General features: G+C 51.2%; 1 protein-coding gene and 3 non-coding genes across 4 annotated transcripts; 2 read left to right on the top strand and 2 right to left on the bottom strand.

Moving 5' to 3' along the window:
- Positions 1-17,572: 17,572 nt before the first annotated feature.
- Positions 17,573-65,792, top strand: LOC123352653 (zinc finger protein 256-like; the record flags this gene model as incomplete). Its single annotated transcript, XM_044993088.1, has 3 exons — positions 17,573-17,590; positions 20,959-21,443; positions 65,180-65,792. Coding segments are annotated over exons 1-3 (1,116 nt in total), but the record flags the coding sequence as incomplete, so codon positions are not given.
- Positions 22,024-22,105, top strand: TRNAS-AGA. Its single transcript has one exon. It is a non-coding gene; the product is annotated as a tRNA-Ser (tRNA).
- Positions 36,116-36,188, bottom strand: TRNAK-UUU. Its single transcript has one exon. It is a non-coding gene; the product is annotated as a tRNA-Lys (tRNA).
- TRNAQ-CUG lies at positions 37,586-37,657 on the bottom strand. The gene has a single exon. It is a non-coding gene; the product is annotated as a tRNA-Gln (tRNA).
- Positions 65,793-71,133: the final 5,341 nt, after the last annotated feature.

The raw sequence follows: 71,133 nt of genomic DNA, 5'->3' as shown, positions 1-71,133 counted from the left end.
GAGGGGGGTGGAGGCACCGCCAACTAATTTCATAACCAAAATAGATTCACCCTACTGAGTGGGTGGCGGGATCCAAAAGAACCCAGACCTGTCCATCAGAACCTGTAAGTAGATTGCCAGTAAAGGAGGTAATCAGGTGGAGAGGGAGAGGGGCGCTACACTGGGTTTTCTCGCTGCTGAAACCAGGTCCTGTGACGCTCAGCACTGCCCCCCCTCAGTCCCGTCACGGGGTGTAGCCAGTCCGGTCTCTGCAGAGCCCAGCTGAGCAATGCCTGATTGACATGGGTGTGCACAGGAGAAGAGACAGAGCACAGGCTGGAAAGTGACACATCACAGCAAAGCCCAAACGCTCCTCCTAGGGGCACGATATTCCCTGTGGGTGCTGGGGGGACACGCTGTGATGGGATCCGCTGTGTCCCCGAACCCTCTCCAGCCTGGGCTGTCTCCCACAATGCCCTGCTAGTGACCAGCAGCAACCCCTCCAGGCGCTGTTATCCCTCGGCACAACGGCATGTGGAGCGGCTTGATTGCATGGATGCTCCCGGAGCCACTCGTGAATCCCACAGTGAGGTGCCCGCCAGCTCCCCCCAGCTCCCAGCACTGCGCCTCAGGAATATGCTGTGTGTGTTAGTAATTGGTTCCCCACTTCCCCACTGGAAGGTGGAGCTACACCAGGAACGTGGGGTCTGTGGTGTCGCGGTTTGGGTGGGTTATTGGAAGAGCGGGGAGGACTAGTCTATGGCAGAAGCCTGCGATTTGCCTTGCCTGCCCGGCTTGCGCTTTTGGCTTCACTTTTGGTTTTCGATTTTTTTCCTCCACTGTCATCAGTTTATCCCTTCCCCACTGAACTGCCCAGTGCCTGGCTTGGAGGTGGAGGCAGGAGGAGAGAGACAAGAGTGAGATTTCAGCATCTCCAGTAGCCCCAACAAACACTGTGGGGTTTTAATTCATAGCTGTTGTCGGTCTGGGGGAGACCCTGGTGCACCAGCGGGGGAGGGTGTCTGATGGGGTTGGTGGTCTGGCTGGGGGCAGACATTGCATCCTCTTTCCCACTGCTAATTGAATGAGAAGACAGACGTCCCTGTGGAGCAGATAAGAGCCTCAGAGAGGTTTCATGTTGTTGTTTCATGTTGTTCTAGGTTTCCTTCCTATTGACTGCATCACCAAGTGGAATTCATGGCAAACCATTGCCATTATGCAGTAAAACATCTTTAAGACTTGGTCTTCGATGAATCAATGAACAGTCTCCACTCATGTGGATTGTGAACGATGTTGCAATGTCCTGGTGAAATCGCTCGCCCAAAACTGTGGAGCTGCAGTAGTGCTGGGGCAGTGATCCCCACCAGTGACCTGGGCCATCCTTTGAGCTCTCTGGTGAGACCCCTCAGCCTCCCCTCCTCAGTCTCTACCCTGATTGTCTGAGCAGGGCGTTAATGACAGGGAGGAGACTCAAGGCCTTTTTGTTCTCTTTTAAGACCAAGTAAATAAGTCATAACCAGTTATATGTTTCATGGATTGTGCTGCTTCTCTGCATTAATTGTCTCTGAGCAGTTCATGATTCTCTCTAACATTGCAGTTCTCCTAAAATACTGCCTGAATAATTACTGTGAACACTTGTTGGACTGGAGCTCATCTAAGAGCACTTTATTGAGGTCATTCAATGTATGAATTTCAAGATCCGATGGTTAATTTAAAAATCAGGTCTCTGGGGGTCCTATTCCCAATTCAGCCATTGACTGGCTTTGTGACCTAAGACAAGTCAATTCTCCATTCTCAGCCTGAGCGTCTCCCTCTTTCAAGTAGGGATGATAAATGATCCGCTCCTACCTACCTCAACACACTCACTCTTCTCCAACACACACACACTGTCTCTCCCCACACACAAACAGTCTCCACACTGCAGCTGAAAAGCAGCTGGCAATCTAGTAGGATGACCCTGGAACAATGGGATAGAGAAACCTGCATCACTGAAAGTGCAGCCACAAAGACACTGCAGGTTCAAATCAAGTCTCTGGAGTACATCCACAACTGGGATGGGCCATTCAGTCCTTTGTACAGAGCTTCAGTTTGTAGCCAAGTCCCTCCAGAGGTATGAAGCGGGACTGAAGACCAGATGGAGATGAGGCATCAGTCTTTTATAGTCTCTTGCCATGTGGTCTTTGCTTTCTTTGTCCCAAGGACACTCTCTCCAGCACGCGACATAGAAAAACCTTAGAGTTCTGTCCATAGGCAGGTCCCTGCACACCTTGCTGAGCCACAAGGCATATTTCCCTTCTCTCAATGGGTCAGTTGTATAGCTGATGGTCCTTAATGGGCCATCAAGCAGGCTAGGCAGAGCTGACACCAATTTGTTTGGCTGGGGTGTTCCCCAGAAGCATAGCACAAGTTTGAAATACAGGCAGCATAGAGCCAATATTCATAATGTCAACTACAAAAATGATACATATCTAGCGATAGCATAATTATAATCAGCCAATCATAACCTCTCCATAGACCCTTTATGTGACCACCTTTATACAATATTGGCTGCAAATATAGAACAGTGGTGGCAACGGTGATCTATACAGTTACAGATTATGTCAATAACGTCACAGGAGGTGACATGGTATCAAAGAGATACTGGAATATTGCCTCCAGTTTTGGTGTCCTCATTTGAAAAAGATGGTGTGAAATTGGAGTTGAGGCAGCAAAGAGCCACCAAATGTTCTGAGGGCTGGAGAAAAATGCCTTCTAGTGAGCTAGTGAAAGAGCTCAACCTGTTTAGCTTCTCAAAAGAAGATTGAAAGGTGACTTCATTGAAACGTTGAAGTGCCTTAATGGAGAGAAAAGATTGGCTATTAAAGGGCTCTTTAATGTAGCAGAGAAAGGCATTAAAAAACCCAATGGCTGGAAGGTGAAAAGAGACAAATTCATATTACAATTAAGGCACAAATATTCAACAGTGAGGATGATTCACCACAGGAACAAGCTACCAAGGAAATTGGTGCATTCTCCATCTCGTGACGTCATTTCATGAAGACTAGATGCCTTTCTGGAATGTGTTTACCCCATAAGTAGCTCTTGTGTCATACAGGAGGCCTGTGATATGCAGGGGTCAGATTAGATGCTCTAATGGTCTCTCCTGGCCATAAAGTCAACTAATTTCTGAAAAACTAAGTGTGGCATTGGGAGCAGCGTCTGATGTTTTACTGTCTAGCTAGCTTGCTTCCTAGAATGAGCGCTCCTTGAGTGGGGTGATCCACAGGGAGTAGCTCAAACCTCCAAAGTGCCTGGCCAGAGGCAGGACATTAGCACAGCAAGGGAGGGGTGTGGCAGTGACATCACAAAGGCCTTTTGCAGGACCTCAGACTATTGGCCAAAGGTGGTGGGGAGGTGGTGACCTCACAGAGAGATGCTGACATCAGCCAGGCAGGACAGGGGCGAGGGGCCAGGGAAACCTCAGAGACCCCTGTGGCTTTGCTTCAGCAAGTCTCCTTCTCCAGGTCTCTCTCTGAGGACTGAGAGTATTCGGGTTCACGGACGTGAGCACCAGGAGGAACCTCTTTTGCGTTTTCTCCTTCCTTTTAGTGATTTTACTTGATAACAGCCGACCCTGTTTAGAGGGTTAGAGCCTCCTCCTGGTTTGAAACTGTTCGGTCTGATCATTCTGGTGACAGTTGAATTAATGGAAAACATGATCTTAAGGAGGCAGAATTTTATTCCACACCTGGGATTTTGTCCCTTAGAATCACTGGGGACATTAGGGTTTGTCCTTTTTGTTTCATCTTTTCCTCCATCCCCCCTCCTTTCTCTTCCTCTCTTGCTTCTTTTCTCCTTTCTCCTGTTCCCCTCCCAACACCAGGAGAGGGTGTGTGTGTGTGTGTGTGTGTGTGTGTGTGTGTGTGTGTGTGGCGGGGGAGTGCTCGGCAGCTCTCACTGTGGGAGGTCCACCCAAAACTGTGGAGCTGCAGTAGTGCTGGGGCAGTGATCCCCGCCAGTGACCTGGGCCATCCTTTTAGCTCTCTGGTGAGACCCCTCAGCCTCCCCTCCTCAGTCTCTACCCTGATTGGCTGAGCAGGGGGTTATTGACAGGGAGGAGACTCAGGTCCTTGTTGTTCTCTTTTAAGACCAAGTAAATAAGTCATAACCAGTTATATGTTTGACAAATTTTGCTGCTTCTCTGCATTAGTGGTCTCTGAGCAGTTCATGATTCTCTCTAACATTGCAGTTCTCAAATACTGGCTGAATAATTACTGTGCACACTTGTTGGACTGGAGCTCATCTAAGAGCACTTTATTGAGGTCATTCAATGTATGAAATTCAAGATCCGACGGTTAATTTGAAAATCAGGGCTCTGGGGGTCCTATTCCCAATTCAGCCATTGACTGGCTTTGTGACCTAAGACAAGTCAATTCTCCTTTCTCAGCCTGAGCGTCTCCCTCTTTCAAGTAGGGATAATAATGATCTGCTCCTACCTACCTCAACACACTCACTCTTCCACAACACACACACACACTGTCTCTCCACACACACAAACAGTCTCCACACTGCAGCTGAAAAGCAGCTGGCAATCTAGTAGGATGACCCTGGAACAATGGGATAGAGAAACCTGCATCACTGAAAGTGCAGCCACAAAGACACCACACACCAGCTTCCCCTAGCTGGCAAGAATCAAACCTCCACAGAACGATCCCTATGGTATCGTAGGCCAGCTTCCTAAGGCCTCAGCCTCAACCACTTAACACAGGGGCCTTTCTACACTCTGGTTCTGTTCTAACGGAAGGATCATTTCCAAGTGTTCGCTCAGACCAGCTTGCCCAGCACCCTCACTGCTGTGCATCTCTGTATGTGTGGCCATGGCTGAACAGCAAGAATTCCTGCCCATTTCCCTTCTGGCTGGAGCATGGTTAGAGTGAGTTTGTGGTTAATGATGTTGCTGTAGATTGTTGGCTTCCTGCCTTGGCAATTCAGACAGTTCCTTTTCCCAACATATCTCCAGCACATCAGTCCCTGGCTGGGTCTCCTGGGCAGTAGAAAACATAAGAACATAAGAAAGGCCGTACCGGGTCAGACGAAAGGTCCATCTAGCCCAGTATCTGTCTATCAACAATGGCCAATGCCAGGTGCCCCAGAGGGAGTGAACCTAACAGGCAATGATCAAGTGATCTTCCTCCTGCCATCCATCTCCATCCTCTGACAAACAGAGGCTAGGGACACCATTCTTACCCATCCTGGCTAATAGCCATTTATGGACTTAGCCACCATGAATTTATCCAGTTCCCTTTTAAACATTGTTATAGTCCAAGCCTTCACAACCTCCTCAGGTAAGGAGTTCCACAAGTTGAATGTGCGCTGCATGAAGAAGAACTTCCTTTTATTTGTTTTAAACCTGCTGCCTATTAATTTCATTTGGTGACCTCTAGTTCTTGTATTATGGGAATAAGTAAATAACTTTTCCTTATCCACTTTCTCAATGTCACTCATGACTTTATATACCTCTGTCATATCCCCCCTTAGTCTCCTCTTTTCCAAGCTGAAGAGTCCTAGCCTCTTTAATCTTTCCTCGTATGGGACCCTCTCCAAACCCCTAATCATATTAGTTGCCCTTTTTTGAACCTTTTCTAGTGCTAGAATATCTTTTTTGAGGTGAGGAGACCACATCTGTACACAGTATTCGAGATGTGGGCATACCATGGATTTATATAAGGGCAATACTATATTCTCCGTCTTGTTCTCTATCCGCTTTTTAACGATTCCTAACATCCTGTTTGCTTTTTTGATCGCCTCTGCACACTGCGTGGACATCTTCAGAGAACTATCCACAATGACCCCAAGATCTTTTTCCTGACTCGTTGTAACTAAATTAGCCCCCATCATATTGTATGTATATTTGGGGTTATTTTTCCCAATGGGCATTACTTTACATTTATCCACATTAAATTTCATTTGCCATTTTGTTGCCCAATCACTTAGTTTTGTGAGAGCTTTTTGAAGTTCTTCACAATCTGCTTTGGTCTTAACTATCTTGAGTAGTTTAGTATCATCTGTAAACTTTGCCACCTCACTGTTTACCCCTTTCTCCAGATCATTTATGAATAAATTGAATAGGATTGGACCTAGGACTGACCCTTGGGGAACACCACTAGTTACCCCTCTCCATTCTGAGAATTTACCATTAATTCCTACCCTTTGTTCCCTGTCTTTTAACCAGTTCTCAATCCATGAAAGGACCTTCCCTTTTATCCCATGACAACTTAATTTACGTAAGAGCCTTTGGTGAGGGACCTTGTCAAAGGCTTTCTGGAAATCCAAGTACACTATGTCCACTATGTATGGGAAGGTTTGATAAGGTGAGCTGGCTCCACCCGGCTCTGGGGAGATGCCGTCAGTGGGGTCTGCTGTGTAAGGGCTGAACTATGGTTAAGAAAGCCTATCACTTTTCTTTTGGCTGCAAAATTGGAGATCAGGTGTGTGTTGGAAGCAATGAGTGTGGCAATCTCAGTGAACCGACGGAGGTGACGGTGGTCAGAGAGAGACAACGGAAGGTTAAAGGGGCAACGATGGGCATAACGATGATGATTGTGTTGTATTTCATTCCTTAGATCTGGTGCCAGCGCCCGTCCCTTTAGCCTTATAGTTTACCAAGAGTAAAACTAAATATCTGTTGAGATACAAGGGAGAGTCTGTGTCCATTCCTGCTAGCTGCACAGGGGTTTGACGTTGCTGCTTTCAATCCTCCGGCTCTGCCGAGACAAGGAACAATTCAGGCAGTCACTGAAGTGAAGGAGGGAGATGACTTTCTGACAGGGAGAGACGGCTCCTCTTAAAGGTGTTTGGCAGGCAGCCTCCTTCCCAGGTCTGTCCCGACAACACCCAGTTGAAAAGGGACTCTCCTCAGCCCTCCTCAGCCCGATGAAAACGAGCGAGTGAGTGAGCTTGGGGGAGAGCGAGCGACGGAGGGAGATGGATTGAGCGGGCCGGGACCTCGGTGAAGGGGCAGGATGAGGGTGTTCAGTTTTGTTGGGTCAGAAAGTTGGCAACCCCAGATCCAGGGGAAACCACTCAAACACCCATCAAGTCTGGCCAGGGGCAGGACATCAGCTTTGAGGGGAGGGGTGGGTGTGGCAGTGACATCACAAAGGCCTTTTGCAGGAACTCGGCCTATTGGGCAAAGGTGGTGGGGAGGGGGTGACCTCACAGAGAGACCCCGACATCAGCCGGGCAGGACAGAGGTGCAGGGCCAGGCCAGTCTCTGAGACCTCCCGGTTTTGATGCCGCAAGTCTCCTTCGCGAGGTCTCTCCTCGAGGGCTGAGAGAGAATTAGGATTCAGAGTTGTGAGCATGAGGAGGAACCTCTGTGGAGTTTTCTCCTTTCCTACCACGGATTGTGCCGAAAACAAACTTCCCTTTGAGAAGGTAACAGGCTCAGAGAGGTTTGGAACCTGTTCAGTCTGATCCACCTGGCGCAGGCAGCATTCTAGGCACAGACAGCACTGGCTTCAGGTGGCAGAATTTGATTTCCTACCTAGGGTTTGATGGTTGGAATCCCTGGGGACATTGGGGTTTGTCCTTTTTGCTTTCCCTTTTCCTCTTTCCTCCCTCCTTTCTCCTTTTCTCTTGCTTCTTTTTTCCCTTTTCCCAGCTTCCCTCCCTCTAACAAGGAGGGACGTGTCTTGAGTGCGGGCAGGGGAGGGGTATTGCTCTCATTGCAGAGGTCCTCACCAAGAGGTGGGGCTGGATCTGAGAGTGATCCCATCTGATGGTGACCTGGGCTGTCCTTTGGGACATCTGGTGAGACCTCTCAGCCTCCCGCCTCTCAGAGTCTCAGTGCTGATTGGCCGAGCAGGGGTCTATCGAGAGCGAGGAGACCCAGGTCCTTTTGGTCTTTTTACAAATCAGGCAAAGAAGTCACAACCAATCCAATGTACGGGATTAATCTTGCTGCTTCTCTCCATTAATTGTCTCTTAGCAGGTGATGATTTCCTCTAATGTTCTAGGTCTTTTAAACTCCTTGCTGAATAATTACTATAAACCACTGTTGGTCTGTAGCTCACTTGAGAGCACTTTATTCTGATCAGTCAACGTATGAAATTCAAGATATGAGAGAGAGGTTGAATGTCAGGAGCAGTGTTTCCTCTAATTTGTTATGTCCGTGTGCGGAATGAATTTTGTTGTGTGCACCAATACGGAGGTGAGGTGTGACACCTCACCTGTCTATTGGTGCTCATTCCAAACTTCATTCTGCACATGGATGGTGTGTGACGGGGTGAGGCTGAAGGGTTAGGAGTGTGGAGGGGGGCTCAGGAAGGGCAGAGGTTGGGGTGCCAGGGCTCCGGCTGGGGGTGCAGTCTCTGGGGTGGGGTTGGGGATGAGAGGCTCAGGGCTGGAGCAAAGGTTTGGGGTGCAGGGGTGTGAGGGCTCCGGCTAGGGATGCGGGCTCTGGGTTGGGGCTGGGAATAAGGGGTTTGGGGTGCAGGTTGCCCCAGGGAGAGAGAACTCCCCCGCAGCTCTCTCTCACCACAGCAGATCAGGGTCAGGTGAGAGGGCACCTGTCTCCTGGCCACAGCAGCGCTGGTGGGGCTGGGCTGGGTCGGGTTGGGGCAGGGGGAGGGAACAGGATTTATTTTTCCTAAGTCAAAAGGGGGAAGGGAAGGAGTTATGCTCAGTTTTTACCTTATAAACTTAAGTCCTGTCTAACCCACAGGACACTTTGGGAATAAGATACCATGTTTTGTGGTGACATCACAAGAGCAGAGGATGTTAGAACTACAGCAACAGAGATGGCAGGGAGGTTAGAATCAGATTGTTTCAAATGCTGACATTTAACAGCAACGCTTAGCTAACACAATGGGGAAAGGAATTCTCTGCTAAAGATTCAACCTGCCCCTTTGGCCAACTCCACCCCTTCTCTGACCGGAGTGTGCTCAGAACACCTCTCCTGCCAGCCTCCCCCCCCTCCACACAAGTCCACAGCTGGGCACCCAGCACAAAGCAAGGGAGGGGGTTGCTTGGCTTGTTTTACTTTTTACTTTTCAAAAGGCTTTTTAAAAAGCATTTTCTGCCCCTGTTCCCCATGGTGAGGAAGCAGATGGTTAGTTAAACAAAAGTTAAAAGGTAGAGTGACTAAAATGAAATCCCTGCAAGTTGCATGGGCCCTTTTTAAAGACACCATAATAGAGGCCCAACTTCAATGTATACCTCATATTAAGAAACACAGTAAAAGAACTAAAAAAGAGCCACCGTGGCTTAACAACCATGTAAAAGAAGCAGTGAGAGATAAAAAGACTTCCTTTAAAAGTGGAAGTCAAATCCTAGTGAGGCAAATAGAAAGGAGCATAAACACTGCCAACTTAAGTGCAAGAGTGTAATAAGAAAAGCCAAAGAGGAGTTTGAAGAACTCGCTAGCCAAAAACTCCAAAGGTAATAACAAAATGTTTTTTAAGTACATCAGAAGCAGGAAGCCTGCTAAACAACCAGTGGGGCCCCTTGACGATCAAAATACAAAAGGAGCGCTTAAAGACGATAAAGTAATTGCGGAGAAACTAAATGAATTCTTTGCTTCAGTCTTCACGGCTGAGGATGTTAGGGAGATTCCCAAACCTGAGCTGGCTTTTGTAGGTGACAAATCTGAGGAACTGTCACAGATTGAAGTGTCACTAGAGGAGGTTTTGGAATTAATTGATAAACTCAACATTAACAAGTCAGCGGGACCAGATGGCATTCACCCAAGAGTTCTGAAAGAACTCAAATGTGAAGTTGTGGAACTATTAACTAAGGTTTGTAACCTGTCCTTTAAATCGGCTTCGGTACCCAATGATTGGAAGTTAGCTAATGTAACGCCAATATTTAAAAAGGGCTCTAGAGGTGATCCCGGCAATTACAGACCGGTAAGTCTAACGTCGGTACGGGGCAAATTAGTTGAAACAATAGTTAAGAATAAAATTGTCAGACACATAGAAAAACATAAATTATTGAGCAGTAGTCAACATGGTTTCTGTAAAGGGAAATCGTGTCTTACTAATCTATTAGAGTTCTTTGAAGGGGTCAACAAACATGTGGACAAGGGGGATCCGGTGGCCACACATACAGAGATGCACAGCAGTGAGGGTGCTGGGCAAGCTGGTCTGAGCGAACACTTGGAAATGATCCTTCCGTTAGAACAGAACCAGAGTGTAGAAAGGCCCCTGTGTTAAGTGGTTGAGGCTGAGGCCTTAGGAAGCTGGCCTACGATACCACAGGAATCTTTCTGTGGAGGTTTGATTCTTGCCAGCTAGGGGAAGCTGGTGTGTGGTGTCTTTGTGGCTGCACTTTCAGTGATGCAGGTTTCTCTATCCCATTGTTCCAGGGTCATCCTACTACATTGCCAGCTGCTTTTCAGCTGCAGTGTGGAGACTGTTTGTGTGTGGGGAGAGACAGTGTGTGTGTGTTGGGGAAGAGTGAGTGTGTTGAGGTAGGTAGGAGCGGATCATTATTATCCCTACTTGAAAGAGGGAGACGCTCAGGCTGAAAAAGGAGAATTGACTTGTCTTAGGTCACAAAGCCAGTCAATGGCTGAATTGGGAATAGGACCCCCAGAGACCCGATTTTTAATTTAACCATCGGATCTTGAAATTCATACATTGAATGACCTCAATAAAGTGCTCTTAGATGAGCTCCAGTCCAACAAGTGTGCACAGTAATTATTCAGGCAGTATTTTAGGAGAACTGCAATGTTAGAGAGAATCATGAACTGCTCAGAGACAATTAATGCAGAGAAGCAGCACAATCCATGAAACATATAACTGGTTATGACTTATTTACTTGGTCTTAAAAGAGAACAAAAAGGCCTTGAGTCTCCTCCCTGTCATTAACGCCCTGCTCAGACAATCAGGGTAGAGACTGAGGATGGAAGGCTGAGGGGTCTCACCAGAGAGCTCAAAGGATGGCCCAGGTCACTGGTGGGGATCACTGCCCCAGCACTACTGCAGCTCCACAGTTTTGGGCGAGCGATTTCACCAGGACATTGCAACATCGTTCACAATCCACATGAGTGGAGACTGTTCATTGATTCATCGAAGACCAAGTCTTAAAGATGTTTTACTGCATAATGGCAATGGTTTGCCATGAATTCCACTTGGTGATGCAGTCCATAGGAAGGAAACCTAGGACAACATGAAACAACAACATGAAACCTCTCTGAGGCTCTTATCTGCTCCACAGGGACGTCTGTCTTCTCATTCAATTAGCAGTGGGAAAGGGGATGCAATGTCTGCCCCCAGCCAGACCACCAACCCCATCAGACACCCTCCCCCGCTGGTGCACCAGGGTCTCCCCCAGACCGACAACAGCTATGAATTAAAACCCCACAGTGTTTGTTGGGGCTACTGGAGATGCTGAAATCTCACTCTTGTCTCTCTCCTCCTGCCTCCACCTCCAAGCCAGGCACTGGGCAGTTCAGTGGGGAAGGGATGAACTGATGACAGTGGAGGAAAAAAATCGAAAACCAAAAGTGAAGCCAAAAGCGCAAGCCGGGCAGGCAAGGCAAATCGCAGGCTTCTGCCATAGACTAGTCCTCCCCGCTCTTCCAATAACCCACCCAAACCGCGACACCACAGACCCCACGTTCCTGGTGTAGCTCCACCTTCCAGTGGGGAAGTGGGGAACCAATTACTAACACACACAGCATATTCCTGAGGCGCAGTGCTGGGAGCTGGGGGGATCTGGCGGGCACCTCACTGTGGGATTCACGAGTGGCTCCGGGAGCATCCATGCAATCAAGCCGCTCCACATGCCATTGTGCCGAGGGATAACAGCGCCTGGAGGGGTTGCTGCTGGTCACTAGCAGGGTATTGTGGGAGACAGCCCAGGCTGGAGAGGGTTCGGGGGCACAGCGGATCCCATCACAGCATGTCCCCCCAGCACCCACAGGGAATATCGTGCCCCTAGGAGGAGCGTTTGGGCTTTGCTGTGATGTGTCACTTTCCAGCCTGTGCTCTGTCTCTTCTCCTGTGCACACCCATGTCAATCAGGCATTGCTCAGCTGGGCTCTGCAGAGACCGGACTGGCTACACCCCGTGACGGGACTGAGGGGGGGCAGTGCTGAGCCTCAAAGGACCTGGTTTCAGCAGCGAGAAAATCCAGGAACAACCCAGTGATCCACAAAGCGGAGTTAGGGGCCTGAACTCCCTGTACGATGCACGGGCGACACAGGCACCTTACAACACAACTCACAACCACCAGCTCCCCAGGCAGGGAGCCAACCAAGCCCGCCCAGGGAGACACTGACAATGGGGAGGTGTCCTAGCCCTGCCCCTCTCTCACAGATAGGTCCTGTGCTCCCAGCACCCACCTGCCATGTGGGAGAGCCAGGTTCAATTCCCTCTGTCCAGCTGCAGAGAGTAGCTCAGGGACGTGAGTACCAAGCTCAGGGCAGACTGTTACACACCAGGGCACCCCCCATGGGGACTGGGAGCTTCCACCCCCCCCGAGAGCGAACTCCCTAGGCACACGAACAGCCTGAGCAGGGAGTCACAGACAGTCCCCTTGGGCACTCGGGGCTATCCTGTCACCTAGGCAAGTCTGCCTTTGGGCTAGATCTGTGCCTCAGGGAGGCCTGAGGCCACAGGCATGAGCTGGGGCTGCCAGCATCACCCCCGCTCCCCCGCCCCCTGCCCCTGTCCACAAGGGAGAAAGGATTTGAACCAGGGTCCCCCATGTTTCAGGTCAGTGCACAAAGCAATGTGCCGTGGTGGGGCTCTGTCCAGCTCCCCCTTTAAAGGGGGTTCATTGGGGCTAACTAATGAGCGCAAGTGGGGCAGGGGGATCAGCTCCCCGGTGTGTCCTAATTCCTGCCTCTCAGCTGGGTGCCTGAACTACTGGACACTGTCATCCAAATAGCATTGCTAGAAATAAACAATGAAAAGGTGCAGAACTCCAGGGAGCTCAGGACAGGGAGACTAATTCAGGCAATCAGAGCAGCAGATAAGACAAATCTTGAGCTACTCTGAGGCTCCAAGCAGACATGTTACCGAGACGGAAACTGGCCAGGAATTCTTTGAAACGGCGTAAACACGTCTAAAAGTATCAGTTTGCTTTATGATGAGGGGATGGGGGGAGGGAGGTTTAAACTATTTCCCTGAATCACATCTCCCTTGGCAGCTCAGTCACCATTTCAGCTAGAGCAGAGCGGTGGAGCCTGAGCACTGGGCCACTCGGGGCCTTTAACACCACTGCCCTGGGGAGGGGGGGCTGAGATGGACCATTCTGCGAGGAACACGAGTCCTTCTACCATCCACCACACCCTAGTTTGGAACTTCTGCTGCCGGCTCACCCCATCTGTGGGAACTTCTATCCCCTCTGCCTCCCTCTAGCTGGGGGTTTTCCATTCTGCACCTACCTGGCATGGCAGCCCCCGTCTGAACCCCTGATCCTGTCCCAGTTTTGTCCCTCTGCCCATCCCGCCCCTCCGATTTCCCCCCTTCAGGCGGATTTTCCGGCCTTTGATTGCAGGGAGCAGATTCTGATGGCGCGTAAGGCCAGCAGCTTGCAGCTGTTACTGAGCATGTGAAAAGAGCATTAGAAGAGAAGAACGGCCAGACTGGTTCAAACCAAAGCTCCATCTAGCCCAGTGTCCTGTCGGCCGATAGCGGCCGGTGCCAGGTGCCCCAGAGGGAATGAACAGACAGGAATCATCCAGGGAGCCATCCCCTGTCGCCCAATTCCCAGCTTCTGACAGACAGAGGTTAGGGGCACCATCCCTGCCCACCCTGGCCAACAGCCATTGATGGACCTGTCCTCCACAGAAACACAGAATCCTAGACAATGAGGGTTGGAAGAGACCTCAGGAGCTCATCCAGCCTAAGCCCCTGCTGAAAGCAGGACCATGAATCTCTCTAGTTTCCTTTTCATCACAGGACCCTGCTCAGGAACAGTGAAGTTGCAAGTTCTAACAGGAAACAGCTTCAGAAAGAAGGGCAGCTCCTCTTCCTCCTCCCCTCCCGTGGGGACGAGCAGCCCCCCAACTGCCTCCCTGCCCCGGCCTCCTTCAACCCATCGCCCCCTTCAGCCTCCCCCAACTTCCCCCATTGCTCCCTTTAGCCTCCCCCAACTTCCCCCATCACCCTCTTAGCCTCCCACAACTGCCCCAATTGCCCCCTTCAGCCTCCCCCAACTTCCCCCATTGCTCCCTTTAGCCCCCCAAATGTCCCGTTCCCCCATCTCCCCCTTCAGCCTCCTCCAAACTGTTCCCTTTCCCCCATCGCCCCAGTCACCTCCAGCCTCCCGTTGCCCTCTTCAGCCTCCCCCAACTCCTCCCCCCCCCCCTGTGCCCCGGCTCCACCGCTCTCAGGTTCCCTTCCCCACAACCATCTGCTTCCTCACCATGGGGAACAGGAGCAGAAAATGCTTTTGAAAAAACCTTCTGCAAAGCAAAAAGTAAAACAAGCCAAGCAACCACTTCCCTGGCTTTGTGCTGGGTGCCCAGCTGTGGGCTTGTGTGTGTGTGTGTGTGCGGGGGGAGGTGGGGCTGTTCTGAGCACACTCCGGTCAGGGAAGGGACAGAGTTGGCCAAAGGGGCAAGTTGAATCTTTAGCAGAGAATTCCTTTCTCCATTGTGTTAGCTAAGCGTTGCTGTTAAATGTCAGCCGACAAATGCAGCATTTGAAAGAATCCGACTCTAAATCCCCCACCCTCTCAGTTGCTGTAGTTCTCACCCTCTGCTCTTGTGATGTCACCACATGACATAGTGTCTTATTCCCATAGTGTCCTGTAGGTTAGACAGGAATAAGTTTATGAGGTAAAAACTGAAGCATAACTCCATCCCTTCCTCCTTTTGACTTTGGAAAAATAAATCCTGTCGCCTTCCTCAGTCCCAACCCAGCCCCACCGGCGCTGCTGCGGCTTGGAGACAGGTGCCCTCTCATCTGGCCCTGCGCTGCTGTGGGGAGAGAGGGCTGGAGGGGGGAGTTCTTTCTCCCTGGGGCAACCTGCTCCCCAATCTCCTCATTCCCAGCCCCACCCCAGAGCCCTCACCCCCTGCACCCCTACCCTCTGCTCCAATGCTGAGACCCTCATCCCTAGCCCCACTCCAGAGCCTGCACCCCCAGCCGGAGCCCTCACATCACTGCGCCCCAACCCCCCGCCCCCGAGCCTCTCCCACACTCCAAACCTTTCAGCCTCACCCCTGCCACACACCATCCATGTGCAGAATGAATTTTGTAAGGAGCGCAATATGCAGGTGATGTGTCACACCTCACCTCCATATTTGTGCCCAAAACAAAATTCATTCCACACATGGACATAACAAATTAGAGGAAACACTGCTCCTGACTTTCAGCCTCTCTCTCACATCTTGAATTTCACACATTGAGTGATCAGAATAAAGTGCCCTCAAGTGAGTTAGAGACCAACAGTGGTTCATAGTAATTATTCAGCAAGTATTTTAGAAGACCTAGGACATTATTGAAAATCATGACCTGCCAAGAGAAAATTAATGGAGAGAAGCAGCAAGATTAATTCCATACATTGGATTGGTTGTGACTTATTTGCCTGATTTGAAAAGAGACCAAACTGACCTGAGTCTCCTTGGTGTCGATAGCCCCCTGCTCAGCCAATCAGCACTGAGACTCTGAGGGGCAGGAGGCTGAGGGGTCTCACCAGATGTCCCAAAGGACAGGCCAGGACACCATCAGAGGGGATCACTCTCAAACCCAGACACACCTCTTGGTGAGGACCTCCCGCAATGAGAGCAATACCCCTCCCCTGCCCGCACTCCAGACCCGTCCCTCCTAGGTAGAGGGAGGGAAGCTGGAAAAGGGAAAAAAGAAGCAAGAGAAGAGGAGAAAGGAGGGAGGAAAGAGGAAAAGATAAACCAATGTCCCCAGGGATTCCAATCATCAAAACCTAGAGAGGAAATCAAATTCTGCCACCTGAAGCCAGTGTTTCCTGGGCCTAGAATGCTGCCTGCGCCAGGCGGATCATACGGAACAGGTTCCAAACCTCTCTGAGCCTCTTACCTTCTCAAAGGGAAGTTTGTTTTCGGCACAATCCGTGGTAGGAAAGGATAAAACTCCACAGAGGTTCCTCCTCATGCTCACAACTCTGAATCCTAATTCTCTCTCAGCCCTCGAAGAGAGACCTCGCGAAGGAGACTTGCGGCATCAAAGCCGGGAGGTCTCAGAGACTGGCCTGGCCCTGCACCTCTGTCCTGCCCGGCTGATGTCGGGGTCTCTCTGTGAGGTCACCCCCTCCCCACCACCTTTGCCCAATAGGCCGAGTTCCTGCAAAAGGCCTTTGTGATGTCACTGCCACACCCACCCCTCCCCTCAAAGCTGATGTCCTGCCCCTGGCCAGACTCGTTTGGTGTTTGAGTTGTTTCCCCTGGATCTGGGGTTGCCAACTTTCTGACCCAACAAAACTGAACACCCTCATCCTGCCCCTTCACAGAGATCCCAAAGGACAGCCCAGGTCACCATCAGACACAGACTGTCCCTTGTAGCTCAACAGATATTTAGTTTTACTCTTGGTAAACTACAAGGCTAAAGGGACGGGCGCTGGCACCAGATCTAAGGAATGAAATACAACACAATCATCATCGTTATGCCCATCGTTGCCCCTTTAACCTTCCGTTGTCTCTCTCTGACCACCGTCACCCTCCGTCGGTTCACTGAGATTGCCACACTCATTGCTTCCAACACACACCTGATCTCCAATTTTGCAGCCAAAAGAAAAGTGATAGGCTTTCTTAACCATAGTGTTTATACTGCCCTTTTGTGATGCGAAAGTCACTTCACCACAAACATAGCACAAGTTATCTGCACTGTTCACACAAGTACGAGGCATCTCTGCTCACTTTGGCTAAAGAGAAATGGGTCCCTTTGCAAAATCAAACACTGACAAATAAGAGAGCAAGACACTGTATGATTTCTAGAGCTGATATAGGGCAATTGGTTCAGCTTCGTTATGATTGCATCATCCATGACTTCTAGGAATAACGTGATGCAATTCATATCATGTATGAGGCATTACCAGCTTCAGATTGTATCCTTCATTGTTTTGCCTAAAAAGCAAGTACTGTCCAAAGCCATTCGTAGATTTATTCATAGATCCAGTCAAAGATGTATTTTAGTCATTACTGGTTTAAATTGAGATCCCGTCCCTTTATAACTCACTTATCCTCCGCCATTCCCAAGTCAAGGGTCATAAATACTGACTCAATAGCATATCTTGAAAACTAGAGCCAATCAAGAATTTTAAGCATCATTTTCGTTCTCAGTGACCCAGAATTAGTAAAGTTGGACTCCATTTATTTCAGAAGCATTTTGGCTGTAGAGCAATGTAACAAGCCTCTCCTAGCTGCCTCCTGGTGGGGGGAGGCTGGGGAGCTATGGGGACCTGTTTGAGAGGGTCACTAGTAGCAGCGTAGCACAGGAGGTGTCCTATCGGGTTGAGTCATTGCAGATGATGATGTAGTGCAGCAGACCCCCGTTTTGCCAACTTGCATTAGGCAGCTTTCCATGTTAAGCGAACTCCCAGTGCCCACAGGCGCATCAGCCGGCGATTTGTCCTGTGGCCGCTAGGTGGCGCTGCAGCCTCACACTTTCCCGTTCCCCCGGGTATGGGAAGGTTTGATAAGGTGAGCTGGCTCCACCCGGCCCCGGGGAGATGCCGTCAGTGGGGTCTGCTGTGTAAGGGCTGAAAGTCAATTTTACTGGCATTTTATGATCTTTCAATCATGAAGGGGAGCAACTGCTTACCCTGACTGAAGCATCTTATCTCGTTTCCAAATTGAAGTGTCTCCTCTTTGTGTGCGAAGAGACAGTTTAAGGGGACGCCACAAACGGGAGATGCTTTTGGTTTGGAAAACGAAATATTTTTGCAAAGATTTTTCATCCAAATTGATTTAGGATTAATGGGGTCAAATTCCATGCTGTGCCCTGTGGCTTTAAGGCATTGGAGAACTGCTGAAGAGGTTAAAGGCCGCAGAGCTGGGTAGCTGGGTGTGGGGCCTCCAAAGTTATTGTGCTCTGGTGAGACTGAGCAGTTGTGGGGATTGTGCAAGCTCTGGTGTTTACATGCACATAGAAAATGTAATGAAACTCCATTTTTAAAACCACTCATGTCTGGGAATGGAAGAGAAGCTCTTTGAAATAAGTGTCCCCTTCATACTCTTCAAGATCACTGGCTCCAACACTCAGCTGCTTCAGGGAACTCAGTGGTGGTGCATTTGAGGGCAGATCGAGAGGTTTCTGGTTCAAGTCCAGCTGCTCTCTTACATGTCCTTTTTTTTAATTGATCTATATTTTCATATCCATCTCCTGTATGTTCAGGAGTTCCGCTGAACGGGGACGTGAAATGAATTTAATCATTCAATATATTCCTGTTAAAATGTACAAATACTGAGCAAAGCTGTCCATCAGCTGAAATCCGTTCCGGTCCTCTGAGGCGCTAGTTTGTTTTCATTCTTGAAACAAAGATAGAGTACGACTGTAGATGTGCAGGTCCTTGTTCTCCACGAGCGATGCTGTGCAGAAGAAGAAGAACCAGTGGCTATCAAGTGGACACTAGGGAGTTTAGACTTGCCTTCCAAGGGGAGTATTGGGGGCAAAAGACATATCTGGCTTCAAGACTACGCTTAATACGTTTATGGAGGGGATTTTTTTAACAGCAGCCTGGCTCTAGAGCATTGGCCAATATGGACTATATTGTCTTCTTTGCTTCTCTGTCCTAATCTAAAGCCTTTCTAATGCTGTGTTTCAGTTGACTAATAAACCCTGCTATATTTTAACAGTCTGCCCAGTGTCACAGCAAAAACTTGCTGAGGTGCATTGAAGCATGAATGAGGAGCAGTCTCTGAACAGGAGTGTCGTTCAGCTGGACCTGCTGGCAGAGCTCACAGGCTGAAATAGGAGTGTTGAATCCAGAGGCTCAGTCTCAAGTCTTGAAGCTACATGGTCTCTCCTTGTGGAAGAGTGGGACCCCTTGGGGGTCCAGCGCACTCAAGGGGCACCTCCCAAGGACTGTTTAAAAGCCAGGGCATTGCACAGATCCTGTGCATCCATGACACTGCGCCAGAGGTTCAGCCTTATGGGAAAAAGAGATAAAACAAGAAAAGGATCTAAATGTGTATTTACCATTGCACCCTCATCAGTCCTCGTGGGAATCCCTCATCAGTTACAAAGTGTATTAAAACCTTCCCCTAAGGCTCAACTCTTGGTTATCAGGTCGTGTCAGTTTTGTTAGAGGGCTTTCCCTCCCCCCGCCCACTTCCCTGGTCCTTGTCACGCAGACAGCAAGCAGCAAAAGACCAGAAGTCCGAAGGGCAGATAGTGCAATGTTTATTGGGGTTATTTCCAAGCAAGCAGATTCCGAAGCCCTTCACACCAGTCGGGCTTATCACTGTACGCCCAGAGAGTCTGTTCCCCAGTGTCCCGTTCCCAGCTCTGAGTCCGCAGAGCGTTTAGCCTGCATTCCCCTTCCCAGCTCTGAGGCCACAGAGCCTTGTCTGTGTCCCTGTTCCCATTTCCCCCATTAATAAACCTGATTCCAATTTCCCTTCCCCCTCCTGTTTGACCCCAGTTTATATAGTCATATTCCCAGCTACACCTTAACCAATCATTTTACTGAAATGTAACTAACCAGTCCTAACGTATTGCAACATAATTACCTAACCAATTATATCCTACTATCCTAATTAACTTACACCCAGAAAAATTAATTATACCACTGGCAGAAACAATTACAGAACCAGAAAAGTGGTGGACATAAAGATAAAACAATACAGAAATGAGGGTACCACAACTGTTGATAAGTGATTTCTTGCCAGACAGGATGCTATCAAACTAAATTTTCTTTAAGCATCTTAAGATCTATTTCGTTATTGGGTGGTTCTACCCCTTCCACCATTCTGTGGTTGTTTTGTCTAGTTAGATTGTAAATCGTTTAGGGCATGGGCCATCTACTATTCTGGGTTTGTACTTTGCCTAGCACAATGGGGACCCACTGTTAGCTGGTCCTTAGGCACTAAGGTAATGCATATGATTTATAATAATAATAACTCTCCTGCCACTTTGAGCCAAGGAAGCTGGCCTTGGGACGTTACTGCTTAAAAATGAGCTGCGGTTAAAACCAGGGACTATTCTTTGTGACAAGTATCCCACAAATTCCACTGACCTCCCTTGTTTTCTTTGCCTGGCGTAGGGTTTCTAAATTCCAAACCTGATGTGATCTCGCAGCTGGAACGAGGGGAAGAGCCATGGGTCCCAGACTGCCAGGGCTCTGAGAAAGAAGTGCTCCCGAGAGCTGCCTGCACAGGTGAGGGATTGGTTAAACCAACTCAAAAACTCTCCATGAATACAGGAAACATTTGGGATGCCCTACAAAGACCTTGTGAGCTCTGCAAGTTCAGGATTGTTCCCTTCAGATGTGGAATCATTAGGCAGATGTCACTCATGGCTTCCCACCTACCCTAACTGACAACTGGCAGCAGGTCCCTCCCCAATCTCACTTTCCCATGAGTGTTGTGGTGAGATGCACACCCAGAACTGATCCCTTCCTCTCATCTGGGGAAGGATTTGAGGAAAATGAGCTCCTGATAGGTTTGATCTCTCCCACACGTATTTTGGTTTGTTCATCCCTTTTTCCCTTCTTGTCTCTGAGATTTCCTTTCTCTCCAGCGCAGGGAGTGACCTATGTCTGGATTCTATCTGTCTCCCATCAGGTGTTGGGATGGTGAGTGAGAATGAGGAGAATCCCCAGCAGGAAGATGCTGAGCAAGTAGAACCACATAGGACATTATCAGGAAGACCCAAAGAGAATGTTTCCGAGAGTTGTGCACTCCCAGAAAAAGCGAAAGCCTGTGAGTCTCAGCAGAGGCCAGAGGAAAACCTGAGTAGCCTCTCAGACCTTATTACACACGAGAGAATCAACTTGGAAGAGACACACTACACATGGCATGAGTGTGGGAAAAGCATCAATGGGAGTTCAGACCTTTTCACACATCAGGGAATCCACAGAGGAGAGAGACCCTACATGTGCTCTGAGTGTGGGAAAAGCTTCAGTCAGAGCTCCTACCTTATCACACATAGGAGAATCCATACGGGTGAGAAACCTTATGGATGCTCTGAGTGTGGGAAACGCTTCAGTTGGAGATATGCCCTTGTCGCGCATCAGAGAATCCACACAGGAGAGAAACCCTACATGTGCTCTGAGTGTGGGAAATGCTTCAGTCGGACGTCAGCCCTTATCACACCTCAGATAATCCACACAGGTGAGAAACCTTATGGATGCTCTGAGTGCGGGAAAAGCTTCAAACAGAGCCCTAGCCTGAGCAGACATCGTAGAATCCACACAGGAGAGAGACCCTACACATGCTCTGAGTGTGGGAAAACCTTCATTGACAGCTCAAACCTTGTCAGACATCGTAGAATCCACAGTGGAGAGAGACCCTACACATGCTCTGCATTTGGGAAAAGCTTCAATCAGAGGACGTTCCCTATTAGACATCAGACAATCCACATGGGAGAGAATGTGAGAAATGCCTTGATTAGGGCTGGCCAAAGCCTGAACGTCACAGTTTTACTGTTCCCCCATTTCAAAGCAATTGTTAGTCATCAAGTTCCCCCTTCGGGAACAAATTGTTTCATTCCCAGTTGCTTTGATGTTGCTTCAAGTTTTGCTGGAGAACACATATTTTTATTATCATTTTCCTCAGTTAAAATATATTGAACTATAACAAAGAGCAGAAACAGGGCAGGGATAGGGGAAAATGTCATTTCATCCACTGTAACAACAAAAGTAGTTAGGGTAAATCAGAGAGATTCCCTTATTCCCTGTATTGTCAGAGTGGGGAATGAACAACAATCTACAGCAATGCCATTAACACAAAACACACTCTCAGCCTGCTCCAGCCAGAAGGGAAATGGGCAGGAATTCTCACTGTTCAGCCCAGGACACACTTACACTGATGCGCAGCCGTGAGTGTGCTGGGGAAGCTGGTCTGAGCAAACAATTTGAAGTGACAATTCAGTGAGAACTGAATCATCATGCAGTGGAACAGCTGTACATCAAGTAGTTGTGGCCGAGTGGTTAAGGCGATGGACTAGAAATCCCTTGGGGTCACCTCGTGCAGGTTTAAATCCTGCCAACTACGCAAGCACTGTGCTATTGTTGTCATTATTGTAGTCTTAGTGCCTGAGCATCCACAGTGCAAATTGGAGCCAGATCTAGCTTCACTCTGTCTACACTTAAAATGCTGCTGTGGCACTGCTATAGCACTTTGGAGTAGACAGTGACTGGAGGGGTTTTCCCATCCCTGTAATAGCTGCATTGACAGAACAATTCTTCCTTTTCTTTAGCACTATCTAACCAGGGCATAGGTCACCTTAACTCTATGGGTTTGGGGGGAGGGGGGATTCACACCCTGAGAGACGTCGCTCTGTCAGTTCAGTGCCCAGCGTACACCAGCCCTTAGATCCCTCTTGGTATTTCAATGCAGGCACTGATCTGTGAGAGGAAAACATCAGCTCACAAACACACAGACTGAATTCCCCACATTTCATCTCGCTGCACTTTCCAGAAAGTCATGAAATTCAATTCATTCTTGCTAGGACAGAGAAAAAATAAGTGACACTAAGTTTTTGGCTTGGTTAAATAAAATTAAGTGTTTAATTAATATAGTAAAAACCTGTCCTGATGCCTCTAACTAACACCATTGCGTGAAATAGGAACAGAGACAAAGCTTGTCAGTGACGACTAATTTCACAAATGATCTTCCCAATATTAATTTCTACGCTGCCCCCATTGGAGGTCTGGGCATCTCCAGTGTCACTGCTCTGCGTTCACCTTCCCCTTAAAATTGTTCTCGGACATTCACCTTCCTCTGCAGCGTGGGGCACGGGTCACTTGCTGGTGGATTCCCTGCACAGTGAAGACTTTAAGCCACGATTTGAGGACTTCAATAACTCAGACGTAGGTTAGGGGTTTGTTACAGGAGTGGGTGGGTGAGATTCTGTTGCCTGCATTGTGCAGGAGGTCAGACTAGATGATCATAATGGTCCCTTCTGACCTTAAGTCAATGAATCTATTCCCAAATTTGGAAAATTGTGCAGTTCAGAATGTGAATAGTGACCCCGTCTCCTTCCTGCACCTGCTCTACCTTGCTCCACAGCAGCTTCTCCCCCTGCAGAGTCACTCCAGCACGGCAGTGCAGCCGCCCAGGGTTCAGCAGGGGCCCCGGCAAGGACAGTGGGTGCAGCTAACAGCCCGGTGTGCCTGGCAGTGAGTCAGCTGTAAAAAAGCAACCCCCCCTCCACAGAAGTACAGAGACCTGATTTCCCCAACTTTAACATCATGACCCCCTGTAGAATGCCACACGTGTCAGTTGTATTTTCACAGGGAGATGCAAAAATCAAGTGACATCAATTTTTAAGTTGAGTAAATAAAGTTGAGGAGATAGTTGTTAACCTCACAAAAATATATTAAAGATCCCTCAACATAACACCTGAAGGTGAAATATGAACAGAGACAAACCTTGTCAGCAAAGGCTCATTTCCCAAACGGTCCTCAAAATGTTACTAATTCCCACCCCTCCTCCACAGGAGCTCTGTGCACTGTAACTGTTCTGCAGGCAGCTTCCCATTCAATGCTGTTGTGGGACATTCCCAGACTTGGAAATGTACGAACGACAGAATTTGAAGAGCAAACCTGGCTCCCCGCACCAGGTGGGATTTGAGTGTTTTGTCCCTGTCACTTAGAGTTTGTCAATAGTACAGACACCAGGGGCAGGACTCCAGGCTCTGCTTGAGGGATCCTGGCACAGGGGCTGGGGTGGGAAAGGATTGTAGATTCTGACCTGTGCTCTAGAGAGAAGGTAATAATTGAAGGGAGTGTGTTTGTCTCCTCTCCTCCTCAGTGTCCCAGGGCTGGAATTCTACATTCCACAGGGCCAAATGAGGGAGTGATGCCACTTGGTTAATGGAAACCAGTGCTCCAGGTGAGGCTTGAACTCACAACCTAAGCATAGCTCCTCAGCACTGCTCTATAAGTACTGTGCACTAACTAATTGCACCATTGGAGAACATGATTTTCTGAGCCCCCCAGGTTGATAAAGGCAAGGAGTGACCCCAAAACTGAGCTGAGAGCGGATAGCAACAAGTGTTGGTACTTGGTGGGATGGATTCTTCTTAAGGGTTCCAGGCACCATTTCACCCTTTTGTTCTTCCCTGTGTAATAACAGAGCTGGTTAAGACTCAATGGAGAGTCTTGCTGCAGACCAACAGATCTGAAATCACTGAGAACCAGCTCTAAGCATTAGTCCTGCTTTGGGAGAGTGTCTCTCATGCAAGAAACTGCCCAGTCTGCGCTAGCAGTGAGGCTCCGTCACTAACAGCTGAAATCAGGGAGAGCTGTGTGAAGTGCAGGGCCCCAGGGGTGCCTGAACAGGGGGGAACAACACCCCAGGACTTTAAAAAATGGGAGGGCTCTGCCTTGCCACTTTGTAATGACCGTAAGGGCAAGTGAGGGTGGAGAGCAGTGAGCAGGAGGAAGGGGCAGCATAGGAGTCTATCCAGCTCTGAATCTTGTTTTCTCACAGTAGTCAATACCAGGTCTCCCAAAAGCCACTCCTTAAGGCAGCACTGGGAGTTGAACCCAGGATCTTCTGTTTACAAAACAGGCACTTTAACCAGCTAAGCCATGGTACCTGCTGTTATTTAAAGCATTGTGTCTGCCCACACCTGACTCTCTGCCAATCCCCACTGGGACCTGACAAGTGTTGCTCCTGTTTGGATTGTGTAAAGCAGAGGAGCAGCTGAAGTTTTGCTCCCAAGGTGTGTGTGTGTGATTCTTTGGACAGGTCTACACTACAAAATTTGGTTGGTGTAATTACATTACTTAGGCTGGCAATGCAGTTATATCAACCTAATCCCAGTGTAGAATCATAGAATATCAGAGTTGGAAAGGACCTCAAGAAATCATCTAGTCCAACCCCCTGCTCAAACCAGGACCACTCCCCAGACAGATTTTTGCCCCAATCCCTAAATGGCCTACTCAAGGATTGAACTCATAACCTGAGGTTTAGCAAGCCAACGCTCAAACCATTGAGCTATTCCTCCCCCCAGATAGTGACTCAACTGTCAGAACTTTCTGGAGCTATGAAATGGGAGAGGCCCAGCCTCTGTAGCAGGAATGCAGGGCAGGCGAGTTCACGGCAGGCATGGTGGGATACTGGTGGAGGCCAGTCATGGTGATATAATGACCAGCAGCATTTACACTGACAATTTGTCTTTTTAAGTTTGCTGCAAAAAGCTCTAGACCTCTCGTCAAGGTGTTTTTATTTTGTCACCAAAACAGGGCAGTTTTGTCGCCAGACGTGGTATTGCAGTGTGTGTACCAGCCACAAGCTGCCAACCGAGGGAGCATTGTGTGTTTTTCACACACCTGAGCAATATAATGATGCTGAAATAACTTTGTAGTGCAGACATGGCCAAAGATTCACACACACACACACACACACACACACACAGCTTGCAAGGAAAAGCTCACCTGCTTCTCTGCTTTGCAGAATCCAAACACATGCAAAGCGTGTCAGGCCCTGGTGGAGCTGTCAGGGAGTCAGCTGTGGGCATCACTGTGTCTTAGCTGTAGGTAGGCACCATGGCTTAGCTGGCTAAAGCACCTACCTTCTAAACAGGAGATCCTGAGTTCAACTCCTAGTGGTGCCTTGTTGAGTAACTCTTTGGGTACCTGATATTAGCTGCTGTCAGAGGACAAAATACAGCATTAGGTGGGCCTTTGGTCCAGCCCAGGGTGGCTGTTTTTATGGTTTAAATTACACTCACAGGCACTGATAACAGAGTTACTGAAAGTTTGGGAGTTAAGAGCTGATAGGTCAGTGTTCCAGCCTATCACAGATGACCCCCCTCCCTCTGGGACAGGGGCAGGTCTGGGATCTTACACCAAATGCTCATTGTGGCTGCCAGAATCTGTGGGCAGCTCATTTAGTTTCCACCCAGGATTGAGTCCTGCTTCGTGCACCATGTGTGAGAATGAAAATCCTAAACCGCCCTTTGAAATAACGAAAGCAGCAGGACATGTTATTGTCCCTGTCCCAAAGCAGACAGACCAATGGAGAAATGCCATTGACTCCAGGCAATACTCCACTGCCATTTTACCTTTTTCACTTTGCTAAACTCCCTCCCAACTTTGAGGGCTCCCAGAACCTGATATTGAGCTTGAGCTGAGATGTCTACAGTGCAAATTTACCACCCCATGGCCCTAGCCTGGGAGCCTGCACTGGCACGGGACAGCCCTGGGTGTTTCATTGCAGTGTGGACATAGCCTAGCATTATGTCTACACTGCCATTAACACACCCAAGTCACTATTCTCAAACCCTGGGTCAGTTGATTCAGGCTTGTGGGGCTTGTGCTGCAGGGTTATAAAATTACAGTGTAGACACTTGGGCTTCAGCCCAGCCTCCAAGACCCCACGAGGGGTGAGGGTCTCCGAGCCTGGGCTCCAGTCTGAGCCCCAGGAGCCCAAATCAGATCATCCAGGCCAGCCGGGCCACAGGGATTTTATCACAGTATAGATGCCCTCTCAGGGTATGTCTACACTGCAATGTAAGCCCAGGGTTAGCAGAAGTCATGTCAGCAGCCCCAACACATAAACATAAACCACGAGGGAAAGACCCACCCCCAAATAAGCTAGGCAGTGTCCTTCTCCCTACGGTTCATAAGTCCAGCAACCAAAAGTCCTTTAACATGAGCCATCCCCTCTCCCACCCCACTCACAGCTGTTGTCCTTAGTCAGTGCAAGCCCAGAGGTGCCTCTGTAGAGTTCACCTGCCTGCCTGGGTGGAAAAGGGGGAAAATAAGAAGGCACCGTACTCACTGTGTTGTCTAGGGACTCACTCATCCCTCCACAGCCACCCTGTCCTAACATTGATCTAACCCCTAAATTTTAGTATTGGGACCCAGTCCCCAGCCTCACTCCCAACCAGAGCCTGCTCCTCTTCACCCTTCTCCTCTGTCCCAACCCACAGCCCCCTCCTATTCCCAGTGCCCCTCAATCCCAACCCACAGGCCCCTTCTATTCCCAGTGCCCCTCAATCCCAACCCACAGGCCCCTTCTATTCCCAGTGTCCCTCAATCCCAATCCACAGGCCCCCCGCTCCTCACGCTGCTCCTCAATCCCAACCCACAGCTCCCGCCTTCCCTCCAGCAGCAGGTGCTTCAGAGCCCCTCAGGAAGATTTTCTTGCAAGGTTTCGTGTATGAGTCTGCATGTGGATTTACAGTATGTTGGAAATAGGTTGGGTTGCTTGCCGAAATGATCACTTGTGGCTGGTGTTGCATTCCCAGTCTCCATGTTATTGGGGCAGGAGAAACAAAGGGTTGTTATCCTTGATGTGTGAACCAAGGACTCAACCCTGGGTGGAAACTAAATGAGCTGCCCACAGATTCTGGCAGCCACAATGAGCATTTGGTGCGAGAGCCCAAACCTGCCCCTGTCCCAGAGGGAGGGGGTCATCCACGAGGGGCTTGGCCCACTGACCTATCAGCTCTTAAATCCCAAACTTTCAGTAATTCTATTATCAGTGCCTGTGAGTGTAATTTAAGCCATAAGAAAAACCACACTGGCCTAGACCAAAGGTCCATTTAGCTCTGTATTTTGTCTTCTGACAGTAGCCAATACCAGGTGCTCTCAAAACATCTCAACAAGGCACCACTGGGAGTTGAACCCAGGATCTCTTGTTTACAAAACAGGTACTTTAACCAGCTAAACCATAGAGCCTGCCTGTGACTAAGGTACAGTGTCTGCTCACACCTGACTCCCTGGGCCCCACCTGGCCCCACAAAGCAGAGGAGCAGGTGAGGTTTTCCTTGCAAGCTGTGTGTGTGTGAATCTTTGGCCAGATCTGCACTACAAAGTTATTTCAGCAGAATTATATTGCTCTGGTGTGTGAAAAACACACAACGCTCCCTCGGTCAGCAGCTTTTGGCTGGTGTACACACTGCAATGCCACGTCTGGCGACAAAACTTCCCTGTTTTGGTGGCAAAATAAAACCACTTCAATGAGAACAGTAGAGCTTTTTGCAGCAAACTTAAAGTGACAGAGTGTCAGTGTAGACACTGCTGTTCATTATATCACCATAACTGGCCTCTGCCAGTATCCCACAATACCCTCTGTGAACTCGCCTGCCCTGCAGTCCTGCTACAGAGCCATGGGCCTCTCCCCTTTCATAGCTCCAGGAAGTTCTGACAGCTGAGCCTGCTGCTCTGCTCCAGCAGCCAGGAGCAAATCACTGCTGTGGATGCTGCTCTCTCCCACCCTGCGAACACAGATCAGGGTGGTGGGAACTTCCTTGAATGGGGGAGCACCGGCATCTGAACTGTGACACCCCCAGGACACCCCTTCCCTCGAGGAGGCTTTTACCGTCTAAACAGGGACGGCTGGTTTCTAGTAAAATCACTAAAAGGGAAGGAGAAAACTCGAAAGAGGTTCCTCCTGGCGCTCAGGTACGTGAACCCCAATACTCCCTCAGTCCTCAAAGAGAGACCTGGAGAAGGAGACTTGCTGAAGCAAAGCCACAGGGGTCTCTGAGGTTTCCCTGGCCCCTCGCCCCTCTCCTGCCTGGCTGATGTCAGCATCTCTCTGTGAGGTCACCACCTCCCCACCACCTTTGACCAATAGTCTGAGGTCCTGCAAAAGGCCTTTGTGATGTCACTGCCTGTCACGGACTCACAGATCGAGCCCACTCTTGGCCCTGTGCGGTCCGTGGGGGGTGCCCCTTTCAGTGCGACAGCCCTTCTCGGGGGTCCACTCTCTCTCGGGGTCAGGCCCCTTGTGGAAGCCAGTAAATAATTAACAAGGATTTGAAGAGATCTTAATGAATGTTAGTTAGCAAGAGTCAGGCCATACTGTAACCTTAATGACGTAAGACTTGTAGGAGCAAAGATAGTGCGAGGCGACAGGACAGGAACTGTGTACAAAGTTATTACGACCTTGCAATCACTAACCAAAATGCAGGCTTGCTTTTCTTAGGATTGAGACAAATAAGATAAGCCTTTTTGCTATGTATAAACAAAATGTAGTTGTTGCTTTTTACTGTCTGTATTATTGTTAGAAATTGTCTGTAAAAGGTATAAAGGCCTTTTTTACCTTTAAAAAAAGGTAAAACTAACTGGTGATTGTTTACCAGTTGAGAGACCTGTCCAGGACTGGGGTGACCCTGTGTCCTATGGCACTCTCTCCCTCCATGGTAATTACTGGAGAAATAATAACGTATTTAATTTTGCTGCACCCAAACAAAAAGCGAGAACTAAGTTTTTCTTCGACACCCTCCACCTCCTGGAGCTGCCCCTCTCTGAGCCTTAGCACGTCTGTCTCTCGCCGTGGGCCCCCTCAGAGAGTCCACGTGCTCTGGACCCCCTGGACCTCCTCACCCCCAAAGGGGTTGATGCCCCCTGTTCTCTAGCCCGGAGCGACTCTCAGCCAGCGTAAAACAGGAGGGTTTATTGAGAGTTGAACACAGCACAGGAAACTCTCAGGGCCTCAGGCCTGGCCTCTCACAATAACAGCACATCCCAGTCCCCCTGCAGCCAGGTGGGCTCTGCCTGCTTCCCCTCGCCAGCCCCGAGCCCCCCTGCTTCCCAGCTAGGCCTCCAATATCCCCGGCCCCAAGCCCCACCTCTGTCCATTGTCTTTTCTCCAGGTAAACAGGGTTGCCTGGGCCTCCTCTCCTCTCCGCCCTCCTCTGGCTGGAACAGGTTGGTCACGGGGACCTCTCCCCGCAGCCCATTGTCCTCCCACTGGCCAGAACCGCCTGTGACTCCTGAGCTGGGTCTCCGGGTCACCAGGTCACCAGTCGCTGGGGTCTCCATCCTCCAGGCCATCAGCCGGGGTCCCAAGTCCCTCTCCGGTCTTCTGTAGCAACAAACTCCCTTTCCCCTCACCTCGTTAAACCAGTAACACCTGGGAACACTGAGTCCCACTCCCTGTGCATGCAAACCACTGGAAAACACAGAAAACCCTAAGAAATTCCCCCACTTCGTCACAGAGCCCAGCACACCTCTCCTCCTCTGGGCACCTAGAGCAGAGGCGGCTGGTGCTGATGTCTCCAAGGGAAGGCTTAAAAGCCACAGAACAATTGAGGTCAGGGCTAGAGGAGGGCAGGACCATGCCTAGGTGTGGCCTTCAGACAGGCACAAAAGCACCCAGCCAGGCTGCTCCCTGCCATGCCAAACACCCACTGAAGGCCACCCGCAGACAAGCATGCGGGGCGGCTGCTGATGCTCTGTGGCCATTATCGAAGACGGTAGGAAAGCAGGGCCAGCCCCCCTGGTGGGGCCTCTTACCGTTCCCACTCAAGGTGCTTGCTTTTGCCGTGGGGCAGGAGATTTTACCCCAAGAGGCTTTTCCCCAGCTGGCAAGAAGCAGAGAAACACCCAGGCTCCCAAGGCGCTATGTAGCAACCCCCCTCAAGCACAGGGACAGATGCACATTTGGAAGAGGGAAACTGCTCTACACCCTAGCCCGGGCAGCCGCCCATTTTCTTTGGCAAGTCAGGAATGGCAAAGGTGAGACTGGAAGCACCTGGGGCTCATGCCCCAGCCTTTGTGACACCCACCCCCCAACTCCTTCCCGGGGCTCTAGCTGAAGCCAGAGCATTGGCCTGAGCAGCCAAGAAGAGGTTCAGGCCCTGAAGGGAGCAGGACTTTCAACACAAAGGTAAAACCGGACAAACACAACCATGAAGGGACTCAAACCCTCAATTGTCTAATCTAAAGTCAGATGCCTTAGCCATTAGGCCACATGGTAAAAGTCCCTCCAGGTACTTCTTTGGAAAAGGCAGACACTGATGCGTCCGACGAAGTGGGGATTCCCCCACGAAAGCTCATGCTCCAGTACGTCTGTTAGTCTATAAGGTGCCACAGGACTCTTTGCTGCTTTTGCAGACACTGTGTTTCTCAGGTCAGCTACTGAGGGGGGCCGAGACTCTCTGGGCACAAGAAGTGGAGTTCCCAGCGACACGTGAGACTTAATTGTCTGGAGCCAGGTGCAGGGCTTTGGCAGGGAGGCTCGGGCATGGGGGCTGGGGTGCAGCGGATGGACCGGCTGTCTAGGTGGGGAGATTTAGTCTCACCGAGGAGGAATCCTGATGATAGGCAGTGGCCAGGGCCGGTGCAACCACTAGGCGAACTAGTCGGCCGTCCAGGGTGCCAAGTGGTTGGGGGCACCAAAAATCGCACTCAGGGGAGGCAGTGGAGTGGAGGTGAGCTGGGGCAGGGGGCTGGGAGGTTTGGGGGGAGGGCTGCCTGCAGCAAGCAATGGGGGGGCGTGCAGGGAAACCACTCCCTGTCCCAGCTCACCTCTGCTCCATCTTCTGCCCTGAGCACGCCGCCCCCGCTCTAATTCTCCTCCCCTTCCAGGCTTGCGGCACTAAACAGCTGATTGGCACCGCAAGCCTGGGAGGCGGGAGAAGTGGAGCGGTGCCGGCGAGCTCAGGGGAGAAGGCGGAGTGGAGATGAGCTGGGGTGGGGAGCTGCTGCAGGGGGGCTGCCCGGCTCTTCCCCATGGCCCCAGCCCCGCCCCGCTCCCTGCACGGTAAGTGGAGTGACCCAGCCCCAGCCTGGTCCACTTCCCTGGCTCCCAGCCACGCCACCGGCGAGTGCTGTGGGGCGGTTCCCCCCTCCCCTCAAGCTTGAGAGCCAGGGGAGCAGAGCAGGCTGGAGCCCCAGGCCTCCGTGGGGGCAAGCAGAGGGGGGGCTGGTCCCAGGCCTCCGTGGGGGATGGGGGGCTGGCTACCTCCTGCGGGAAGTGGAGTTACCCGGCCCCAGCCTGCTCTGCTCCCCTGGCTCTCAGGCTTGTGTTGGTGTTGGCTGGATTTGTGCGGGTGTTTGTGTATATTAGCAATTGTGTGTGTGTGTGTGTGTCAGGATTCATGCATGTGTCTGTGTATGTTTGCAATTGTGTGTGTGTGTATGCGCTCTGCCGCCCTCTGCCGGCACGACAACTATTTCTCTGTATGTCGCAGCCCCCATACCGTCGACCCCAGTGGAGATTTCCCCATCTTACAAGGGCTGGCTGGCCTGACCTTTCTCCCCTCTGCGGAATGTGGCGGGGGCTGCAGCTCTCCCCCTGTGGGGCAGGAGTGCCACGGTGTGGGGTGCTGGTCTCCAATGCACCAGGAGAGTAGCTCAGTTGAGGCAGGGCAGGGCGTGTGGTGTCCGTTCTGCGTTGCCTGGTGCTGGGCCATTGCACAATCCCCAGCCACGCTGCACAGCGCACCCCAAGAGGGGACAAGGGGTCCAAGCACATGATCCTGCATGAGGGGATCATTCTCATTGGTAGCCATCCAGTGGCAGTGAGTTCCGCAGGCCTTGCCAAATGCTGTGTGGGGCAGGAGGTCCTTGTGTTGGGAGCTGTGGGAGTGAACTGTGTGCAGTTGTATCTCTGAGCACGATTGTGAATATTATGGTGTGTGTGGGGGGGTGTAATAGTCCGAGGTTGGGGCCGTGCCCTCTCAGGGGCCGTCGGGAGCCAGGCCGCCTCACTACACGGCCCCAATCAGTCTCCGGGTTCTGAAGGTTTTGGGGTTCTGCCCCTCAAGCAGGGGCGGAACAGAAGGCACACAGTTACTGCAATGAGTCCCAGCCCTCAGTCAGGGCGGGACAGCAGACACTAGGTCTAGGCTCAGACCCTTTCCGCAGGCTGAGCACCCATAAAGTCAATAAGCCACGGCCCTCATTCAGGCCGGGGCAGCGAACCAGTTCTAGGCTCCGGTCCTGGCAGCCGGAGCTGAGCAGTTACAAAGTCAGTAAGCCCCAAGCCCTAGCTCAGGGCGGGGCAGCAGCCAAGAATCCAGGGAGCTCAGATCCCCCTGCAAGCTGAGCAGTAACAAAGTTAACAAGCTAAGCCCCGGCCCTCAATCAGGGCGGGGCACCAAACACAGCCGTTCTAGGCTCAGCTCCTTACAGCAGGAGCTGAGCAACAATAATAGTTCAGGGCTCAGGTCCTTGCATCAGGAGCTGAGCAACAATAGTCAGTAAGCCCCAGCCCTAGGTCAGGGTGGGGCAACAAGCAATAGTCCCAGGGACTCAGGTCCTTGTCTCAGGAGCTGAGCTATGGCAATAGTTCCGGAAGCCCGGGCCCTTAGTCAGGGCGGGTAATAAACAATAGTTCAAGGCTCAGGTCCTTATAGCAGGAGCTGAGCACTAACAAAGTCTGGAAGCCCAGGCCCTTAGTCAGGGCGGGGCAGCAACACAGCAGTTATAGGCTCAGGTCCTTACAGCAGGGGCTGAGCAGCAATAACAGTTCAGGGCTCAGGTCCTTGCATCAGGAGCTGAGCAATAATAATAGTCAGTAAGCCCAAGCCCTAGGTCAGGGCGGGGCAGCAACCAATAGTTCAAGGAGCTCAGGTCCTCGGACAGGAGCTGAGCAACAGCAAGTGCGTGCAGGCTTCTAGGCCTGAGCGCTGGTGTGAGGGGGAGTCTGCCACCCGTGAGTGGGGTGGCAGGGGGGACACAGGCCCACCCACTCCACTGTGCCCCAGCCCGGGGCCCTAGCAGCGGCGTGGATCCGCTGCAGTGTCGGTGGCGTCCTGACCGAAACACACCGACATCGGCTCTTCCTCTGTTGTAGCCAGACTGGGGTCAGCTACCCCCGGGCTACTTCCCATCTCCCCCTCCATGGGTACCTGCTCCTCGCTGGGCTCTGCAGCGGGGTCCCACACCATGGGCTCCTCGGCGTTCTGAGGGCTCTCTAGGTCGGGCTGCTCCTCCGGACTCGGGTCATGGGAACGCTCGGGCAGCTCCTCGGGGTACCGGGCTCGGGGCAGGCTCGGCCAGTCCACCTCGGGGTACCTGGCTCGAGGGAGGCTCGGTCCGTCCGCGTCAGGGTACCTGGCTCGAGGGAGGCTCGGTCTGTCCGCGTCAGGGTACCTGGCTCGAGGGAGGCTCGGTCCGTCCGCGTCCGGGTACCTGGCTCGGGGCAGGCTCGGTCCGGCAGGAGCCTGAACAGGAGCGTCCGTCCTCTCCGGCCGCTGGGCTCCAACTGAGTGTTGAGGCCGGGCTTTTATACTTCCTGTCCCGCCCCTTGACTTCCGGGGGGCGGGAACAGGTGGCGGTGGCTCCGCCCACTGAGGTGGCTGTTCCGGTTCCTCCCTCTCAGGGGCCGTCGGGAGCCAGGCTGCCTCACTACAGGGGGTGATTGTGAGTGTGGCTGGGGGCGGTGATTGTTGCTCTCTTTGGGGGTTGGGCTAGCATGTCCCTCTGGGTGTGTGGTGTCTGAGTGTTCTTGCGATTGTGTGAGTCTCTTTGTGCGTCAGTGTGTATGTGTGTGTGTGTGTGTGTGTGTGACTTGCTGCAGAATACAAAATCCTGCAAAGCCATTTCCTACTGGTTAGCCCAGCAACACACTGATACAAACAGTGTCACAGATGCACACACACACAGAGTAGGGCTCAGCCCCACCAGCAGGGGCAGCAGGGACACACACGTCTCTCCTGGGCCAGCTTGGACAATTTCCCATCACGACCCGGCACAGTGCTGGTGCCCCCACACGGGGTTGGGCAGTGACTGGGCAGGGGGGGCAGATGTGCCGGATCTGTAAAAGCAGCAAAGAGTCCTGTGGCTCCTTATAGAATAACAGCCATGTTGGAGCATGAGCTTTCGTGGGTGAATCCCCACTTCGTCGGATGGATTCAGAAGGAAGCACTTTGGGAAAATCAGTCAAGGCCCTTAGATGAGCTGAGACACAGACCCAGTGACCCCTGCACCACCCTGGGAGGGGAGTGGGGTTGAGTGGTCAGAGCAGGGAGGGGGCTGGGCACCAGGACCCCTGGGTTCTATCCCTGGCTCTGGGGGTGGTGTGAACTGGGATCCAGGACTCCTGGGTTCCATAGGGGAAACTGTTTTTCCCTGTGCTTCCCTCCCTAGTGATCCCAGCCCAGCCCCCTAGTGGAGGCTGAGCACAAGTGGGGGGAGTTGTTCTCCCACTTTGGACTTATGATTCAAACCCCTCCCCCAGGGGCTGTGATATCAAGAAATCTGCCCCCCACCCCCAACACAGAGAAAACTGGTGGGATTCTGTCCACACGCAGATAATTTTCTCCGCCGGGCTCCTTCGGTTCATCTCGCTGCTCTCCCTACTGCCGCCAGACACTGCTCATCTGCATAACCCTGCCCATGGACACGTGACACCTTCTGTCCTGCTGGTTTCAAGTGAGTGAGTTGCCCTCGGGGAGTGAGCAGGTCCCAGCACGTCACAGCCCCAGCCAGGGCTGGCTCCAGGCACCAGCTCAGCAAGCAGGTGCTTGGGGCAGCCCAGGGGAAGGGGCGGCATGTCGGGGTCTTTGGCAGCAATTCGGCAGCGGGTCCCTCGGTCCCTCTTGGAGGGAAGGACCTGCCACTGAATTGCTGCTGAAGAAGAAAGTGGTGCAGTGGAGCTGCCGCCGATTGTGATCACAGATTTTTTTTTCCTGCTGCTTGGGGCAGCAAAAACCCTGGAGCCGGCCCTGGCCCCAGCACACCATGTCACAGCCTGGGGCAGGGAGATATTGGGGAAGGGGATGAGGGGAGAGACCCATCTCCATAGACCCCCCAGAAGCAGGAACTGAGGGGAGAAGTGGGGAGGGAGGGATCCAGCCCTATAGAGGCAGGGAGATATTGGGGGCAGGAGGGGGGTTGGCAGAGACCCAGCCCAGGGTGCAGGGGAAATGGGGTGGTTTGGAAGGAACTGGGGAGGAGAAGAGACACATGGAAGGACAGGGAAACTGACTCACTCCAAATACATGCAGAGCAGGGCAGAGGCAGATCATGCTGGTCCCAGGGTAATTTCAGGGGGTTCTGATTCCCCACTCAGCTGGGGGGCTCACCTCTGGGCTGAGGAGGATGCAGGGGCTGTGTGTGTCAGGCTGGGGGAGCTGCTGAGCCACGTAAATTATCCCGATCTAAACGCCATTGTAGAGAACACTATGTTGGCACACCGCTTCCTGGCAGCCAGAGACTGTGCTTTCTACACCTGCTCCTGTGGATGTGACCTCTCTCCTGATTGCTAAGGAAAGGAACCTTTCCAGGAAATGGCCACAGCTTCTGGGAATCCACATGTGGCTGTGAACAGAATTTGGCTCCTGGAACACAAGGCAACTTAAGAGCTGAGCACCCAGACAGGGGCTTGAACCCTGGCCCCTCAGATTAAAAGCCTGATGCTCTACCAACTGAGCTACCTGGGCTTGTTAAGAGCATCTTCACCATTCACCACAGGAGTGAGCAGGCAGGCAAAAGAGAGGCAAAAGAAAGTCCCCAGAACTCCTCCTCTTTCTGCACAGCCACTGCCTGTCAGCAGGATTCCTCCTCCTCCTCCCTCCTGTGCCTCAGTGCGACTAAATCTCCACACCTAGACAGCCGGTCTGTCCGCTGCACCCCAATCCCCCATGCCTGAGCCTCCCTGTCAAAGCCCTGCACCTGGCCCCGTATAATTAAGTCTCACATCTCACTGGGAACTCGACTTCTTGTGCCAGAGAGTCTCGCCCCCCCCTCAATAGGTGACCCAAGAAACACAGTGTCCACCTTTTCCAAAGAAGGGCATGAAGTAGGCGCCCGCATGGCTTAACGGATAAGGTGTCTGACTTTGAATCAAGAACTTGAGGGGTCAAGTCCCTTTGTGGTTGTGTTGATGCAGTTTTACCTTCGTGCTGAAAGTCCTGCTCCTTTCAAATCTGGAACCTCTTCTTGGCCGCTCAGGCCAATGGTCTGCCTTCAGCTAGAGCCCTGGGAAGGAGTTGGGGGTTGGATGTCACAAAGGCTGGGGCATGAGCCCCAGGTGCTTCCAGTCTAGCCTTTGCTATTCCTGAATTCCCAAAGAAAATGGATGGCTGCCCGGGCTAGCATGTGGAGCAGTTTCCCTCTGTCCCTGTGCTTGAGGGGGGTTGCTACACAGCGCCTTGGGAGCCTGGATGTTTCTCTGCTTCTCACCAGCTGGAGAAAAGCCTCTTGGGATAAAATCTCCTGCCCCACTGCAAAAGTGAGCGTGGAGTATGGGAACGGTAAGAGGCCCCACCAGGGGGGCTGGCCCTGCTTTCCTACCGTCTACTGATGTTGGACACAGAGCATCAGCAGCCACCCCGCATGGTGGTCTGCGGGTGGCCTTCAGTGGGGGTTTGGCATGGCAGGGAGCAGGCTGGCCGGGAGTCTTGTTGCCTGTCTGCTGGCCACACATAGGCATGGTCCTGTCCTTGTCTAGCCCCGCCCTCAGTCGCTCTGTGGCTTATAAGCCTTCCCTCGGAGCTGTCAGCACCAGCCGCCTCTGCTCCAGGTGCCCAGAGGAGGAGAGGTGTGCTGGGCTCCAGCCTGGGACTCTGCCTCCCTCCTGCCTATCAAGCCTGGCCCTGGCCCTGCTTTCTTCAAGTGCCATGTGAGCAAGAGGAAAAGTGCGGCTACAAGCACCAGACTTGTGGGCATCAGGTGAAGCAATGAGAATCCCAACCACTAGAGCCACTTCTAAACCCCCACCAAAGACCTGGCTCTGGTGGGGAAAGGAGTTAACCAGCAGGAGGGAAATGATCCACTTTTGTATAGCTGGAGACAGGAAAGCACTTTGAGCACCAGATCTTTACCACCAGCTAACACAAGGTCCCACTGAGATTTGAACTCAGATTGCAGGATTCAGAGTCCTGAGTGCTGCCCTTTACACCATGGGACCAGCTTGTACTGTTCTCTCGGGACATTGGTGACTCTCACAGGGCTGGCTTGTGTAAGGGACTGTTGGCCCTTTACTAAAACTTAGTGGGGTTTGGTTGGCTAGTTCCCAGTCCCAATAGAAGGGGGAAGGACCAATGGGAAATCAGGACCCTGAGAATGAGAAAATCACACACTGCACAGGCCCACACAGACATAACAAAAACCAAACCCACACAGCACACAGAGCCATATACACAAAAAGGAAAACCTCACAAAATATAGAAAGAACAAATCCACACCAAAAATACAGCAAAAGCCCACAACAGGAAACACAAAACCCGCATATCAAAAGAATACAAAGCAAAAAACAATATTAATGCAAAAATCATACACACATCCATGCACACAGAACTATGCAAGACATCCACCAAAATCACACAGGACCCACATGCACATCAATGTGACAGATGAAAACCACACCAGCACACAGAAAGCCAGGCAGGGTTTGAGTCTCACAGCGAAGAGGGTGAGCACACAGGTGGTTTGGGGAGCAAAGACTGAGGGGGAGTCAGGGGCAGTGCTCTGGGTTCTGCCTGAGCCCTCCTGACACAGGCAGCTGGTGGAGGACAGAGCCTGGTAGATCTGTGGAATCTGCCCTGCTCTCTGTAAAGCAAGGGGACCTCAGTGTCTTCTGAGCAGGAATTGTATTTTCTGCAGGGCAAACTGATTGGCAGAAGCCATTTGCTTAAAGGAAACTAGGGCTGCAGGTGAGGTTTGAACTCACAACCTCAGCATCACTCCACTCAGCACTGCTCTGTAAGTACTGGGCACTAACCCATTGCACCACTGGGCCCTGCTTTCAGGAGCTTGTCTCCATGTTTCATGGCTGGATTAGAGGAGTGGGGGGGTTGCATTAGCTAATACAAATCCATATGAAAGGCTGCAGAATGGCAGCACAAGAGGTGCGGAGCCTCCTTCCATGTGAAAGAACTGGTTCCCCCTTCCGTTGCTCAGGGGAAGGTTGGTGCTTTGAGCCCACCTGGTGCTGGAACATCTGATGGGTGAGATTAACGGGACTCAGGGAGGGGAAGGAAAGGGAGGGGAAGTCTTTTCTATCCCTGCCTAGCTCCACTGGTCTCCTGTGGCCCTTTCGGCTCCCTGCTCCCCTGTTGGGGAGATGCAGAGACAAGCCCCCATCTGGGTGAGTCACCGAGAGGCTGTGTCCCGTGGCGTGTGTGGGGGAGGGTTGGATGGGGCTCAAGGGGAGAAGGTTGTGTGTGACAGTGCGTGGGGGAGGGGGAGGGTGTGTTCCTTAGGATATAAACAGAGGTGAAAGTAAGCTGGTACAAGCTGGTACGGCATAGCGGCAAGAGCCAATACGCCGTGCCGGACTGCACCGGCTTTTGCTGTGGGGATTGAAAGGGCTCTAGGCTCCCCGCCACAGCTGGCAGCCCAGAGCCCTTTAAACCCCCCACCCGCGGCTCCGGCGGCCAGGCTGGGGCCGGATTTAAAGGGCTCTGGGCTGCTGCGGCTGCGGTCAGCCCAGAGCCCTTTGAATCCCGGCCGCGGCTCTGGTGGCTGGGCTGGGGCCAGAATTTAAAGGGCTACCTCTGCAGCTGGGAGGCCCTGGTTCATTTAAAGGCCCTTGGTCTCCCAGCCACAGCTGGTACTCCAGGGCCTTTAAATCTTGAGAGGCCACGCCCCCTTCCAGATGAGGCCACGCCCCTTCTGGATGAGGCCACGCCCCCTCAGGACTCCAGCAGTACCGGTAAGTCCTGTAAGTTACTTTCACCCCTGGATATAAATGATGGAAAACACAGGGGTAGTGACAGTGAAGCCCCGTGTCTGAGTGTTATGACTATGTGTGGTGTTGCCATTCACCTTCTCCTCCTATGGTCTCAGCTTTCATTGAATCCAGCATTTTTTCTCCTGTCATCATCCCAGAGGTGTCCCACATGCCTCAGCTACCGAGTGTCCCTCTTCGAGACGCTGAGGACTGGAACTGATTTCAGCTGCTGGGCAGCTCTGCTAGGTCTTTATTCATTTGCATAGGAAAATAGTGTTTAAATTCATTTCAAGCCCCCCTCAACTTCAGCGAACTCCTGAACATACTGGAGATGGGTGTGGAAATCGATTTTCATTTGAAAAAGTTTCTTTAAGGGACTCATTTGGAGTGGAACTAGGAACCCATTACCCTACAGGGAAACATTCACCCACTGAGCTATACTCTCAACAGAGAACATCCTGTATAGCCCAGAGCAGGAACAGTTTTTAACCTGGGGGTTAGTAAACTTTATCTCTATACAAACACCACAGCTTACAAACTCCCCACCCCCACTCTGTGTCACCAGAGCACAACAACTCTCCTTGGAGCACACACAGCTCCCCAGCTCCCTGCCCGTCAGTCTCTCCAGCATTGCTCCAATCCCTTAAAGCAGGGTCTCAACCTCAATTTACCTTAGGGCCAGGGCCAGGCCTCCAGTCCTCCCAGTGGGCCAATAATGTCACTCATACCGCCCAGAACCAGCCCCCCAAAACTCCACCCCCCACCTGCCTAAGGCTCTGGGAGGGAGTTTGGGTGAGGGGAGGAGGTCTAGGGTGCAGGCCCTGGGCTGGGGATTGGGGTGCAGGAGGGGTGCAGCCTCTGGGGGGAGTTTGGGTGCAGAAGGGGTGAGAGGCTGGTCTCTGGAAGGGAGTTTGGGTGGGGGAGGGATTCTGGGGTGCAGGCTCTGGGATGGAGGTTGCAGCACCGTAACATGGGCGAGGCGAGTGAGGCACTTGCCTCGGATGCAGAAAGTGGAGGGGCGCAGCTCTACCACGATCAGAGGCGCTTCCGCTGCCACTTCTTCGGCGGCAGTTCGTCAGTGGGTCCTTCTCTCCGAGAGGGACTCAGGGACCCACTGCTGAATTGCCACCGAAGGATGAATGAAGCGGTGGTGGCAATTCAGTGGCAGGTCCTTCCCTCCGACAGGGATCAAGGAATCGCAGCTAAAGAGCCTGGAGCTGGCCCTTGCCTCGGGCACAAAAATTCCTTGTACGGCTCTGGGAGTTTGGGTGCTGGGTGCAGGCTCTGGGCTGCGGCAGGGGGTAGGAGGAACAGGAGGAGGGGTGGGGGTGCAGGCTCTGGGAGGGAGATTAGGGTGGGCAGGAGGGTGTGTGTGGAGGGAGAGGGTGCAGGCTGTGGGAGGGAGTTGGGGGCAGGTGTGTGTGGACCGGGCTGCAGGCTCTGGGAGGGAGTTTGCAGGGAGGAGGGGGTATGTGGGGAGGGGGTGGCGGTGCAGGCTCTGGGAGGGAGTCAGGGGTGTGGCGCTTACCTGGGTCTCCAAGGTGGGGTGGGCTGGGGGCCTCAACGTTCTGCTGCCCCCAGGCATCACCCCCGCAGTGTCCCATTGGCTGCAGGGGCTCGAGGTGGGGGCAGCGCATGGAGGCCCAGCCCCACCCTGCCCTGCCATGGGGAGGGGCCGACAGCCACTGGAGCAAGCAGGCAGATGCTGCTCAGCTGTGCTGCACTGCTGGGGCCCCTGGGGAGGAGCGCCTGGAGGCAGCAGGTGGGGCCAAGGGAGAGATCCGGTCCCCAAACTGCTGGAGCCCCACGGGCGAGATCTGGGGATCAGGACTGCCAGCCAGCCAAACACCTTTAAGAGGAGGCGTCCCTCTCCCTGTCAAAAACTGATCTTCCTCCTTCAGTTCAGTGACAGCCTGAATTGTTCCTTATCCCGGCAGAGCCAGAGGATTGAAAGCAGCAACATCAAACCCCGGTGTAGCTCGCAGGAATGGACATAAACACTCCCTGGTATCTGAGGAGATGTTCAGCTTTGCCCTTGGTCAACTACAAGGCCAAAGGGAAAAGAGGTGGCACCAAACACAGGTACAAGTACTAACAACAGTGGCTGCCTTTTAGCCATAGATTTTAATCGGGGCAATAAGTTGAAACAAACCCCTGTTAAATCGAGGGCCGCCCAGAGGATTCCGGGGGTCCAGGGTCTTCGGTGGCGGGGGGCCCCCGCTTTGGCGGTAAGTTAGCGGCGGAGAGTCCTTCCGTTCCGGGACCCGCTGCCAAAGTGCCCCAAAGACCCAAAGCGGGGGCCCCCCACCGCCGAATTACCGCCGAAGCGGGACCCGCCCCCGAAGTGCAGCCCCCACCATGGGCCTTTGGGGCACTTCAGTGGCGGGTCCCGGAACGGAAGGACCCCCCCCCGCCGCCGAATTACCGCCGAAGACCCGGCTGCACTCCGGCGGCAGGTTCCGCTTCGGCGGTAATTCGGTGGCGGGGGGGGGGGTGTCCTTCTGTCCCAGAGAGGAAGGACCCCTGGCAGGCAAAGACCGGGAGCGAAGAAGCTCTGGGGGACCGGGTCCCATGAGAGTTTTCCGGGGCCCCCGGAGCGAGTGAAGGACCCTGCTCCAGGGGCCCCGAAAAACTCTCGTGGGGGCCCCTGCTGGGCCCGGGGCAAATTGCCCCATTTGCCCCCCCCTCTGGGCGGGCCTGCATACAGGAGGCCTGTGATATGCAGGGGGTCAGATTAGATGCTCTAATGGTCTCTTCTGGCCATAAAGTCGACTAATTTCTGAAAAACTGAGTGTAGCATTGGGAGCAGCATCTGATGTTTTCCTGTCTAGCTGGCTTGCTTCCTAGAACGAACGCTCCTTGAGTGGGGTGATCCACAGGGAGTAGCTCAAACCTCCAAAGTGCCTGGCCAGGGGCAGGACATTAGCCCAGCAAGGGAGGGGTGTGGCAGTGACATCACAAAGGCCTTTTGCAGGACCTCAGACTATTGGCCAAAGGTGGTGGGGAGGTGGTGACCTCACAGAGAGATGCTGACATCAGCCAGGCAGGAGAGGGGCGAGGGGCCAGGGAAACCTCAGAGATCCCTGTGGCTTTGCTTCAGCAAGTCTCCTTCTCCAGGTCTCTCTTTGAGGACTGGGGGAGTATTGGGGTTCACATACCTGAGCGCCAGGAGGAACCTCTTTAGAGTTTTCTCCTTTCCTTTTAGTGATTTTACTAGAAAACAGAAGTCCCTGTTTAGAAGGTAAGAGCCTGCTCGAGGGAATGGGTGTCCTGGGGGTGTCACTTTCAGATGCCGGTGCCCCCCCCGCCATGTAAGGAAGTTCCCACCATCCTGCTCTGTGTTCACAGGATGGGAGAGAGCAGCATTTCACAGCAGTGATTTGCTCCTGGCTGCCGCAGCAGAGCAGCAGGCTCAGCTGCCAGAACTTCCCAGAGCTATGAAATGGGAGGGGCCCATGGCTCTGTAGCAGGAATGCAGGGCAAGTGAGTTCACGGCAGGCATGGTGGGATAGTGGGGAAGGCCAGTTATGGTGATATAATGACCAGCAGTATTTACACTGACAATTTGTCACTTTAAGTTTGCTGCAAAAAGCTCTAGATCTCTAGTCGAGGTGTTTTTATTTTGTCACCAAAACAGGGCAGTTTTGTTGCCAGACGTGGCATTGCAGTGTGTGCACCAGCCAAAAGCTGCTGACCGAGGGAGCGTTGTGTGTTTTTCACAAACCAGAGCAATATAATTCTGCTGAAATAACTTTGTAGTGCAGATCTGGCCAAAGATTCACACACACACACAGCTTGCAAGGAAAACCTCACCTGCTCCTCTGCATTGGTGGGCCCAGGTGGGGCCCAGGGAGTCAGGTGTGAGCAGACACTGTATCTTAATCAAAGGCAGGCACCATGGTTTAGCTGGTTAAAGTACCTGTTTTGTAAACAGGAGATCCTGGGTTCAACGCCCAGTGGTGCCTTGTTGAGATGTTTTGAGAGCACCTGGTATTGGCTACTGTCAGAAGATACAGAGCTAGACGGACCTTTGGTCTAGCCCAGTGTGGTTTTTCTTATGGTTTAAATTACACTCACTGGCACTGATAATAGAGTTGATGAAAGTTTGGGAGTTAAGAGCTGATAGGTCAGTGGTCCAAGCCCCTCGCAGATGACCCCCACCCTCTGGGACAGGGGCAGGTCTGAGCTCTCACACCAAATGCTGATTGTGGCTGCCAGAATCTGTGGGCAGCTCATTTAGTTTACACTCAGGGTTGAGTCCTTGGTTTACACATCAAGGATAACGACCTTTTGTTTCTCCTGCGCCAATAACAAGGAGACTGGGAATCCAACACCAGCCAAAGTGATCATTTCAGCAAGCAACCCTGGCTGATGTCAGCATCTCTCTCTGAGGTCACCACCTCCCCACCACCTTTGACCAATAGTCTGAGGTCCTGCAAAAGGCCTTTGTGATGTCACTGCCACACCCCTCCCTTGCTGGGCTAATGTCCTGCCCCTGGCCAGGCACTTTGGAGGTTTGAGCTACTCCCTGTGGATCACCCCACTCAAGGAGCGCTCATTCTAGGAAGCAAGCCAGCTAGACAGTAAAACATCAGATGCTGCTCCCAATGCTACACTTAGTTTTTCAGAAATTAGTTGACTTTATGGCCAGAAGAGACCATTAGAGCATCTAATCTGACCCCTGCATATCACAGGCCTCCTGTATGACACAAGAGCTACTTTGGGGGTAAACACATTCCAGAAAGGCATCTAGTCTTCATGAAATGACGTCACGAGATGGAGAATGCACCAATTTCCTTGGTAGCTTGTTCCTGTGGTGAATGATCCTCACTGTTGAATATTTGTGCCTTAATTGTAATATGAATTTGTCTCTTTTCACCTTCCAGCCATTGGGTTTTTTAATGCCTTTCTCTGCTACATTAAAGAGCCCTTTAATAGCCAATCTTTTCTCTCCATTAAGGCACTTCAACGTTTCAATGAAGTCACCTTTCAATCTTCTTTTGAGAAATTAAACAGTTTGAGCTCTTTCACTAGCTCACTAGAAGGCATTTTTCTCCAGCCCTCAGAACATTTGGTGGCTCTTTGCTGCCTCAACTCCAATTTCACACCATCTTTTTCAAATGAGGACACCAAAACTGGAGGCAGTATTCCAGTATCAGTCTCACTGATACCATGTCACCTCCTGTGACGTTATTGATATAATCTGTAACTGTATAGATCACCGTTGCCACCACTGTTCTATATTTGCAGCCAATATTGTATAAAGGTGGTGTGATGGAGCAAGGCCGGATGGCTACAGGAAAGTCCTGAGGAGCAGGTATGTTAGCCCCAGGCTAAACAAATCCCTAGTACCTTGGGAACCAAAATGGCAGTTGCTCCAGGCTAATCAAGGCACCTGGGGCCAATTAAGAACTTTCTAGAAGGCACCGGAAAGAGCTACATTGATTGGAGCACCTGCAGTCAATCAAGGCAGGCTAATCATGGCACCTGATATAAAAAGGGGAGCTCATTCCAGTCAGGGGAGGAGGAGCCAGAGGAAAGAAGTGCATATGAGGAGCTGGGAGCAAGAGACACAAGGAGCTAAGAACAGAGAGGTGGTACTGCTGGAGGATTGAGGAAACATCATACAATCAAGCAGTATCAGTCACCAGGAGGATCCGGTGGTGAGGATAAAGAAGGTGTTTGAAGGAGGCTATGGGAAGTAGCCCAGGGAGCTGTAGCGGTCAAGCAGCGGTTACAAGTAGCACTATAGAGACTGCTGCAATTCACAGGGCCCTGGGCTGGAACCCGGAGTAGAGGGTGGGCCCGGGTTCCCCCCTAGCCTCGCTATTCCTAAGCAGAAATAGGAGGAGTTGATCCAGAGTGTGGGTTTTGTCCGAGGGGACAACCACTGAGGGGAGGAAATCCGCCAATAAGCGCAGGACCTACTAAAGGAGAGAAGGAACGATGTCACAACTGGTGTCAGGAGTGGGATCTTTGGTGTGCACAGCGCGGCGGAAGAAGGAGGGTGATTAAAAAACACACACAAACAAAAAAAAAAAAAGGAAGGTGGTTTACAATTTGTTACCACAATGGATGATGTAGTACGGGCACTGATACAAGCCACGGCGGCCCAGCAGGAGGCTACCCGTGTCCAGGCAGCTGCGCAGCAAGAAGCTGTGCGGCTGCAGCAAGAAACTAATCGCCTGCTAATAGACCAAGCTGTTCAAGACCGAGCTATGTTGCAGGAACTGGTAAGCCAGGTAAAGACCCTTACAGAACTGAACCGTGGGCATGATGGGACACGGCTCATACGGGCTAACCATTGGCTGCAGAAAATGACGAGGGAAGATGATGTAGAGGCATACCTTCTGGCCTTTGAGAGGACAGCCCTACGGGAGGCCTGGCCTCGAGATCAGTGGTCTGACATCCTTGCCCCGTTCCTGTGTGGGGAGGCCCAGAAGGCCTACCATGATCTGCCTGAAGAGGCTGCAGCAGACTACTCCCAGCTGAAGGCAGAGATCTTGGCCAGATCTGGCGTAACCTCCGCAGTACGGGCCCAGCGATATCATGAATGGAGGCACCGGGAAGACAAAACCCCGCGGTCCCAATTATATGACCTCGTCCATCTCACACAAAAGTGGTTGCAAACAGAATCCCGAGGTCCGGAAGAGATACTAGAGGTTCTGGTCATCGACCGGTACACGAGGGCACTGCCACCAGATCTCCGCAAATGGGTAGGCCAGAACGATCCGTGCACCTATGATGAGATGATCACACTGGTAGAAAGACGCAAGACAGCCAGGGAATTGACCCAACTACGCAAGGAAAGCCCCTTCCGTAGCAAACACCCAACCCCAACCCTGGAAGGAGGGACAGCCAAACCCCTGGGGAGTCCTAGGTGGAGGAAGAGGGGGGCTGAAAACCCACAGAGACTCCAGAAGGAAGGGATTGGCCTGAGGGGAGGGAACCACGGGACCAAACCCCCTAGCCCACATGATGGGAGACTGACTAGAAACAGCTGTATATGTTATGCATGTGGGGAGTGGGGACACATAGCAGCACAGTGTCCCAGCACTGAAGAGCCTATGCAATGCAACTTGGGGGATTGGGAAGTCCCATGCTCCCTTATCCACCTTGCGGGCGTTGCATTAGCCCCACATAACTACACTAGGCCAGTGAAGATAAATGGAACAGAGACTACAGCACTGGTGGACTCAGGGAGTGCTATCACCCTTATATCGGGTAAGCTGGTAAAAAGTAGCCAGCTGCTGCAAGCCAAACGTGTAGCAGTGACATGTGTGCATGGGGCCATGAGCCAATACCCCACCATCCCAGTGGAGATAGAGGTTCAGGGGAACCCCATTGAGGTGACAGTGGGCGTTGTTCCTAAACTCCCATATCCTGTAGTTATTGGGAGAGACTATCCAGGGTTTGATAATTTACTTCCCCCTGAGAGGCTGCAGGGAAGTGGAGACCCTGTTGACAGCGACTCCTCAGTGGGGGAATGTCAACCCCCCATGTTTTCGGAGTTTTCTCAGGATCTATTCTCAGCCCCCCTAAAAGCCCAGAAGACAAAAAAAGAAAGGAAGGCCGCGAAGGCTTTGGGAACCCGGATCCTGACCCAGGGCCAGAAGACTGCACTAGTAGGCAGATGGACACGAGCAGCCAACACCACCACGGAAGGTGAGCCGGAGGCTGGCCCCAGCCATAAAGACGATGGGCCATTGGAAGAAGCAGAAGCCGGCCCCTGGGAGCTCAGGCAGGTTAGTCCTGGGAGAGAGACTTTCAGACGGGACCAGGCAGAGGACCCTAGATATGATAACGTCAGGAAAGAGGTGGCTGAGATAGATGGGATACCTGTGGAAGGGAAGGTCCGAGGTCCAGTACCCTACTTCATAGTGAAAAAAGATCTCCTGTACCGTGTGGTGCAAATGCAGGAGCAGGAGGTACATCAACTTCTGGTGCCTCGAAAACATCAAAACGCCATATTGAGCCTCGCCCACAGTCACCTGTTTGGAGGACACTTAGGGGTAGAGAAAACCCAGGCCAGGATCCTGAGGAGGTTCTTCTGGCCAGGAGTACCTGAAGATGTCAGGCGATACTGCACCTCTTGTCCAGAGTGTCAGCTACATAGCCCTCGCCCACACTTACGGGCCCCTTTGATACCTCTTCCAATAATAAGGAAGAGGCTGTATTTCAAAGAAACCTTATTGAGGTTGCAGGAACAAACCATCCCGATGTGTAGGAAGAGAAGTAAATATGGCAGGCGACCAGCTTGGCTTAACAGTGAAATCCTTGCTCGTCTTAAACACAAAAGAACAGCTTACAAGAAGTGGAAGATTGGACAAATAACCAGGGAGGAGTATAAAAGTATTGTTCAGGCATGCAGGTGTGAAATCAGGAAGGCCAAATCACACTTGGAGTTGCAGCTAGCCGGAGATGTTAGGAGTAACAAGAAGGGTTTCTTCAGGTATGTTAGCAACAGGAAGAAAGTCAAGGAAAGTGTGGGCCCCTTGCTGAATGAGGGAGGGAACCTAGTGACAGAGGATGTGGAGAAAGCTAGTGTACTCAATGCTTTTTTTGCCTCTGTCTTCACAGACAAGGTCAGCTCCCAGACAGCTGCACTGTGCAGCACGGTATGGGGAGGAGGTGACCAGCTCTCTGTGGAGAAAGAAGTAGTTCGGGGCTATTTAGGAAAGCTGGACGAGCACAAGTCCATGGGGCCGGATGCGCTGCATCCGAGGGTGCTAAAGGAGTTGGCCGACGAGATTGCAGAGCCATTGGCCATTATCTTTGAAAAATCATGGCGATCGGGGGAGGTCCCGGATGACTGGAAAAAAGCTAATGTAGTGCCCATCTTTAAAAAAGGGAAGAAGGAAGATCCAGGGAACTACAGGCCAGTCAGTCTCACCTCAGTCCCTGGAAAAATCATGGAACAGGTCCTCAAGGAATCAATCCTGAACCACTTAAAGGAGGGGAAAGTGATCAGGAACAGTCAGCATGGATTCACCAAGGGCAAGTCATGCCTGACTAACCTAATTGCCTTCTATGACGAGATAACCGGCTCTGTGGATGAGGGGAAAGCAGTGGATGTACTATTTCTGGATTTTAGCAAAGCTTTTGATACAGTCTCCCACAGTATTCTTGCCAGCAAGTTAAAGAAGTATGGGCTGGATGAATGGACGGTAAGGTGGATAGAAAACTGGCTAGATGGTCGGGCTCAACGGGTATTGATCAATGGTTCCATGTCTAGATGGCAGTCGGTATCAAGTGGAGTGCCCCAAGGGTCGGTGCTGGGGCCGGTTTTGTTCAATATCTTCATTAACGATCTGGAGGATGGTGTGGACTGCACCCTTAGCAAGTTTGCAGATGACACTAAACTGAGAGGAGTGGTTGATACGCTGGAGGGTAGGGATAGGATACAGAGGGACCTAGACAAATTAGAGGATTGGGCCAAAAGAAATATGATGAGGTTCAACAAGGACAAGTGCAGAGTCCTGCACTTAGGACGGAAGAATCCCATGCACTGCTACAGACTAGGGACCGAATGGCTGGGTAGCAGTTCTGCAGAAAAGGACCTAGGGGTTACGGTGGATGAAAAGCTGAATATGAGTCAACAGTGTGCCCTTGTTGCCAAGAAGGCTAATGGCATTTTGGGTTGTATAAGTAGGGGCATTTCCAGCAGATCAAGGGATGTGATCATCCCCCTCTACTCAGCACTGGTGAGGCCTCATTTGGAGTACTGTGTCCAGTTTTGGGCCCCACACTACAAGAAGGATGTGGATAAATTGGAGAGAGTCCAGCGGAGGGCAACAAAAATGATTAGGGGGCTGGAGCACATGACTTATGAGGAGAGGCTGAGGGAACTGGGATTGTTTAGTCTGCAGAAGAGAAGAATGAGGGGGGATTTGATAGCTGCTTTCAACTACCTGAAAGGGGGTTCCAAAGAGGATGGATCTAGACTGTTCTCAGTGGTAGAAGATGACAGAACAAGGAGTAATGGTCTCAAGTTGCAGAGGGGGAGGTTTAAGTTGGATATTAGGAAAAACTTTTTCACTAGTAGGGTGGTGAAGAACTGGAATGGGTTACCTAGGGAGGTAATGGAATCTCCTTCCTTAGAGGTTTTTAAGGTCAGGCTTGACAAAGCCCTGGCTGGGATGATTTAGTTGGGTTTGGTCCTGCTTTGAGCAGGGGGTTGGACTAGATGACCTCCTGAGGTCCCTTCCAACCCTGAGATTCTATGATTCTATGATTCTATGAATAGAGGTACCATTTGAACGCATAGCCATGGATCTGATTGGGCCTCTAGAGAAGACAGCTCGGGGCCACCAACATGTGCTGGTTGTACTAGACTATGCAACCCGATACCAGAAGCTGTCCCCCTACGCAACACAGCTTCCAAGACAATAGCTAAGGAGCTAGTGTAGATCTTTTCCCGGGTTGGACTGCCCAAGGAGATGCTGACTGATCAAGGGACACCTTTCATGTCTAAGTTGATGAAAGATCTCTGTTCATTGCTCCATGTACAAGCCCTACGGACCTCTGTATACCACTCACAAACAGACCGCCTTGTGGAAAGATTCAATAGGACCCTCAAGGCCATGATCAGGAAAGTGGTGAGCCGAGATGGGAAAGACTGGGATACCCTATTGCCTTACCTCATGTTTGCCATCTGGGAAGTTCCACAAGCCTCCACAGGTTTCTCTCCATTCGAACTACTATATGGGCGCCACCCCCGAGGCATACTGGATATAGCCAGAGAAGCCTGGGAAGAGGAGCCAAATCCCGGAAGGAACATAGTTGAGCATGTACTACAGATGAGGGATCGGATAGCCCAGGTTACACCCATTGTACGAGAACACTTGGAAAAAGCACAGGAGACCCAACGGACCCATTATAACCCCAAGCAAAGCTTCGACGGTTCCAGCCAGGGGATCGAGTAATGGTCCTTGTGCCCACAGCAGAAAGCAAGCTGTTGGCCCAGTGGCAGGGACCCTATGAAGTGATTGAAGCCATGGGAGAAGTAAACTATAAGGTACGGCAGCCAGGCCGCAGAAAACCGGAGCAAATATACCATATCAATCTTCTAAAACCCTGGCATGATTGAGAGGCATGCCTAGTCACCCGGGAGACTCTTCCCCAGGAGGATGACGTACATGAGCAAGTGAAGATATCACCTGACTTGACGCCAATCCAAAAGATCGAGGCAGCCGACATGATTAATCATAACCGGGATGTATTTTCTACAAAACCGGGTCGGACGACTGAGACCTATCACCATATCCGCACAATCCCCGGATCCAAGGTAACATTGAGACCCTACCTAATCCCAGCAGCCAAAAGAGAAGAAATCAAGGCCGAAGTAAAGAAAATGTTAGAATTAGGCATTATTGAAGAATCCTACAGTCAGTGATGCAGTCCAATTGTTCTGGTGCCCAAACCTGATGGTACCACGAGATTCTGTAATGACTTTCGCCGACTGAATGAAGTATCCCAGTTTGATGCATACCCCATACCACGCATCGACGAACTGGTTGACCCACTGGGTAGTGCCCGATTCTTGACTACACTGGATCTGACAAAGGGTATTGGCAGATTCCGCTGACCAAAGAAGCTAAAGAAAAGACAGCGTTCTCCACCCCTGATGGGCTGTTCCAGTATACTGTCCTCCCTTTTGGGTTACATGGGGCCCCAGCCACATTCCAGCGCCTCATGGATAAGCTGCTGCGCCCCCATACTAGTTATGCAGCTGCATACCTAGATGATGTCATCATCCATACGCCAGACTGGGGAACCCACTTGGAGAAAGTTGAGGCAGTACTACGCACCTTAAGGCGGGCTGGCCTCACCGCTAATCCTGCTAAATGTGCCAGAGGACTAGCAGAGGCTAGGTACCTGGGATATATTGTAGGAAGGGGTGTAGTGAAGCCCCAAGCTAATAAATTGGAAGCGATTCAAAACTGGCCCCGGCCGACCCGAAAGAAGCAGGTCCGTGCATTCCTAGGCGTGGTAGGCTACTACCGACGGTTTATTCCCCACTTCGCCAGTCGGGCGAATCCTCTAACGGATCTGGTGAAGGCGCGAGGTCCAGACATGGTTAAGTGGACCGACGCTGCAGAAGAGGCGTTTGTAGACCTTCGGACGGCCCTCTGTACTGACCCCATACTCATAGCCCCGGACTTTACCAAGGAATTTATTTTACAGACTGATGCTTCTGAGGTGGGGTTGGGGGCAGTTCTGTCCCAAATGATTGGAGATGACGAACATCCGATTCTCTACCTAAGCAGAAAGCTGCTCCCACGAGAACAGAAGTATGCAGTAGTCGAGAGGGAATGCCTTGCTGTCAAATGGGCCATGGAGACGCTCCGTTATTACCTCTTAGGCCGACGCTTTACTCTTGTGACGGACCATGCACCCCTTCAATGGATGCAGAGAAATAAGGAAAAGAATGCAAGGGTCACCAGGTGGTTCTTATCCCTCCAGCCGTTTCAGTTCTGCATTCGGCATAGGGCTGGTTGCCACCACGGCAATGCTGATGGTCTTTCACAAGCACACTGCCTGGCGTCCCAAGTTGCCCAACCCTGTGGTGTTGAGCAGAGGGGGGGGATATGTGATGGAGCAAGGCCGGATGGCTACAGGAAAGTCCTGAGGAGCAGGTATGTTAGCCCCAGGCTAAACAAATCCCTAGTACCTTGGGAACCAAAATGGCAGTTGCTCCAGGCTAATCAAGGGACATGGGGCCAATTAAGAACCTTCTAGAAGGCACCGGAGAGAGCTAACATTGATTGGAACACCTGCAGCCAATCAAGGCAGGCTAATCATGGCACCCTGATATAAAAAGGGGAGCTCACTCCAGTCAGGGGAGGAGGAGCCAGAGGAAAGAAGTGCATATGAGGAGCTGGGAGCAAGAGACACAAGGAGCTAAGAACAGAGAGGTGGTACTGCTGGAGGATTGAGGAAACACCATACAATCAAGCAGTATCAGTCACCAGGAGGATCCGGTGGTGAGGATAAAGAAGGTGTTTGAAGGAGGCTATGGGGAAGTAGCCCAGGGAAGCTGTAGCAGTCAAGCAGCAGTTACAAGTAGCACTATAGAGACTGCTGCAATTCACAGGGCCCTGGGCTGGAACCCGGAGTAGAGGGTGGGCCCGGGTTCCCCCCTAGCCTCGCTACTCCTAAGCAGAAATAGGAGGAGTTGATCCAGAGTGTGGGTTTCGTCCGAGGGGACAACCACTGAGGGGAGGAAATCCGCCAATAAGCGCAGGACCTACTAAAGGAGAGAAGGAACTTTGTCACAGTGGTCACATAAAGGGTCTATGGAGAGGTTATGATTGGCTGATTATAATTATGCTATCTCTAGATATGTATCATTTTTGTAGTTGACATTATGAATATTGGCTCTATGCTGCCTGTATTTCAAACTTGTGCTATGCTTCTGGGGAACACCCCAGCCAGACAAATTGGTGTCAGCTCTGCCTAGCCTGCTTGATGGCCCATTAAGGACCATCAGCTATACAATTGACCCATTGAGAGAAGGCAGATATGCCTTGTGGCTCAGCAAGGTGTGCAGGGACCTGCCTATGGACAGAACTCTAAGGTTTTTCTATGTCGCGTGCTGGAGAGTGTCCTTGGGACAAAGAAAGCAAAGACCACATGGCAAGAGACTATAAAAGACTGATGCCTCATCTCCATCTGGTCTTCAGTCCTGCTTCATACCTCTGGAGGGACTTGGCTACAAACTGAAGCTCTGTACAAAGGACTGAATGGCCCATCCCAGTTGTGGATGTACTCCAGAGACTTGATTTGAACCTGCAGTTTATTCCATCACTGCTACAAGCCTGAACCAAGAACTTTGCCAAAGTACACGTTTTGCCCAGGGCACCGTTTCCCCTAACGCTGGTCCTTGGTAACATTTCTTGATGGGAGGGGGAGGGGAGAGAGACGAGGCGTTTTCTCTCTGTTTCTTTCCTCTCCATTTTCTGCTCCTTCCTTCAATTCCAGAAACCTCCCTTGTGTTTCAGACTGTGCAGTGACACCCTCCCCACCCCAGGACTATGGAGCCTTTGGAGCAGAAAGATCCTAGGAGCTAAGGATGAATCCAGGGGTGAGTAGCTGGCAGGAAGGAGTCCTAGCAACTCTTCTGGGAGTGCAGGGGAGGAATGACTCCCCCTTCTCTACATTCTCCCCATGGGGCTCTGCGGAGCAGGGAGGGTTGTGTGATAAATTCCATCCAACATTCCCCTTTGATCCAAACCGAGAGACATCTCAGCTCTGCATGATCCCCTTGGCAGCACCAAACAAGGGATGTTTTCCACTGCCCAGGAGACTGAGCCAGGGACTGATGTGCTGGAGAAATGTTGGGAAAAGCCAAAGCAGGAAGCCAACAATCTACAGCAACATCATTAACCACAAACACACTCTAACCATGCTCCAGCCAGAAGGGAAATGGGCAGGAATTCTTGCTGTTCAGCCATGGCCACACATACAGAGATGCACAGCAGTGAGGGTGCTGGGCAAGCTGGTCTGAGCGAACATTTGGAAATGATCCTTCCGTTAGAACAGAACCAGAGTGTAGAAAGGTCCCTGTGTTATGTGGTTGAGGCTGAGGCCTTAGGAAGCTGGCCTACGATACCACAGGAATCTTTCTGTGGAGGTTTGATTCTTGCCAGCTAGGGGAAGCTGGTGTGTGGTGTCTTTGTGGCTGCACTTTCAGTGATGCAGGTTTCTCTATCCCATTGTTCCAGGGTCATCCTACTAGATTGCCAGCTGCTTTTCAGCTGCAGTGTGGAGACTGTTTGTGTGTGTGTGTTGGGGAAGAGTGAGTGTGTTGAGGTAGGTAGGAGCGGATCATTATTATACCTACTTGAAAGAGGGAGACGCTCAGGCTGAAAAAGGAGAATTGACTTGTCTTAGGTCACACAGCCAGTCAATGGCTGAATTGGGAATAGAACCCCCAGAGACCTGATTTTTAAATTAACCATCGGATCTTGAAATTCATACATTGAATGACCTCAATAAAGTGCTCTTAGATGAGCTCCAGTCCAACAAGTGTGCACAGTAATTATTCAGCCAGTGTTTGAGGAGAACTGCAATGTTAGAGAGGCTGAGGGGTCTCACCAGAGAGCTCAAAGGATGGCCCAGGTCACTGGTGGGGATCACTGCCCCAGCACTACTGCAGCTCCACAGTTTTGGGCGAGCGATTTCACCAGGACATTGCAACATCGTTCACAATCCACATGAGTGGAGACTGTTCATTGATTCATCGAAGACCAAGTCTTAAAGATGTTTTACTGCATAATGGCAATGGTTCGCCATGAATTCCACTTGGTGATGCAGTCCATAGGAAGGAAACCTAGGACAACATGAAACAACAACATGAAACCTCTCTGAGGCTCTTATCTGCTCCACAGGGACGTCTGTCTTCTCATTCAATTAGCAGTGGGAAAGGGGATGCAATGTCTGCCCCCAGCCAGACCACCAACCCCATCAGACACCCTCCCCCGCTGGTGCACCAGGGTCTCCCCCAGACCGACAACAGCTATGAATTAAAACCTCACAGTGTTTGTTGGGGCTACTGGAGATGCTGAAATCTCACTCTTGTCTCTCTCCTCCTGCCTCCACCTCCAAGCCAGGCACTGGGCAGTTCAGTGGGGAAGGGATGAACTGGTGACAGTGGAGGAAAAAAATCAAAAACCAAAAGTGAAGCCAAAAGCGCAAGTCGGGCAGGCAAGGCAAATCGCAGGCTTCTGCCATAAACTAGTCCACCCCGCTCTTCCAATAACCCACCCAAACCGCGACACCACGTTCCTGGTGTAGCTCCACCTTCCAGTGTAGGGATATTAAAGAAGGTTTACATTACACATGGTTTATATGAGAAATGATTTATTGATTTATTGTACTTTATAACTTAAGGTTTATGAGGTTTATGTTAGAAGTAGATTTGTAAGGATTTATTTGTAAGGATTTATTGTCAGAAATATCTGTGCAAGGTTTATGTTAAAAGTAGATTTGTAAGGATTTATTGTTAGAAATAGCTGTGCCTGTACGAAGCCTGCTCAAGGAGACACTTTGTACAAAACTTTTTTAACGTCAATTAACTCTAAGCGCCTGTGTTCTAAAGTGAAACTTTGAAGTCGCTACTTTGCTTTGTAGCAGCGGCTGTAAGCTGTTAACTGGTTAATTGACATCAATTGACTCTAAGTACCTGTTGTCTAAGTGAAAGTTTGTAACTGCTACTTTGTTTTGTAAATGGCCGCTGTAAGCTGCTGATTGGTTAATTGACTCAGCACCTTGTTAACTCAGCGCACAAGCCGTCAATTAACCCTATGCCTCAGGCAAAACTATGTAACATACAAATAGAAACCCCCGCCTCTGTTAAATTCATTTTTACCTCACTTTATGTTTTTTAATTGTTAAAAGACAAGGAGTCTCACACCCAAAAAGGATAAAGAAAGAGTAAAATGAATGTTGTTAAGATAAAAAGTATATGTGAATGAGAGTCTAGTTTAAATGCTGAATGAATGGTTAGGGAGTTACCAGCTTAGAAAATTCAGTGTTGGCCGAAGAAGGTGTCAAGTGGAATCAACCAGATGACCCCCGGAGGGCGAACTGGAATCCACCCCGGCACCTCAAAGGAAACAAAGGGCAGAATGGAACCAGCTATCTGCTGATTGATCTAGTAACAGCAGAATGAAGAACTAACACAGGGAAAAATCCTTATAAAAATGGACTCTAGAGAACAAGAACTTTGAGTCTATGGTTCTGCTGCCAGCCTCCAGGAGCATCAGGTGCACCTGACCCGGACTCGGCTCCACTCTTGTGTACAGGATACCTGGCCAGTATTCTGTCACAAGCAACTTCAAGCTGGTAACTATAATATCTACACAGAACTTGTATGAATGATTGTGTGCATGGGTATACATATTGTAGTAGGCGAGAACCACGGAAGATTCTGTTACGGCTTAGCTCAGGCAATTCCGCTTTCTCAGCCTCCGGTTATTGTAGGACACAGCATGCTGGCTTTGACCTGCTGTAGCCGGCTGGGACTGCTGTGTGGTAAGTCCCTGGCTGTTGGCCAGGGAGGCAGCCCCGGAGGGCGGAGAGTGTCTATTGCATTATGTATGAGCTGATATGCTGCTGTTTGTATAAAATGAGCATGCTTTGTGTTTGTTTTAGGACTTCACCCCAGGCCGAGCTGCAGGGCGCTGGGTCCCCGTCTCAGTGACAGCAACGCTTGGGGTCCCCGTTGCAGATGTGTCACTTTACCTTCATTAAAGCCAATTACTCTCAGTGTGGAGTTGGTCTCGTTCTTGCAGAGTACCTCGGACCCTTTTGGGCAATAACACACACACACACACACACACACACACACATATATATATATATATATATATATAAGTAACCATAGGAATAAGTAGTCAAACAACGTTGTTTGCTGTTATCTTCTATTTTATTATAATATTTACAATATATGTGACAAATGTCTTTTCCCCTTTAATAAGATCCTGCTGGTTTTTATTATATTGGTATAACACGAGTGGGGAACCAATTACTAACACACACAGCATATTCCTGAGGCGCAGTGCTGGGAGCTGGGGGGATCTGGCGGGCACCTCACTGTGGGATTCACGAGTGGCTCCGGGAGCATCCATGCAATCAAGCCGCTCCACATGCCATTGTGCCGAGGGATAACAGCGCCTGGAGGGGTTGCTGCTGGTCACTAGCAGGGTATTGTGGGAGACAGCCCAGGCTGGAGAGGGTTTGGGGGCACAGCGGATCCCATCACAGCGTGTCCCCCCAGCACCCACAGGGAATATCGTGCCCCTAGGAGGAGGTTTGGGCTTTGCTGTGATGTGTCACTTTCCAGCCTGTGCTCTGTCTCTTCTCCTATGCACTCCCATGTCAATCAGGCATTGCTCAGCTGGGCTCTGCAGAGAGTAGCTCAGGGACGTGAATACCAAGCTCAGGGCAGACTGTTACACACCAGGGCACCCCCCATGGGGACTGGGAGCTTCCACCCCCCGAGAGCGAACTCCCCAGGCACACGAACAGCCTGAGCAGGGAGTCACAGACAGTCCCCTTGGGCACTCGGGGCTATCCTGCCACCTAGGCAAGTCTGCCTTTGGGCTAGATCTGTGCCTCAGGGAGGCCTGAGGCCACAGGCATGAGCTGGGGCTGCCAGCATCACCCCCGCTCCCCTGCCCCCCGCCACTGTCCACAAGGGAGAAAGGATTTGAACCAGGGTCCCCCATGTTTCAGGTCACTGCACAAAGCAGTGTGCCGTGGTGGGGCTCTGTCCAGCTCTCCCTTTGAAGGGGGTTCATTGGGGCTAACTAATGAGAGCGAGTGGGGCAGGGGGATCAGCTCCCCGGTGTGTCCTAATTCCTGCTTCTCAGCTGGGTGCCTGAACTACTGGACACTGTCATCCAAATAGCATTGCTAGAAATAAACAATGAAAAGGTGCAGAACTCCAGGGAGCTCAGGACAGGGAGACTAATTCAGGCAATCAGAACAGCAGATAAGACAAATCTTGAGCTACTCTGAGGCTCCAAGCAGACATGTTACCGAGACGGAAACTGGCCAGGAATTCTTTGAAACGGCGTAAACACGTCTAAAAGTATCAGTTTGCTTTATGATGAGGGGATGGGGGGAGGGAGGTTTAAACTATTTCTCTGAATCACATCTCCCTTGGCAGCTCAGTCACCATTTCAGCTAGAGCAGAGCGGTGGAGCCTGAGCACTGGGCCACTCGGGGCCTTTAACACCACAGCCCTGGGGAGGGGGGGCTGAGATGGACCATCCTGCGAGGAACACGAGTCCTTCTACCATCCACCACACCCTAGTTTGGAACTGCTGCTGCCGGCTCACCCCATCTGTGGGAACTTCTATCCCCTCTGCCTCCCTCTAGCTGGGGGTTTCCCTTCTGCACCTACCTGGCAGGGCAGCCCCCGTCTGAACCCCTGATCCTGTCCCAGTTTTGTCCCTCTGCCCATCCCGCCCCTCCGATTCCCCCCTTCAGGGGGATTTTCCGGCCTTTGATTGCAGGGAGCAGATTCTGATGGCGCGTGAGGGCAGCAGCTTGCAGCTGTTACTGAGCATGTGAGAAGAGCATTAGAAGAGAAGAACGGCCAGACTGGGTCAAACCAAAGCTCCATCTAGCCCAGTGTCCTGTCGGCCGATAGCGGCCGGTGCCAGGTGCCCCAGAGGGAATGAACAGACAGGAATCATCCAGTAAGCCATCCCCTGTCGCCCAATTCCCAGCTTCTGACAGACAGAGGTTAGGGGCACCATCCCTGCCCACCCTGGCCAACAGCCATTGATGGACCTGTCCTCCACAGAAACACAGAATCCTAGACAATGAGGGTTGGAAGAGACCTCAGGAGCTCATCCAGCCTAAGCCCCTGCTGAAAGCAGGACCACGAATCTCTCTAGTTTCCTTTTCATCACAGGACCCTGCTCAGGAACAGTGAAGTTGCAAGTTCTAACAGGAAACAGCTTCAGAAAGAAGGGCAGCTCCTCTTCCTCTTCCCCTCCTGTGGGGACGAGCAGCCCCCCCAACTGCCTCCCTGCCCCGGCCTCCTTCAACCCATTGCCCCCTTCAGCCTCCCCCAACTTCCCCCATCACCCTCTTCAGCCTCCCCCAACTTCCCCCATTGCTCCCTTTAGCCTCCCGCAACTTCCCCCATCACCCTCTTCAGCCTCCCACAACTGCCCCAATTGCCCCCTTTAGCCCCCCCCAAATGTCCCGTTCCCCCATCTCCCCCTTCAGCCTCCTCCAAACTGTTCCCTTTCCCCCATCGCCCCAGTCACCTCCAGCCTCCCGTTGCCCTCTTCAGCCTCCCCCAACTCCTCCCCCCACTGCCCCGGCTCCACCGCTCTCAGGTTCCCTTCCCCACAACCATCTGCTTCCTCACCATGGGGAACAGGAGCAGAAAATGCTTTTGAAAAAACCTTCTGTAAAGCAAAAAGTAAAACAAGCCAAGCAACCACTTCCCTGGCTTTGTGCTGGGTGCCCAGCTGTGGGCTTGTGTGTGTGTGTGTGTGTGCGGGGGGAGGTGGGGCTGTTCTGAGCACACTCCGGTCAGGGAAGGGGCAGAGTTGGCCAAAGGGGCAGGTTGAATCTTTAGCAGAGAATTCCTTTCTCCATTGTGTTAGCTAAGCGTTGCTGTTAAATGTCAGCCGACAAATGCAGCATTTGAAACAATCTGACTCTAAATCCCCCACCCTCTCAGTTGCTGTAGTTCTCACATCCTCTGCTCTTGTGATGTCACCACATGACATAGTGTCTTATTCCCATAGTGTCCTGTAGGTTAGACAGGACTTAAGTTTATGAGGTAAAAACTGAAGCATAACTCCATCCCTTCCTCCTTTTGACTTCGGAAAAATAAATCCTGTCGCCTCCCTCAGTCCCAACCCAGCCCCACCGGCGCTGCTGCGGCTTGGAGACAGGTGCCCTCTCAGCTGGCCCTGAGCTGCTGTGGGGAGAGAGGGCTGGAGGGGGGAGTTCTTTCTCCCTGGGGCAACCTGCTCCCCAATCTCCTCATTCCCAGCCCCACCCCAGAGCCCTCACCCCCTGCGCCCCTACCCTCTGCTCCAATGCTGAGACCCTCATCGCTAGCCCCACTCCAGAGCCTGCACCCCCAGCCGGAGCCCTCACATCACTGCGCCCCAACCCCCCCCCGAGCCTCTCCCACACTCCAAACCTTTCAGCCTCACCCCTGCCACACACCATCCATGTGCAGAATGAATTTTGTAAGGAGTGCAATATGCAGGTGATGTGTCACACCTCACCTCCATATTTGTGCCCAAAACAAAATTCATTCCACACATGGACATAACAAATTAGAGGAAACACTGCTCCTGACTTTCAGCCTCTCTCTCACATCTTGAATTTCACACATTGAGTGATCAGAATAAAGTGCCCTCAAGTGAGCTAGAGACCAACAGTGGTTCATAGTAATTATTCAGCAAGTATTTTAGAAGACCTAGGACATTATTGAAAATCATGACCTTCCAAGAGACAATTAATGGAGAAAAGCAGCAAGATTAATTCCATACATTGGATTGGTTGTGACTTATTTGCCTGATTTGAAAAGAGACCAAACTGACCTGAGTCTCCTTGGTGTCGATAGCCCCCTGCTCAGCCAATCAGCACTGAGTCTCTGAGGGGCAGAAGGCTGAGGGGTCTCACCAGATGTCCCAAAGGACGGCCCAGGACACTATCAGAGGGGATCACTCTCAGACCCAGACCCACCTCTTGGTGAGGACCTCCCGCAATGAGAGCAATACCCCTCCCCTGCCCACACTCCAGACCCGTCCCTCCTAGGTAGAGGGAGGGAAGCTGGAAAAGGGAAAAAAGAAGCAAGAGAAGAGGAGAAAGGAGGGAGGAAAGAGGAAAAGATAAACCAAAAAGGATACACCCCAATGTCCCCAGGGATTCCAATCATCAAAACCTAGGGAGGAAATCAAATTCTGCCACCTGAAGCCAGTGTTTTCTGGGCCGAGAATGCTGCCTGCGCCAGGTGGATCAGATGGAACAGGTTCCAAATCTCTCTGAGCCTCTTACCTTCTCAAAGGGAAGTTTGTTTTCGGCACAATCCGTGGTAGGAAAGGAGAAAACTCCACAGAGGTTCCTCCTCATGCTCACAACTCTGAATCCTAATTCTCTCTCAGCCCTCGAGGAGAGACCTCGCGAAGGAGACTTGCGGCAGGAAAGCCGGGAGGTCTCAGAGACTGGCCTGGCCCTGCACCTCTGTCCTGCCCGGCTGATGTCGGGATCTCTTTGTGAGGTCACCCCCTCCCCATCACCTTTGCCCAATAGGCCGAGTTCCTGCAAAAGGCCTTTGTGATTTCACTGCCACACCCACCCCTCCCCTCAAAGCTGATGTCCTGCCCCTGGCCAGACTTGTTGGGTGTTTGAGTTGTTTCCCCTGGATCTGGGGTTGCCAACTTTCTGACCCCACAAAACCGAACACCCTCATCCCGCCCCTTCACCGAGGTCCCGGCCCGCTCAATCCATCTCCCTCCGTCGCTCGCTCTCCCCCACGCTCACTCACTCGCTCGTTTTCACCGGGCTGAGGAGGGCTGGGGAGGGGCCCTTTTCAACTGGGTGTTGTCGGTTCAGACCTGGGAAGGAGGCTGCCTGCCAAACACCTTTGAGAGGCGCCGTCCCTCCTGTCAGAAAATCATCTCCCTCCTTCAGTTCAATTACGGCCTGAATTGTTCCTTATCCTGGCAGAGCCGGAGGATTGAAAGCAGCAACGTCAAACCCCTGTGCAGCTAACAGGAATGGACACAGACACTCCCTTGTATCTGAACAGATATTTAGTTTTATTCTTGGTAAACTACAAGGCTAAAGGGACAGGCAGTGGCACCAGATCTAAGGAATGAAACACAACACAATCATCATCATTATGCCCATCGCTGCCCCTTTATTCTTCCACTGTCTCTCTCCCACCACCGTCGCCCTCTCTCGGTTCAGTGACAGTGCCACACTCATGCTTCCGACACACAAAGACTCACACACACACGTTGCACGCAAAACCTCACCAAGGAGTCAGATGCACCTGTTGGTTCCCTGCACCCCTGCTGTACAGAATCCAATCACAAGGAAAGCTTGTCGGCCCAGAGCTGGCGGGGAGCCTGGGGCTGGAGTATTTAACCTACAGTGACGGCACTCACAGGAAAGATGCTGAACGAGTGCAAGTTAAACATTGGTAGCTCCGGTTCCAGTTCCCTCACAGGTCAGTCCATCCCTCCAGGAAAGGGGCACATCTGAATTCCCAGCTGGCTCAGTCTAGCTGCATAGTTCTTCTTTACACCCAGTCAGGTCTGAGGCCTGTTCCGCACCCTGTGTTTGAGGAGACCGTCATAACCAACTCTCTGCAATAGCAAAAGCAGGAGGCCGTGTTATTGCTCCTGCCCCAGCACAGACAGACAACGAGGGAAATGGTCTGTGTTGGAGGGTGGGGCTCCCTGTCCTTGGCCAAAGACCAGCACCTCCCTTTGCCCTTTGTCACTCATGAAGCTTTTCTTTCAGCAGCGAGCCATAGAGCTCAGTTGCTGGAGCGTTGTGTTTGTCACTGACGGTCGGGGAGCTCCACCATCATTGGGCTCTTCTACCAGGAAGTCCAACGAAAGGATTGATTTCCTCATGTGACACTCCTGGGCTTGTCTGAGGGGGTATCCACACTGCACACTGTGCCTGTCTCTGTGTGGCCTGGGCTTGGTGACTTGTATTGCCAAGCTGGTGTTTGAGCATCCAGACTGCAGTGGAAACTCAGGCCTCAGGCTGTGTCCATCCTTCTGCAGTAAGTCGTCCTAAGTGACGCTGCTCCAGCTACGGGACTAACACAGCTGGATTCGACGTAGCTTAGGTCGACTTACTGCTGTGTCTACGCTGTGCTGGGCCGACGGGAGACTTACCTTACTCCTGTCATTCCCGGTGTAGTCCCAGAGTCGCCCGGAGAGCGCTCTGCTGTCAATTTAGTGGGTCTTCACTAGAGCCCCACTAAACCGACTTGGGTGCATTGATCGCATCAAACAGCCTCACAGCTGTGCTGTGCATCCACCCTGCACTGCTCAGCCCCGAGTCAGAAATTCAGCTCCTGTGGGGTGTGTCACCCTCCACAGCTGAAGATGCTCCCCAAGTCCCCAGTGATTTCTGCGATAACTTGTCTCCAGCCTGTTTGGGTCCATACGCTCCCCGCGGGGAGGCTGGGAGTGGTCTAGGGACAAGCTCTGGTTGCTCAGGCCTGTCAGGGAAGGCGAGCTCCGGGGAACATTGACACTCTGGAGATCCCTCAGTGGAAGCACAGGTGGTTGGTAAATAGATGGGGAGGCTAAGCCTCCCCTGGCACAGCTGCCGCCAACCAGGCCCTGGATGCCTGGGCCCTGGTGCCCAGCCTGTGCTCCATCTCCTCCTGTATCTGCTTCCCCCCTTCTCCCATCCCCCATCGCCCACTGCTGCTTGGCTGAGTCCTCCCTCTCCTCCACTGCACCCCCTCTCTGGGGTCCTCACCACTCACCGTGGCCTCCTCTCCTCCACCCCTCCCCCGCGGACTCATGAGTCAGCCCTGGGGCTGGTCAACGAGAGCTGAGGATTACAGTGGGCGAGAAGCCGGCTATGAGTCAGCAATGTGCCCTTCTTGCCAAGAAGCCTAGTGGCATATTGGGCTGCGTTAGTAGGAGCATTGCCAGCAGATCGAGGGAGGTGATTATTCCGCTCTATTGGGCACTGGTGAGGCCATATCTGGACATCTGGAGCATTGCGTCCGGTTTGGGGCCAACCCACTACAGAAAGGGTGTGGACAAATTGGAGAGGGTCCAGCTGACGACAAGGAAAATGACCAGGGGGCTGGAGCTTATTTAGTCTGCAGAAGAGGACAGCGAGGGGGGATTTAATAGCAGCCTTCAATAGGGTGACCAGACAGCAAATGTGAAAAATCGGGACGGGGTGGGGGGTAATAGGAGTCTATACAAGAAAAGGACCCAAAAATCGGGACTATCCCTATAAAATCGGGATATCTGGTAACCCTAGCCTTCAGCTACCTGAAAGGGGGGCGGGGGTCCGAAGAGGATGGAGTTCAGCTGTTCTCAGTGGTGGCAGATGACAGGACAAGGAGCAATGATATCAAGTTGCAGTGTGGGAGGTCTAGGTTGGATATTAGGAAACACTATTTCACTAGGAGGGTGGTGAAGCACTGGGATGGGTTCCCTAGGGAGGTGGTGGAATCTCCTTCCTTAGAGGTTTTGAAGGCCCGGCTTGACAAAACCCTGGCCGGGATGATTTAGTTGGTGTTGGTCCTGCCATGGGCAGGGGGTTGGACTGGATGACCTCCTGAAGTCCTTTTCAACCCTCATCTTCTCTGAGTCTGTCAGTCCTTTGTCCATCCCCTCAGTAGGCACCAACTTCCCCTCTGGCCAGTGGGTGCTCAACTCCTGCTCTGCCTCAGGCCCCTCCCCCACTCCACCTCTTCCCCAAAGCACCGCCCCACCTTTTCCCTGGTCTGCCCCGCCACACCCCCAAATCAACCCCTTCAGGGAAGAAATAGTAGAGGAAGCAATAGTGGATGGGAACCTGGAAGGCAGTGACCATGAGATGGTCGAGTTCAGGATCCTGACACAAGGAAGAAAGGAGAGCAGTAGAACAGAGACCCTGGACTTCAGAAAAGCAGACTTTGACTCCCTCGGGAAGCTGATGGGCAGGATCCCCTGGGAGAATAACATGACGGGGAAAGGAGTCGAAGAAATACTTTAAAAAGTATTTTAAAGAATCCTTATTGAGGTTGCAGGAACAAACCATCCTGATGTGTAGGAAGAAAAGTAAATATGGCAGGCGACCAGCTTGGCTTAACAGTGAAAACACAAAAAAACAGCTTACAAGAAGTGGAAGATTGGACAAATACAAATACCCTACAAAGACCTTGTGAGCTCTCCAAGTTCAGGATTGTTCTCTGCAGATGTGGAACCATTATGGCAGATGTCACTCAAGGCTTCCCATCTATTCTGACTGACAACTGGAAACAGGTCCCTCCCCAATCTCACTTTCTCCTGAATGATCTCATGAGATACAGACCAAAACTGATCCCTTCCTCTCTCCTCTGGGGGAGGATTTGGGAAAAATCAGATCCTGATAGGTTTGATCTCTCCTGCACATATTTTGGTTTGTTCATCCCTTTTCCATTCCTCTCTCTGAGATTCCTTTCTCTCCAGCATAGGGAGTGACCTATGTCTGGATTGTCTCTATCTGCCATCTATCTGCTATCTTCAATCGGAGCTCAACTCTTCTCACACATTGGAGAACCCACACTGGAGAGAAACCCTACATGTGCTCTGAGTGCGGGAAAAGCTTCATTCGGAGCTCTGCCCTGATCACACATCGGAGAATCCACACAGGTGAGAAACCTTATGGATGCTCTGAGTGTGGGAAACACTTCAGTCAGAGGCCACACCTTACCACACATCAGACAATCCACATGGGCGAGAAACCTTATGAATGCTCTGAGTGTGGTAAACGCTTCATTGATAGTTCAACCCTCATCTCACATCATAGAATCCACACAGGAGAGACGCCTTACACATGCGCTGAATGTGGGAAAAGCTTCAATCAGAGCTCAAACCTTATCAAACATAGGAGAATCCACACAGGTGAGAAACCTCATGGATGCTCTGAGTGTGGGAAACACTTCATTCATCGTTCAGCCCTCATCTCACATCAGAGAATCCACACAGGAGAGAAGCCCCACATATGCTCAGAGTGCGGGGAAAGCTTCAATCAGAACTCTACTCTGATTGCACATCAGAGAATCCACACAGGAGAGAGACCCTACACATGCTCTGAGTGTGGGAAAAGTTTCAATCAGAGCTCAAACCTTATTAAACATCAGAAAATCCACATGGGGTATGTCTACACTACTGGATTATTCCGATTTTAGAGAGACCGATTTTTGGAAACATTGTATAAAGTCGAGTGCACGTGGCCACACTAAGCACATTAATTCAGTGGTGTGCATCCATGTACCGAAGCTAGCGTCGAATTCTGGAGCGTTGCAATGTGGGTAGCTATCCCATAGTTCCCATAGTCTCCTCTGCCCATTGGAATTCTGGGTTGAGATACCAATGAATGATGGGGCAAAAACAGTGTCGCAGGTGATTCTGGGTAAATGTCATCAGACAATCCTCCCTCCGTGAAAGCAATGGCAGACAATTATTTCACACCCTTTTCCCTGGATTGCCCAGTCAGATGCCATAGCACGGCAACCATGGAGCCCATTCAGCCTTTTTTCACTGTCACCGTATGTCTACTGGATGTTGCTAACAGATGCGGTACTGCAGCGCTACACAGCATCATCCCCTTGCCTTTTGCAAATTAGCCAAGAGGGTGACCAGCTCTGCTGTACCGTCTGCTGCATTGCAAGTTGACAATGACTGTTACCAGTCATACTGTACCGTCTGCTGCTGTCATGGGTGCTCCTGGCCTGCCTCGGTGAGGTCAGCCGGGGGCGCATGGACAAAAATGGGAATGACTCCCGAGGTCATTCTCTTCTTCAAGTTTTGTCTAAAGGGAGAGTCAGTCCTGCCTAGAATATCAGGCAAGCCTACTAAAAAACCAGAGAGGCAAATGGCCGCTCCAGATCAGAGCCCCAGATATCCCGCAGAAATGATGAGCTGCATGCCATTCTAGGGGGTGCCCCTGCAACAACGCCACCCATTGCTTCCCTCCTCCCCCACCCCTCCTGGGCTACCGTGGTAGTTATCCCCCATTTGTGTGATGAAGTAATAAAGAATGCATGAATTTGAAACAACACTGACTTTATTGCCTCTGCAAGCAGAGATCAAAGGAGGGAGGGGAGGGCAGCCTCCAGCTGCTATGATATTCCAGGCAGGAGTGAATCTCCAGGAGACAAAACTTAAAGAAGAGAATGACCTGGGGAATCATTCTCATTTTCGCCCAGGCGCCCCCGGCCGACCTCACCGAGGCCGGCCAGGAGCAATCAGGGGACGACGATGACGGAGATCAGTCATGCTGCACCATCTGCAAGGGAAGGGAAGGGAAGGGGATGCTGCTGTGTAGCGCTGCAGCACCGCATCTGCCAGCAGCATCCAGTAGACATACGGTGACACTGAAAAAAGGCGGGAAATAATTTTTTTCCCTTGGTTTCACAGAGGGAGGGTTGGGGGGCTGATGACATATACCCTGAACCACCCGCAACAATGTTTTTGACCCTTCCGGCTTTGGAAGCTCAGCCAAGAATTCAAATGGTTTTTGGACAGTGTGGGAACTGTGGGATAGCTACAGTCGTCAGTCGCTCCTCCCTCCGTGAGCGTCCATTTCATTCTTTGGCTTTCTGTTACGCTTGTCTCAGCTCCTTAAGTTTCACGCAGCACTGGGCCGAGTTCCTGTTGTGGCCTCTGTCCATCATGGCCTTGGATATTTTTTCAAATGTTTTGGCATTTTGTCTTTTGGAACGGAGTTCTCGTAGAATAGATTCATCTCCCCATACAGAGATCAGATTCAGTATCTCCCGTACGGTCCATGATGGAGCTCTTTTTTGATTCTGGGACTGAATGGTCACCTGTGCTGATCAGTGCTCCACGTTGGGCAAATAGGAAATTAAATTCAAAATTCCTATCTACCTGGCCAGTGCATCCGAGTTCAGATTGCTGTCCAGAGCGGTCACAATGGTGCACTGTGGGATAGCTCCCGGAGGCCAATACCGTTAGATTGCAGCCACACTAACTCTAATTCGAAATGGCAAAACCGATTTCAGCGCTACTCCCCTCATCAGGGAGGAGTGCAGCTATCGATATTAAGAGCACTTTATATCAAAATAAAGGATTTCATTGTGTGGACGGGTGCAGCGTTAATTTGATTTAAAACGCTGCTATATTCGAAATAAACTCGTAGTGTAGACCAGGAAGGAAGGAAAACCTTCAATCAGAGCTCAAGCCTTATTAGACATCAGAAAATTCACATGAGAGAGAACTGTAATAAATGCCTTGACTAGGGTTGGCCAAAGATTTTTTTTTAAATCACATTTGTTAATTCCCCACAAAGTGATCTTCACATCATCTTCACCGTGGTCTCTCAGCTCCTGCAGATGGGTTGCCTGCTTCTGCCTTTTGCAGCTGACCCTTCTTTGGGGTCAATCCTGTGTTCTTTTCTATCAACTTTTTTCCTTTTGAGTCTTAGGAGTGTGTGTCCCTCCAGCTAGGAATGTTCATCAGCTCCAGGTGGGGGGAGAGAGAGGTTTGATCCCAACAAGCTACACTGAGGCAAAAACTACCTGGGCCTTCCATCCACTAGGGCTGCACATGGTGTTGGCTGCTCAAGTTAGTGACCTTGGTGTAAAAAGACAGTTATAGTTGTAGTGCAGCTGCAGCCCAGGTGCAGTGGTTGGCATTAGCTTTCCCTTTGACCTGACCTAAACTCCATCACTTTTCCTAGTCTAAACAAACCCTGAGCATCACGGTTATACTGTTCCCCCATTTCAAAGCAATTGTTAGTCATCAACAAATTGTTTCGTTCCCAGTTGCTCTGATGTTGCTTCAGGTTGTGCTGGAGAACAAATTGTTACTACCACTTTTCTCACTTAAAATATATTGAACTATAACAGAGATGGAACTGGGAGAGATAGCTCAGTGGTTTGAGCATTGGCCTGCTAAACCTAGGGTTGCGAGTTCAGCCTTTGAAGGGACGATTTGGGGCAAAAATCTGGGGATTGGTCCTGCTTTGAGCAGGGGGGTTGAATTCAATGACCTCTTGAGGTCCCTTCTAACCCTGATATTCTATGAACAGGGCAGGGATAGGGGAAAATGTCACTTCACCCTCTCTAACAACAGAAGAAGCTAGGGTAAGTCAGAGGGCTTCCCTATCACCATCCAAACCATTCAGTTGGGAAGGTCAATATATTTTCTAAAGGGCTGTGAAGAAGATTCCCTGGTAAATGACTTGGAACTAAGGTTAGGGGGTTGTTACAGGAGTGGGTGGGTGAGATTCTGTGGCCTGCATTGTGCAGGAGGTCAGACTAGATGATCATAATGGTCCCTTCTGACCTTAAACTCTATGAGACTATAAGATACCCATGCATTTGGCCCCCAAAGCAGTTGTGGCCCAGGCCCTGCAGGAGGTTGCTCGTTAAGAGATCTCCTTCCTAATCAGGTGCGGGTTGCCTGTTATTTGGGAAATGCAATTCCCATCTAAGTAGGGAAGGGGAAAATGGAAGTGATGTTTCTGTTCAGTCACCCCTGGGCGATGCTGCAAATATGTAGAAAATGAAATCCGTGTTGAATGTGATATAGCTGCAGAAAGAGACCTATTTTCCATAGATACCTGACATTTGGTGTTTTAGAAGGATTCTAAGCCACACCTGAATTTAGTCCCTAATTTAAATCTGTGCCACCAGATTAAATAAATAAAGGGCATATTTGGGGGAGGGGAGGAGTTATACTTCACTATTGCTACTGATCTTTTATGTGCTTGGTGAAGAATTCTACACCAGAGAAGTATAAAATTACTCCAAGAAAAGTCAAAGATTTGACAAGGACTCAGGTAGAAATCGCATGTACTAGTGGTTGATTTTTCGCCCCAGTGATGGAAGCTATGGTGACCTGTGGCCCAGGTAAACTATTTTGAGAATGCTGCTCCCTAGTTAAGTGGCATTGGTCTCACTCCTAAAGGATGCCATTATTAAATTGGGAACAACTGTCTTTTACCATTTGGATCCAAAGTTTCATGAAGCACAGAGAGAGAAACATCTGATTGCTTCAGAGCCAATCCATGCCTATGGGTCCCAATCTGGCTGCCTTTTTGGACAAGAAGCAGTTCCATGCTGGGCAAATTATGGTAGCTAATGAGGGAATGTATCAGATTCCAAGTTCAGACTGCAGGATACATGAATGTTGAGTCCTGACTCTGTGGTTTGGTCTCTTAGTTTTGCTATTAAGTCTTATGCATTTGTATCACTTCTCCACCTGCTGCTACTCTGAAAGATTAGAAAATGTGATAATAGAACACAGGTGTTTTTTCTCATGATGCAGCCTTCCCACGTAGTGTGAGAGCCCTTCCACCTACACTTATGGGAGAAGACCCAGGGCGAAATGAACTCACATAAATGGAAGGCTTCTAGGTTATTGTAGAATGTGACTTCACACAAAACTCAATGGTGGAAATGGGAATTAAGAGAAAACTGCCCTATAGGTTTATATTTTGTAATCTTTGAATAAGTTGTTACCAGTGACAATGAAATTAAACATGAAGTTAATTAGTGTAAAGTAAGAGGCTGATTATGTGATAACTTTCAGTGTTACTATATAATTCAGGTTTTCTTCTAGTTCTCTCCCCGCCCCTCCTACTATATTGGAAATGGTGGCTAATCCTGAAAAGTAAAACCTCACTCCAAAGGAATTAGAGCGGGGGAACATGTGGGAGAAATAGCATGTATGAAAATAGAGCCCCAATGTAGACTGTAATTATTTCTCTTTCAAATGGAATTTATTTTGATAAACTTTAAAATAAATATTCTGTGAAGAGGAAAATTGCTTGAGTCAAGATGTGTAACCTTCTACCGAGTTAGAGGGTAACAGCCACAGAGTCCCCAATTTGCTTGTTTGCTAAACAAAGACACATCGGGCGGGAGAGGTCAGAATTTAAAATGGTGATGGATGCAGGATGATTGATTTTTGCAACCAGTTATTTTTATGGGTGCTGAGACCGTTTTTCCTTTTGAGGAGGCAGCTGTTAGAGCCCAGCTGCTTAACCCTCAGGCCTGGCCATGGAAACCTCCCCGTAACTGGCCTTTGTTTCTTTCACGTTTGATACCTTTGGGGTTCACACGTCCACTCTGCATGCGGTTTACGGCAGCAGATACTTTGAGAAAACTGCCGGGCTCAGTCGGGCTGTTCCAAACTGACGTTGGCCCAAACTCTGCCTCACTTCATCTAGAGTGGGACATGTCTGTATCGAAGGATTGGTTCACACCTGATTTGCCCAGACACCTCGCAGGAGGTGTGGTAAGATGGGGTAAGCTGGAATCTACAATGATAAAGTAAAAGGTAAGGGTGGGAGTCCTTCAGCTTTCAGCTCAACAAGCGTGTTCTGTTCATTCTCTCTGAAGCATCTGGCACTGGTCACTCTCAGGCAGCACACTGGGCTAGATGGCCCATTGGTTTGACCTAGTATGACCTGTCTTGTGTTCTTATGTAAGTCATCTAAGGGAGACTGACTTCCAG

This window comes from Mauremys mutica, chromosome 18, assembly GCF_020497125.1.
Source record: "Mauremys mutica isolate MM-2020 ecotype Southern chromosome 18, ASM2049712v1, whole genome shotgun sequence".
Taxonomy (NCBI): domain Eukaryota; kingdom Metazoa; phylum Chordata; order Testudines; family Geoemydidae; genus Mauremys; species Mauremys mutica.
This window is presented reverse-complemented; position numbering and strand designations above follow the sequence as displayed.